The 72,089-nt window shown below is 33.4% G+C and overlaps 5 protein-coding genes and 1 long non-coding RNA gene across 8 annotated transcripts; 2 read left to right on the forward strand and 4 right to left on the reverse strand.

Moving 5' to 3' along the window:
• Positions 1–10,100: 10,100 nt before the first annotated feature.
• On the forward strand, positions 10,101–12,249 carry LOC115704089 (protein LIFEGUARD 2). The gene is made up of 4 exons (XM_030631311.2): positions 10,101–10,674; positions 10,761–10,874; positions 11,586–11,743; positions 11,834–12,249. The coding sequence occupies exons 1-4, from the start codon at positions 10,422–10,424 to the stop codon at positions 12,038–12,040; spliced, it is 732 nt and encodes a 243-aa protein (XP_030487171.1). The 5' UTR covers positions 10,101–10,421; the 3' UTR covers positions 12,041–12,249.
• LOC115704082 (VAN3-binding protein) lies at positions 11,831–16,017 on the reverse strand. The gene is made up of 7 exons (XM_030631305.2): positions 15,084–16,017; positions 14,790–14,912; positions 13,796–14,231; positions 13,278–13,508; positions 13,138–13,187; positions 12,995–13,052; positions 11,831–12,905 (listed from the first exon to the last, which is right to left on the reverse strand). Exons 1-7 carry the CDS (start codon positions 15,441–15,443, stop codon positions 12,697–12,699), a joined length of 1,467 nt encoding a protein of 488 aa, XP_030487165.2. The 5' UTR covers positions 15,444–16,017; the 3' UTR covers positions 11,831–12,696.
• A 1,963-nt stretch (positions 16,018–17,980) lies between these two features.
• Positions 17,981–19,671, reverse strand: LOC115704285 (uncharacterized). The gene is made up of 2 exons (XM_030631500.2): positions 19,314–19,671; positions 17,981–19,238 (listed from the first exon to the last, which is right to left on the reverse strand). Exons 1-2 carry the CDS (start codon positions 19,584–19,586, stop codon positions 18,231–18,233), a joined length of 1,281 nt encoding a protein of 426 aa, XP_030487360.2. The 5' UTR covers positions 19,587–19,671; the 3' UTR covers positions 17,981–18,230.
• Positions 19,672–19,765: 94 nt separating this feature from the next.
• LOC133032054 (uncharacterized) lies at positions 19,766–20,623 on the reverse strand. Its single transcript, XM_061105874.1, has one exon. The coding sequence runs from the start codon at positions 20,621–20,623 to the stop codon at positions 19,766–19,768; it is 858 nt and encodes a 285-aa protein (XP_060961857.1).
• Positions 20,624–24,905: 4,282 nt separating this feature from the next.
• Positions 24,906–30,515, reverse strand: LOC115704063 (serine/threonine-protein kinase Nek2). 3 transcript variants are annotated; one of them, XM_030631290.2, is made up of 15 exons: positions 30,130–30,515; positions 29,181–29,293; positions 29,014–29,080; positions 28,452–28,517; positions 28,164–28,210; positions 28,005–28,050; positions 27,821–27,901; positions 27,687–27,729; positions 27,492–27,541; positions 27,326–27,407; positions 27,148–27,197; positions 26,857–26,930; positions 26,597–26,648; positions 26,011–26,481; positions 24,906–25,788 (listed from the first exon to the last, which is right to left on the reverse strand). In XM_030631290.2, the coding sequence occupies exons 2-15, from the start codon at positions 29,264–29,266 to the stop codon at positions 25,150–25,152; spliced, it is 1,854 nt and encodes a 617-aa protein (XP_030487150.2). In that variant the 5' UTR covers positions 29,267–29,293; positions 30,130–30,515; the 3' UTR covers positions 24,906–25,149. The 3 variants fall into 3 exon arrangements, with proteins under 3 accessions (XP_030487150.2, XP_030487145.2, XP_030487154.2); XM_030631285.2 differs by having other exon boundaries at positions 29,181–29,298; positions 30,130–30,507; XM_030631294.2 differs by lacking the exon at positions 30,130–30,515 and adding an exon at positions 29,498–29,966 and having other exon boundaries at positions 29,181–29,298.
• A 35,933-nt stretch (positions 30,516–66,448) lies between these two features.
• On the forward strand, positions 66,449–69,980 carry LOC115702536 (uncharacterized). Its single transcript, XR_004008911.2, has 3 exons — positions 66,449–67,983; positions 68,070–68,661; positions 68,763–69,980. It is a non-coding gene; the product is annotated as an uncharacterized LOC115702536 (long non-coding RNA).
• The last annotated feature ends 2,109 nt before the right edge of the window (positions 69,981–72,089 follow it).

The raw sequence follows: 72,089 nt of genomic DNA on the forward strand, positions 1-72,089 counted from the left end.
TGGAAAGTTGAAGTCAAGGTGGTCATGACCATTCACGGTGGTCAAGGTGTTTCCTTATGGAGCGGTGGAGTTAAAAGGTGAAAGTCCAGCAACTTTCAAAGTTAATGGACAGCGTTTAAAGCTCTACTTGGGAGGTCAATTTGACCAAGCCAAGTCCGTCATGATCCTGGCGCCACTTTGAAGTACAAGGCTCAGCGTCCAGCTGTATGACGATAAAGACAGCGCTCTTGGGAGGCAACCCAAGTATTTTTCGTTAATTTTTTTTAGACTTTTGATTATGTTTTAGTATGCTTTAGTATTGTTAGTATTTTTAATTTTTAGATTAGTACCAGACATTATTTTTTTTTAATTGAATCGTGAAAAGCGTGAAAAAAAAATATAAAAATTTTTCGACCTGGAGCCCAGTGGTCGCGACTAGCCTTTGGCCAAGTTGCGACCTATTTTCCAAGTCGCGACTGGGGTCGCGACTTCCTGATTTTCCAGAGAGGCATAAAATTTGATCGTCAGCTAGTCGCGACTAGCCCTAGGCCAAGTCGCGACTTGCTCACGAAAATTTCTATAAATTCAAACTTTCCCCCTCATTCAACCCTACACCAAAAATTTCAAATTTCAAATCCTCTCAGCCGAACCCTACCCTTTTCCATCTCAAAAATTCAATTTTTCACCTCCAATCTTCAATCTTTTCATCTTTTCTCAAATTTCTTAAACCCAATCTATTCAAAAACCCAATTTCACTCAACAATCTACACATATCATCAAAACCCATACCAAAAATAACCCATAATAGCCCAAATCCGAAAATCACCATTGTCTTCAACTTCAACCTCAAGCTTTCAAGAACATTCAACAATGGAGGTGGAGTAAAGCTTTTTCGGGTTTGTAAGTATCACTTTCTTCAATCTTTAAAGAATTTGATTAACTTTTTCTAGATTTTGAGTGATATAAATGTGTGTTGTGCAAAAATATTGTTGATATTGGGTTTGTCATTATTGTATTGTGGTATTGAGTTTTTGGGAATATTGTTTGAGTGAATTTTTTATTTTTGGGATAGAGAAAAATTAAGGGAGAGTGCTGCCCAATTTTTTTTTTTTTAAAAAAAAGTTTCAGAATATATAAAAAAAAAGAAAAAAAAAATTCGAAAAAAAAGGGCAAAGAAAAAAAAATGGCACCAAAGAGGACTAGGAATGTAGAGGAGGGTTCGTCTTCAAACCCACCACCAACGGGTTTTGATAGGACCCGCTTTGGAAACATTGAGGCCCACAATCGCTTCGTGAGGTTAAAGAATAGGGCTTATATTGAAGATCGGGGTATTGAATTCCCGGAAAATCCCTTGAGGCGCCAACCTCGATTTGAAACAATCAGAGCTCAAATAGAAAGAATGAAGTGGGGGAGCTTTGTAGATACTCGGGGTCGGGCAAATGTTACTATGGCTTGTGAATTCCTTGCGAATTGGCCCGACCGCCGGAATGGGGAAGTTAAGGTGCGTGGAAAGAAAGTTCCCGCTACTGCTGATGCATTTAATGTGATGTTCTCTGTCCAAGATTACACTAGGGAAGAACAACGCCTCCGAATTATTGAGGAGGAAGAGCAGTTTGATATGGTGGATGTGGCGGAGACAGTGGGATTTCCTGGGTTGAGGTTCCATGACATTGATGGCACCGAGGGGTCGCCAAATATTCTATACCGGTGTGAGCTGAACCCGGTGGCAAAAACATGGCTGTACTTTGTGAGTGCTCGGTTAGTGCCCAACAAGCATTTTTCCGATGTCCAGATGGATCGCCTGAAATATGTGTACCCCATAATGAAGGGGTACAACATTAACATTGGACAAGTCATAAGGCAAAGCATTGAGCAGATCGTGCAAGGAGCCACGAGAGGTGGTTTTGGTTTGGCAGGAGTTATCACAGAACTCTGCGGGGCATATGAAGTTCCCCAGTTAGAGTATAACAACACGGTGTTGCCACTTCGCAAGATGGACATCGCCTTTGTCAACAGGCTGAAAGAGCCACATCCCTATGGCCAACCACCACCTGATGCACCGCAAGGGCATAGGCGGCAACACGAGCCTAGTGTTGAAGAAGAAGAGGAGCAACCACTACAATTGCCTGGGCCCATCGATCCTACAACACAATACACTCATGCACAACTGAGTTATATAATTCAGCAGAACAACCACATGCAACAATACATGGTGCAGAGGAGTATCTATGATGAGGGACAAGTTCAGCAACTCAACTCTCTTATCAACAGAATGAATATTGGGATTGATGACCCGAACTATTTAGCACAACCTCCTCGGTTCTATCCCTATGACCAGCCGCCACCACCCAACCCTTTCTGAAAGGGTCTCAGGTAAGTTTCTTCTCTCTGCATAGTACTGTATACATTGGGGACAATGTAATATTTAGTTTGGGGGGAGAGACTTAAAAATTTTAAATTCTGCACTTTAATTTCTGCATTTTAATTTTCTGTTTTAGTTTTAGTTAAGGAATTGCAATAAGCTTGATGATCGTTAATACTGCTGATAAGTGTGATGTGATCTGAAATTGCAAAATAACTGTGTGCTTGATTCTGTTAACTCTTTGGATTAGTTTGGATGCTTAGAAACCTGTGTTTAATTGTAAATACTCAATCTGTGAAAATTGTTATAACTGTTTTACTATGGTTTGTGGTAAGATTAACAGGATAGCTTAGAACTTGCATGTTTATTCTTTTGAGGCGAAATCCTTGATAGTGTTCAATTAGAACATGACTTAGGCATTTGTTGGATAGTTTAAGCCTTTCAAGCCTACCATAATAATGTGTATCCCTAGTTAACCTTTTGAGCCTAAACCTGTTATGTTTTTCACCCATTGATTTGAAAATTTTTGCAACCACACTATTAATTATTCTTCTTCACCATGTTATCCATGATATCATAAGCTACATGATTAGTTTGGGGGAGGAGAAACATTTAGTGCGAGGAAATAGTGAGAGGGAGAAAAACTTGTAAGATTGAGAAGAAAAAAAAATTTTGTAATTCAATGTCACTGAAAAAAAAAGAATATGAGAAAAAGAAAAAGAAACACAATGAAAAAGTAAAAATATGTGTTTAAAAAAAAAATATATGATTTCAGTGATGTTGGAAAATAGTAGAGATGTCTTCTATCAATCTTGGTAAATTTGGGAACAGTATGGGGTTTTATAAAAAGAGAAGTAAAAAGCTTGTGGGTTCTGTTTGTGTGCTTATGATATCTTGAGCCAAAATTGTCTTTTGCCTATCCCTGAATATCTGAGCCATACTACCTAAGCCTTGAAAAGACCTAATGATTCCGAAGAACACTGTCAACATTAGTGGAGAAAGGTAAGCATGCAAGCTTATGAGTTATCGGATTGTGGAATTAATGGAAAGAGTAAAACTTTTATAACAATGTTTCACATTTGAGTAAATTGTTGCAGTTGTACATAGTGTTATTTATGGAGCATCCGAGTTAATTGTTAGAGTTAGTAGGATCAAAATTCTAGTTTATGCAAGTAGAAAACAGAGCATGAGTCAACAGCATAGTAATTATCTGATAGCGTAGTTAGTTTTTTTTATCTTACTCGGGGGCGAGTAAGAATCTAGTTTGGGGAATTTTGTTAGGTTATAATTAGCCTATGTCTCGGGTCTTTAAAGTTAGCATTATCTCGTCTATTGGTGTCTTTTGGAGCAGTTTTACGCTTGATTTTCATTATTTCAGGTTCCCGGAGTGTTAAAGTTCAAATTCAGTCAAATGGCGAAAAACTGGGATAAACTGGAAAAAATTGGAAAAATTCGTCTCCAGAAGCTACAGTAGTCGCGACTTCCATTGAGCCAGGTCGCGACCCTTTTTCCTGGTCGCGACCCTGGTCGCGACTTTGAGGTTTGGCAGAACCTTCGATTTTCGAGGTTTGCCTGTAGTCGCGACCAGCTTAAATGCTAGTCGCGACTAGGTACGGAAATCGCAGATTTGACCTAATTTTGATTTTTCTCTCAATTGGAGGCACACCACTCATCCCTATATAAGGAATACGACATTGAAGGTCAGGAGCAAGCAAAAACAGACCTAATAGTGGAGGCAAGTGGAGAGGAAGCTATCTTGAAGACCCGGAGCGATACCACCTTCTAGTTTCTTTCTTTTACCCTTTTAATTCTTCTTTATGTTTGTTTTAATTTCTGAATTAATCATGGATGTTTTTAGAGTTATTATGAACTAAATTTCCCAATAAGGGAGGATGATGATTGTTGTTTAAGTTTATGCCTAGTTAATAAATAATTGTCATTCCTTCATCTTGTGTGTGAATACTATCTTTATTTGTGTTTAATTCCATGTGCAAGCTTGATCACCTTTTACATGTTTAATGATCTCAATTCGAAATCTGAAAAGTGAGAATTGAGAATGCTAAAATTTGGATAGTCTAGGTTTTGATGTAAAACGAAAGTATTTACATAGCCTCAGTGACTAATAGATTATTGCTTAATGCTGATTTTGTGTTGATTTAATTAAGAAGTTAATTAGAGAACATATTATTTAAAACCTAAAAGATCTGAAAAGAGTTAGGTTAATTTATAATCTGTCATTCACATTGAGATAAGGATAGCAATTAGGTATTAACATTGGTAGCTTATCAACAGGATTCACCTCCCTAATCTCTCATCTTGATTAATCTTCGTTTATTTTCTCTTTAATTTTTTGAGTTATTTACTTTCAAATTGCAAACTTATTATTTTACCAAATAGAATCATAAGTATAGTTCAGTAGTACTTAATCCAATTCCCTGTGGTTCGACCTCACTTGCGTGAGATACTACTTGATTGCGTACACTTGCGTAATAATCATAAAATTCGTAACACATCCCTCAATGTATTTTATCCTTAAAATACTTATCTTCCTATAAATGATATTTCAGTAAACTAATATCATTACTGAAATAAGAGCTCTTTTATTAAGCCAAGCTCGAAGGAAATTATCATTCCACTTCTATGTCCAAATAGAAGCTATAGATTTCATATCTATGATTAGCGCTATTAGTCAATTGTACTATCATGTTCCCAAGATGTATGTGTAACCTAAACCAATTGGTAGGCTTTGACGAACAACTTTAAGAACAAAAGTAACACTCTTGAGATCGAACCTAACCATATCAAGATTAAGATCTTTTGATTTAAGATCAACTAGTGATATTGACTTAGAAAGGTACAATGGTAAGATTACAATATCTTTACCAAGATTAATATCGGTCCCGATCCAATGTATACTCTATATATCCGATACTAGCATACTTTGCCAATGTCCTGGAAAGAACATAACACTTATCTAAGGTGTAAGTAAGCTTTATCGCTGAATATCACATTAGTGTAAATTCAGTGCACTGATGAATCATGGGACATTATCTTTTGAAGCATATAATCACAATTATGTTTCACTGTGTTGACATCACTGTAATTATGAATAACTATATGTTCCGAATTTAACAAAAATTGTATATAAAACCTTAAACATGAAAAGTACATGTAAACATAAATGATTTCTAATCTTCTATTGATAACAAATAAGATTATATTGAAATGGCTTTTATTTAGGGCATAAAATCCCAACAGTCTCTATCTTATTTGTAGTTTGGAATTTGGAGGTCTTTATCGTCTCTCCGGCTTTTGCAGGAGAGGCCTTACTTGTCCCCTAGTGCCATAGCAATAGAGGAGGTCATGTTCATCCCCTATGATGCCATAACAATAGAGGAGGTCTTCTTGGCAAGTGATAACGAAGCGTTATAACACTCTCGGGCACTTCCTTGATTTCTAAAGAGACAACCGATACCAGCCGTTGTATGGAATTTTATGGACAAATAATACACTAAAGAGATGGCTCGAAGTTCATATAGAGCAAGCCTTCCGAGCATCACATTGTATAGAGACTTCACATCCACCACTATGAACATGGCCATGATGGTGGTCTAAATTGGGGCAGTGCTGATGTTGAGTGGCAGTTTAATCTTGCCACATGGAGCGTTGTTCGCTCCACTGAAACCATACATAAGCTGCTCGCATGGTTGCAGATTTTTTAAGGTCAAACCCATTATGATTAGGGCTTACTTGAACAGGATGTTTGATGATGCACCATCATCGATCATCACCCTGGCCACCATCATATTATCTATTTGAACCTCAACAACTAAAAGATCGTTGTAAGGGTAGCTGACATGATATAAGTCCGATTCTTTGAGAGTGATAGGTTCACATCCGTAGCGTTGAGACTTTGGAGGGTGTTCTACCACCTCCAAGACTTCGGCTCTTGGTTCATGTTGGAGTGATCTTGAATACCTTTCTAAGGCCTTCCTTGAATTTATAGCTATGTGAGGGCCTCCAATCCCAATTTCTAGCCTACCTGCAATTAGCACAGGCTGAAGAGGTGCATCGCCCCCAACTGGAGCTTCAAGTCGTACATACCGCTGAAGAGCAACATGCTTTTGTCTGATGAGAAATTCTATCTTGTCTTGCAACTGATTACACTCATTAGCATCATGACCATAATTATTGTGGTAGCAACAAATTTTTTCATGTCCCTCTTCTCTGACTCATTGAAGGGAAGAGGTTTGCGATATGACACTGTTGATTGTGTAGTTGTATAGATCTCCTCTCTTGGAGCCTAGAGAATGGATTAGGTGGTGAAACAAGGCTCATATTCTCGAGTTACTTTGTTTGCCACCATTGTTGGCTCTTTTTCCTATGTTGAACCTCCTTTTTTCCCATTGCTCTAGGCCTCAGTAACAGGGGCTTCAGAGTCTGGTGACTTTTTCTTGCCACCCTTTGAGCTCTTGGCTCGGGTGACGGCTTCTTCAAGTTTGATAAAGTCATCTTCTCTATCTAAGAAGTCATTCATTTTGTATACCACCTTGAGACGAAAGTCAAACCATAGAGGACTCATCTCTTTGAGCCTAGCTACGAGTGTCATAACCTTTGCGTCCTTGCTAAGTCTTTTGGTCTCAACGACTTCCTCTAAGAACTGTTGGATGTAGTCCTTGAGGGGCTCGTCTTCTTGGTGCTTGACATCCACCAAATCATTAGGCTCAATCTGGCATTGTCGAAAAGGAGTGAACTGGTTGCCAAAAGCATCTACTAGATCTTCCCATGAGTCGATTGATCCAAGAGAGAGCTTAAGGTACCACCATTGGGCTAGACCTGTTAGTGTGGCAGGGAAAATTCTGCACCTAACATCGTCTCTCACACCTTACAGATTGGTCTGCACTTCAATGTAGTGGATGCGAGCCTAAGAGGCACAAGCACGACTAGACACGAAAAAAATATGGGCCTGGACACGACACGACATAAAAATATGGGCTTAAGCACGATATGGTACGAAAATATAGTCTTAAGCACGACATGTCATGACAAGTCTAAAAGGCATGACACGTAAGCAAGAATAATCTATTATGAAAGCACACCATGTTAAAAATCATATATTTAATAATAAAAATAATAATAATTTAAATATTTATTAGTAAATATTCAAATTTTAATACTTTTGATGATCTCCTTGTGTAATTTTATGTGAAAAATTATATAAAAATAATTGAAACTATAAAAAAATACATAAATTTAGTAATTATCTCATTGATTATGTATATAAAATGAGGAAAAATAGAATACTAATTTGAGCTCATATAAGAAAATAGGTCAGTCCGAGCACAACACAAGTCTAAGCACAACATGACACGATTTGTATTTTTTAATAATACGGCACGATACGATTTGTATTTTTTATAACACGGTACGATACGATTGTATATTTTTATGGCACGACACGGTACAATTCGACTCATATTTATGGCACGACATATATTTACATCACTAATTGAGATTTTTGATATAATTTTAACAAAATAAATAAGTAAGATATGCACTAAAGATATATAATGATGTTTCTTAGTTAGAAAAAATTTGTTCTTATATAATATTAATGTATTGTTTAACTCTCAATAATAAAATTAAGGGAAGTTCTATTTGCTTGCACCCCATAAAATGATAAATACACCTTATTATTAAAAAAATATAAACTTAAAATAATTTTTAAAAATTACTCTTAATATATTTTTTAATTTTTTTCCTCACATTATTTTATGTTAATTTTAATACTTATTTTGATTTCATCTTCATAAATTTTTCTAACTCATGTATATATATTTTTTTATTTTTTTCTAAAAAAGTTTTAAATAATTTTTTATTTTAATTTTTTTGTCATATTATTGAAAATATAATTTGTTTTTGTTTAATAGGTTTATTTTTTAAGAATATAAATTAGGAAAAAAAAAAAAAGTTAAAAAAGCTTAGGGGAATTATCCCATATACTGTTTTTTTAACCTTTTTTTTTCAAATTTACGGTTTGTGTTTCTAAAGTGGTTGCAGCGCTAGTTGCAATAGGGGTTTCTATACGATTTTTTGTTGCGATTTAGGTTGCAGTGCTAGTTACAATAGGGGTTTCTATATAGAATTCCGTAAAAATGCAAAAAAAAAATGTTTAGAAGTGTAAAAATGAAATTAAGTTGTCTTTGAATAAGTCCGAGTCTGGGTCCGGGTCCGGGTCCGAGTCTGGGTCCGGGTCCGGGTCCGAGTCTAGTTCCCAAGAGATCCGAGTCTTGAATTAATTTTTTTTTTCAAAATAAATTGAAATCGAGTCGGATCAGATCCGATCTAGAAAAAAATTAGGCAGGGCGAAGCGGATCTGATCCGAGATCCGATAAGTATCCGAATGTTTCAGATTAGAGGTGATCCGTCGGGTCGGAGCTCCAATCCGCTCCAACTAAATGGATCTTTATATAAAATAAAAATTATTAAAATAAGGTGTGTTTAAAATTTTTTAAGTGTATATAAAATTTTCTTACAATTAATTATTATATATATGGGTATGCTTTTAATGGGTATTACCCATGTATGGGTATTTTATTCTTGACCATTAGATCAAATATCTAATGGTTGATATTTATAATCATTAATTAAATATTAAAAAATTAATATTTCCTATTTTGTTATTCTTTATATTCCTAAAATAGATAAAACTATTAATAGAAATAAAAAATTTATAAATGGAATTGTTATTTAAAAAATAAAACACACTAAAAAAATTAACAAACTATTTTTTTTAATAAAAATCATTTTAAAGATTAAAAAGAAAAAAAGTGTATATTTATCTTTTTATAAATTTTTTTCATACTAGAATTCTAATTTGTATTACTGAAAATAAAAAAAAAATAATAATTTTAAGCTTTAAACTGTAATATACATAAAATGTATAAGATTTTTTGTTTTAAACCTAAAATCTTTAATTTTATAATAATTAAGAATTATTTATATGTTTTTATTTTTTTAAAAAAATACTTGAGCTTACCAAATCTATAAGAACAAAACCAATGAAGAAAATTTAAAAAAAATGAAGGAAGAAAAAAGTGTCATAAACATTATTGAATAATGGCAATTGCCAACACAAGAATTTCAGCACAAAAAATTATATTTGACCGTTAGACAAGATTATCATCTTCCAATCCTAAAAATATAAATAATGAACAACACCTCATTAGTTATTCTAGGAGAATGATTCATGGTAATATCAAAAAAATTATTGGATAATAATAATATTTTTCTAACAAAGATAGCCTAAGTAAGAACTAAGAAGTATTGTAGCGTTTTATTTTTAAGAATATGAATAATATTAAGACAATTGGATTCCACAATCAATCTCCTATTCTTCTAATAAAAAAAAACACATTAATATACATGTAAATGATTTTTAGTTTTACAATAATAAATTATTAATAAACTCATAATTTCATAAAATAATAAAGTAGTAATTTTAATTAATTTTTAAAAATAATTTATAATTTTTTTAAAATTATTAGTTGTAATTATTATTTTCAATTTTATAAAAAATAAATATAATTTTTTTAAAGAAAATAATTATTAGTTATTAGATTATTAACTTATTAATATTTTTTTAGTACCCAATGGCTATTAGTGTTATATATATATATATATATATATATATATATATTAAAAATAAAAAAGCAAATGTCGTTAAAATATTTGAAGGAGACTAAAATAAAAATAACGTAAGACACGTCTAGAAGTTTGTCGAGTTGTGCTGTGGTGTGGTGAGCGTCCAACTCAGACTCAACCGCCTCAATTGGCTCACGTGCGGGGATCCATCCCGAAGTCTCTCATTTCATCCAAAAACAGAAACTCAAACTCCTCTTCATATTAATCCCCCTTTCGACTCCTCTTCGACACGTAACTAACTCCTTAAAAAAGACTCTTTAATTCTCCTCTTTTTCCCTTACTTTCCCGCAAAGAATCCCGACAGCCAAACGCATTCTCTCGTTCATTGTGGTTTTCTCATTCTTTCTTGTTTTCTCTAACAACAACAACAACAACGATGTGGGCTCAACCGTACCGGAAGACTGATGTCGAGGCCGGCGGGAGTAGGCCTCTTTACCCGATGATGTTGGAGAGCCCTGAACTCCGCTGGTCTTTTATTCGCAAGATTTATTCCATCATTACCATCCAATTGCTTGCTACCATCGCCGTTGCCGCCACCGTTGTCTCCGTTCATCCGATTTCCCATTTCTTTGTCAGCACTGGGGCTGGCTTAGCTCTTTACATCGTCCTAATAATCACTCCCTTCATCGGTATGTAATTAATTAAAGCAAAGAACATAATTCTTTTTTGGTTATGTGTTGATTGAATTTTAATTTGGGTGTTTCTGTTGTTTCAGTTTTGTGCCCTTTGTATTATTACTACCAGAAGCATCCGGTGAATTATCTTCTACTTGGGGTTTTCACTATTTCTCTTGCATTTTCGGTTGGTCTGACCTGCGCTTTTACCAGCGGTAAGATTTTTCTTTTTTTTTTTCTTGATTAAAAATTGAGTCTTTGTTTTTTTAAAAGATTGCTACTTTCTTCTTCTAAAAGATAGCCTTGTTGAAAGGATCAGATAAAATATAGGAGATATGGGTTGATGCTTACATTATATTTAAGGGGCCCTACATTTAAAGTCACTTAATTTGTTTTCTTTGAATCGGCACTTTTGTTAATCATTAGGTTGTTTTGATAGTGCCTTGGTTCTTGAATAAGATCCCCCTTTGATGTTAAACGTGACTAGGTTGGCTATGGCTGATAACATTACTCAAATGGAATATCTTACGGCTTGTTCAAATAACCAAAATTTGATTACTCGCCTTCTTATGGATCATGCATTATTGTCTTTCTTTTTTAATGAGATATTACGGGGAAAGGAAATGTGTAAAGGATATAATTTAATTTGGAGAAATATTAAAGGGCAGTGTGCCTAGCACCCTCTAAATATTGGGTCTCATGTAATATAATTTAACAACTATTATAGAGTATCAGCTAAGAGTTGTCTATGCAAGTCCCTTATATCAATGCACATTATTTTGCGTTTAATAAGTATGAGAAATAAGATTTAAAACACAAACAATGGAAGGAATCCTTTGAAAAAAATTTAATTTGTCTTTTCACAATTATTTTTCTAGTTTTAATCATCTGACACAATGAATTATGGTATTTTCAATTTGAGACAGGCAAGGTAATTTTGGAGTCTGTAATTCTAACCACTGTTGTAGTAGTTAGTCTCACACTCTACACATTTTGGGCTGCAAGGAGAGGTCATGACTTCAACTTCCTTGGACCCTTTTTGTTTGGAGCCATGATGGTTCTTATGGTGTTTGCTTTTATTCAGGTATGTTAAGCCTCCAAACTCATTTTCTTGTTTAGGCTCAAATTTATGGCATATGGGTTTCTAAATACAGGATTTTTTTGCTAATAACAGATTCTCTTTCCGCTGGGCAAGATCTCAGTTATGATATATGGGTGCCTGGCTTCAATCATATTCTGTGGATACATTATATACGACACAGACAACTTGATTAAACGCTATACTTATGATGAATACATTTGGGCTGCGGTTTCCTTGTACTTGGATATTATTAACCTCTTCCTCTCACTGCTGACTATTTTCAGAGCAGCTGATAGCTGAGCAGACAAATCCTTTTGCTCCTTTTTTTCCTTGTAACCCCTTCTTTGGTATAAACCAATTCTTCACGACATTGTTTCTTTTTTCCATGTAGACTATTATATTGAAGCAAATATACTTGTATCTTAATGGTATGTACATAGAAACAAGATCTAATTGTGTTGAAACTATTGTCGGATTATCTACTATAGATCACTGTCACTTGATGAAAATGTCTTTATTTTTGGGTTTCTTTGGATCAATACTTGCCTAGGGTTTAGACCATAGTTCTGCAAACTAAGAAAATGTAACCACTTTGAGATCAGTCTGAGCAAAGGTTCATAGTAAAATGAATATGACATTCCTTATATTTAAATTGAGAAATTCTGGTGAAATGATCAGTCGAACAATACAATTTATACTTGGCTAAACTCTAGGCTTAATCTTCAATTTAAATCTGACTCGTTTTTCAACTAATTTCGATAATGTATATAGCTCTGGCAGGCCCTGCAATATCTCCATCATTGACCATTTGATGTCTTAATATCCTATTTACACAGAGGCAGTAATGGAATTGATCGAAGTCAACAATTAGAACATGAAACTAGTCTAACTCTTAGTCTTAAAAGCTATCTAGAAGATCAAATATTTGTTGTTTTAACGCAAATAGGACATTTTGTTCAACGATTACTCTTTCCCTCGGCAACAATGGAAAGCAGCTTGGAGACCCCTTGAGTCCAGAGTTCATAGTCACTCTGAGTCTTGCACTCGAACTCCACAAGCCCACGTGCCTCTGTTTTCAATCCAAAGTAACGACGCTGATCCGCACCATCGAACAAATGTCGTCCTGGCCAAGCCGGCATGTCCTTACAAACTTCCAGCACAACATCTACAAAGATTTACAAGGCAATAAGGTGTCATGACAAAATGTTTCAACCTTAGATGCTTCAAAAAATAACAGCCAAGCCAACTACTTACTCTTTTTCTTCTTGGTGAATGTCCCACCTACGTGCTTGCTTTTCATTTTCAGCATCACCTACAAAAAGGGGTTTAATCAAACAGAACAATGTGTTTTATGAACTATTAGATAAGCCAAAATGGATGATGAATGTCTCACTTACTTGCCCAGATCGATGAATGTAAACAGAGACTATTTTCCAGTGAAGATCACCTGTGATAAAGACCAGTTTGCATTAGAGATATCATTCCTGTGTGGTTTTGAAGGGTTACAAGAGGTTACAAACACAAATCATTATGTTACCTTTTCTTGTTCGTTTGAGTAGCTCAGTCCCCCTAGCTAGAAGATCTTGGTTCCAAACAAGTGGCAAATTTTCTGGAGGGCATATCTCTCCACTGATGTTGGCATTAAGTTGATCCGTACTGGCTTTGCCACAAACACCGAGTGCCATTCCCTTCTCAACTGGTATCACTGCCGCAATGTTCCACACTTCCTTCATGGCCCTCGCCTTCAGTGTCGCCGCACCACGTAAAGCTACCACATTAGATAAAGAAAAAAAACCAACAATTTATGGCTTGAATCTTAAAAAAAAACTCTAACAATTGATGTAAAATGCCGAAACCATATGGAATCTTTGTGATTTTTTTTTTATTTTGTACCTCTTTGTATGCAATACAAAATTATTTTACAAATTAGTTAGTTCTTATGTTAATATTTAGTGTCATTGGTGAAGTTGTAACACCAAAATTTTCATAGATTCTACACTAAATTAGTGAAAACAATTATATCAAAATGCTTGGAGAGGGAAAGAAATCAGGTACCAGTGGCTGCTGCAGCTGTGAGAGTTAGGATATCATCAAAAGAGCGGACATTAACAGCAGAGCTAACCACCGAAGCGAGGTGTTCATGGTCAGCTCCAAGAGACTCAGCAGCCTCAGCACATTGTGCGGCTACTAACGTGGCCGCAGACGCCATGGCTGTGTCTGTTTTGGCTGCTTGCTCATTCTTTCTCGTGGAAGATGAAGCTGCTGTGGCAGCGGCAATGGCAGCCACAGCAGCAGCCACACCGGCCACCGAGACTGCAGCGTGGATCTGAGCATTTTGGGCTCTGCTTTCCTCTTTCTTCTTTTCTTTCCTGTCCTTGAGCCACCTCCCTACAGTCTTGGCTCCGCCTGTGGTGGGGGCATTATTGACATTTCCTGCGCTTGTTCGTCCACCATTGAATAGGTGTTGTATGCTGTTGTTTGAACGGAAGAACTGCATAGTACATAAAATTAATGTAAACTAAGTAAGCTCAGTCTACAGAGTAATGAGTAAAGTAAAGTAGTGATGTTTTTAGTGGAGAAACTAGGCCTAGAAACTAGTTTATTTCACTCCATAATTTATGTTTCTTTTCTTTTAATGAATTAACGTTGTCAACATTATTGGAGGAAGGACATCTTTCTTAGGCAAGCATAGCATTCATTATTGTATCAAATGAAATGACAAGACAAGTCAAGCCTGACTAAGGGGATATAAAGTCAATATTAACTGGAATCCATGTTGGTTTTAATGTTGCAGCACTCCTACTGGGGGGTTTAGTATTTGAATGAAAGAAGAACGCTGTTTTGTTTTTTGTGTCAAGAATTTTTATAAAACGAGTAAAGAAAAATATGGGGAACAGAGAGAGACAAACTAGACCTGAGACACTGATTCACTTTGTTTACTTTTTGGATAATAAAGTGTGGTTGGTTGGTGCTTCTTATATTTTATTACTTTATATTTCTACTAGAATTTGAAAAACATAAATAAATAAATAAATAAATTAAACTAGACCTTGACGACGTCGTCATATTCTTCTGAAGGAGATACTGGAGGGCTGTCTGTCTCTGTCAGAGAACCTCCATTCAAGGGTCCACTGCTGTGGGAGAGTCTACCCGATGTTAATGGTGATACTTCCTGTTTAAAAAAACACACACACACAATATGCATTTCAAGCCAAAAAAATAAAACAAGGAGTAAAAGAATTTTGATTCAAAGCTTTGAACTTTTCTTTCTCAGAGCATATACAAGGACTGAAATTTATCATAAATGTTATGAAAAAGGAAAAAGAGAAAGAAAGAAAGAAACCTCTCTCATAGACTGGGACATTATACGGTCGAGGACGAGTTGGGAAGTAACAGAGGAAGCAAAAGAAAACTGGTGTCCGGCCAATATGGGGAGCTCCTCGGATTCTTCTATGACATCTTCAGATATAGATGTATTAGTACAAGAAGAGGAGCTATTGGCAGACTTGGAGGTCATACAAGAAGGGTTACTATGATTGTTATTATTATTGTTGTTGTTTGGTGTCAGCAAGGCTTTCGAGACTTGGAGAGCTGAAGCACTCCATGACCTAGAAAGAAACTCCATTGGAGCTCTTGGACTCTCCGGTAGGTGGGTATTGTATTCCGGCCGGCGAAAGCATTTTAGAGATAAGTTCTCTTCCATGGAAGTAGAGTTGTAGTGAGAGTGAGACTGAGACTGAGAAGAAGCAGCAAAAAGGTGGTGGAATGAAATTGGTTTATTGATATTTATTTATACAGGGTAAGGGGTAAGGTGTAAAGGAGTAAGTAAGGACTGGTCAACTGTTGATAAAGGGGGTTTATCTCTGGCTGTCTGGCTTTGGAGTAATGGCATGTGGGGATGTGTACTACTTTTGCTGTGGCAATAAGAAAAGCTAATTGTGAGTTGTGAGGAGTGACCACAAAGGAAGAGCTTTTATATTAGCTTTCATTAAAAACTCTTAGTTATGACTAATTAGTTATCTTTTGGCTGTCTTATCACAGATTTTTGAGTATTAATGTTAGTGATTTGTACAAAAGAAGAGAATCAAAGATGCTTTTGTTATTTCCCCCGCTGAAGGTGGGGCTGCTGGCCTATATGTTTGGGGTTGTATGGCCTATGTGATCTTAGTATGCGTATCATGTGAATTTGTGATTAATCTCTTTGTTCAAAAAGCGCTTTAGCTAAGATTGTATGGTGTAATTAACTACTTTTTTTAAGAAAAAAAGAAGGGTTTTTTGATTAACACTCTTATCGATTTCTTCTCTTTTTCTGTCTTTTCTTTTTCACTTTTCAGCAAACTATTGTATCGGCTAAGGTCAACAAGGACTGCCTCAATTGCAACGCAACAATGTTGGTGTCACGTTTCAAATCAGCCTGAAATTATCTCAGGCAACTGGCAATGTGCTTTCACATTGTCAATCGTCACAAGCTATAGAGATCAGTTTCGTGTAAACTCTCAATTCAGATGGAAATCTTCTCAGAGGGGATATAAAGCTTAGAAAGGCTATTTATCCATATTACGTCTTCATAAGAGATTATGATTAGCCATATTAATAAAGCTACTCTAGTCTATAAGCTTTTGGATTCAAATTGTTAGATTTTGAAGTTTTCTTTACAATTCAACAAGAATTTCTGGCTCAGTTTTCAAAAGGGGTCCCCAAATACAGAGAAAGATACATAAGAAGTTTTTGGTGGTGGCCTAAGTGATTATGTTCCTAACGAGAAACGAGCCTGAGGTCTTGGCAAGGTCACAGCCGACAGGTTTAGAGGTCCAGACAAATTAAGCTGAGAGCATATTTTATTTTTCCATTACTGTTTTGGGACACAAATCTGCGCACCAGAGAGAGACTTGTGCTAAAATACGCGTGCCTGCACACGTCATCATCTAATCCCTCAGATCTTTCGTCCAATAAACAAATGCTTTTTTCAAAATTTCAGAGCAAAGGGATCAAAGCTGATACAATAAGAGCGACAGCTTTGTTCTTTTTGGATTTTAAGGCATTTGTTTTCTAGCTCATGATTATGGACCATAGAGACAACCTTTATTCCTTTTGCCACATTTTCCCAATGATCATTACCACCTTTCATTTTCTATATCAGTTCAAATTATGTACTTTCTTACTTCCGAGTTATTCAAGCCCTTTGCCATTTACTTTTCTTTCTTTGTTTTTTTTTTTTTCTTTTTCCAAGTGTGAATATGTGATTTTAGGAAGCATGCATTAACAAGAAGGATATTCAGTTGTAATAGAACAACATAAGGTAAGTTTAATATCATCAATATATGGCAGTAAAGGCAAGTTGCACGCTTTGTATGAAGAATGCATAAATGTGATTTGCGAGCATAAAATAATAGTTTATGCATAATGGCATATAAAGTAAAATTCAGAACCATTCAACCATGCCCTCAACCTATAGTATGCCCATTTGCTTTCTTTTGCTCCCTCCATTAAGATAAGAAGGATTCTACCTGTTTTTCTCTTTCCAAAAATTCAAAACTAAAGGGAAAGTGTTAGCTCACATCAACATCAAATGATCCAAAGTAGGATTCTCCCACTTAATGATGATGATTACATCCACAATCCACTTACTTCATTAGATTATCTTTAAGGAAAAGGACTTTACTTACTAATCTTTTTGGGGTTTTCTAGTACCACATTAATTCACAACAGTATTGATCCTCGTTCCCACTGTATATTGTGAATTTTTGTGGAAATCTAAACCTGTAAGCTTAAGTTAAAAGTTAATGAAGGCCTCTAATTGTACTGATGCTTATATCACAGTTCTGAAAAGCATTAGATAAAGCTACAAAAAGAGATAAAAACATCTTCGATGCATTAGTAAAATATATCAGAACTCGGTAAACAGCTTTTGACTAGAACTAAACATTCTTTCCAGACATATTTTAAAATACAAACAGATGATTTCCAACACAAAATAAAGATCATATGAGATTTAGTACCTAATTTCGTGAATCCCATGAGGCAGGCAGAAATTGAATTATATCCTAGTTATATATATAGAGCATAATTAATATTCCAAGGACCTAGATGAATGACAAGATTAGCAATACAGCATCAGCACCAGACACTGAACCAGAGAGCACAGCTATTAAAGCTTTTACTTTATTTATTTACTAGACTAGGTTACTAAACCTTCCTAACCAATCAGCCAAAAGTGAATAAAGATTACTTACTCCACACTTGGAATCCAAGAAATTTATTTCAATAAAAAATAATATTTTCCAAAACTTTTGGTGGGTCATTTCCTGTTGTACAATAGTCGTTTCTTTTCTTCTATGTATGAAGAGACCTACACTAATGGGAAGCAAACAAACAGAGTAACAACAGAAAAATAATAATAAAAGATAATGCTAAATTGCTAATCAGCATGACGAAGAAATTTCCATTATTTCGCCTTGCAATAGCAATTGTTATAGCACAAAAGGCAGTTTTATCTATTAGATTGCAAACCACTGCCACCATAATACTGCCTGGTGGTTTCACGGGAAAATTCAGCAAAAGTCATACCGTCCTTTAACCGAGACGATAGAGGTGGTACAATCTTCTCGATTTCTTCAATTCTCTCACCGAAGCCTTCTTCTTCTTCCTCTTCGGAAGTCAACAGGTTCAGACATCGGTCCTCTAAACTTAAGCACTTCATAGGGTAACCCGAAATGCACAGAACTTTGTCCCATGCTGGCTGTAAGAACACCACAAAAGTTTCTCTGCTCAAATTTTCATACTTTCCAGGTCTTGAAACAGAGTGTAGAGTCGCCCGAAGCTTGCCTTTTGAAAGTACCTCAGCTGATTCCCCAACCTGAATGATAAAATTTTCAGGAGAGGAATTCGCCATGAAAATACCTTTCTTGTTGCGATCGTATATTTGCAAGCATGTGTGGCCATTGGGGTAGCCACATTCTTCATGACGAGACTCCATTAATTCATCTTCTTCTTCTTCTTCAATTTTTTGCAAGAGAAAAAGAGGTGCTGTCAGAATAGTAAAAATCCCATAATCATAGTGCCATTGCTGCCATAAATCTAAACCTGAGCATGCCTTTGAAGCTCCCGGCTCATCATGGGCTTGCTTTCTCTTCTGTTCATGTTTCGAATTCCCTCTTTTTTTCTTCGCACTATGTTTCAGAAGAAGCCGCGTATCCAGCTTCGAATGATAATGAATGAGACGCCCCTTGGACGCACGCGACTCTAACAAACTCTGCTCCAATTCTCGGCCTCCAATAGCGGAATCGCAGACTCGAGCGAGTCGGAGCCCGAGTTCCATCATGAAAAACCCTAGCTCCGTCAAATCACTTCCCAGGCTCTCAAACTCCTTCGCCCGATCATTAAACAATAAATCTCCTCCTGAATTCGAATTCTTCTCGAAGTACCTCAGTTGCATCGCAAAAGATGACACATTTCTACACGGATTCTTCAACGGGACGTCACTTCCCAATTTGTTATCCTAAACCCAATAAATAAATACGATCATAATCGAAAAATCGATTGTAGCTTCTAGAACCCAATTTCCATTACTCACCTTGAGGATGCGATTGCGTTGGTCGGAATCGAGAAGAGCGAGATTGCGAGCGAGTGGGAGGCAATGGCGGAGAACGGAGTAATTGGGGACGCCGGAAACTGATAATAGGCCTGGACCCATGGGCCCTAGGGTTTCCATTATGTGTCGTTTGACAATGTCTAGTCTCTGAAGCTCTGCCGGAGACGAAGAAGGCGATTGAACATAATCTGAGGATAGGATTAGGAGATCAGAGTAATGGAGTTCGAAAAGCTCAAAGCCTTCGGCTTTTTCCATTGTCGCTGAATGTTGTTAGTCTCGTCTAAGTATTGGAGATCAGTATAATATTTTTCAAAAGAAAAACAAAATCGCGCCATTTTTTATATTTAATCATTAATATATGGCTCATTTACAGTATTTTTCTTTTTTCTTTTTTTAAAAAAAAAAACTAACATCTTTATTCACAAAGCCAAAAATTACAAAGAATTAGAGAGGTCAGCTTTACAAATATCAGCCAACCACTCGGGTAAAAAATGAGAGAAGGCTTGAGTGATTTTGTTCTCAAGACTTTTCTTAACTAGCCTATGGGCTACTTCATTATTCTTTCTTTTAACAAAAATGAGCTTTGTACAAAGGGGAAAAATCTGGTGCCTCTTAATCTTGTTGATGACTATATTAACATCACTTAATGTATTTTCCTTAACCTTGAAACTTTCCACCAGCAATTTGCAATCAGTTCTTATTTCAAAGGCCTGATTTTCACCAATTGGGGACGCCTTCAAAGCAGCAGCAATGGCTTCTGCTTCAGCCATGATCGTCGGACAGATAGCAGGGAGAAAACTCATCCCAGCCGAGAGCGTGTTGCCCTTCCAATCTCTCCAAACGAACCCCAAACCAACGCCCACCTGACCTAGAATTACAGCAACATCACAGTGAACACAAACCATACCTTCAGGAGGAGATAACCAGGTGCCTTCTTTATTGATTTCTGGTGTGGGAGTCCCTTGCTTCGGATTAATGACTGGCGGGGAATAGCTATTGAAAACCCAATCTATGAGCCTTTCTCCATTCATGACTTGTTTATTATTCCTTTTCCGATTTCTGTTTTCCCAAATGGCCCAAAGGATCTTAATGACTTCCTCAAACTCGACTGTTGATAACTTGTTATTGAATTCTGTTAGAATATCGAACATGGACTGACCTTTGCTATCTTTGATGTGTTTGTATAAAGGCAGCAGCTTCCACACCTGTTTCGCCTTTTTGCAAGACCACAAAGCATGAGTTAAGGATTCAATATACCTACCACACATATCACACGTATTGTCAATCTTCATTCCCCTATGAGTCAAATTAAGTTTAGCTGGGAGCCAATTATGACATAACTTCCAACCAAATAATTTGATTCGAGGGGGAAGGTTAAGTTGCCACCATTTTTTTCACCAATCATGTGTTTGTTCCATGTTCGAACAACGGGTAGGACTAAGGTGTAATTCCCGAGCTACTCTATATCCACTTCTAACCACATACTCACCGTTTGATGTGAACGGCCATATGAGAGAATCCTCCATATATATGTTCACGGGGGTGCCCAAAATCCAAGGGACATCCTCGTGATGAAAGTATGTATGTATAGCCTCTTTTTCCCATTCACCATCTTCATTTAACAACTCATGGATAGTAGAGTTAGGAGCCAACCTCGGATGCCGATATAAAATTGTTCCATTTTGCCTAGGAATCCATTTATCTTCCCAAATGTGAGTGTGTCGACCATTTCCAATTCTCCAACGAGCCCCCTCTTGAATTATTTGTCTTCCCCAAATTATTCATTTCCATATGCTAGAAGCTCCTTGAGGGCATTTAGCCGTGAGGAAATTTGTCTCCGGGTAGTAGCAATTTTTTAACACCTTAGTTAAGAGAGTATTCGGTCTGTGAATTAGCCGCCACCCTTGTTTGGCTAGCAAGGCTTGGTTGAACTCCATTAGGCTTCGGAAGCCTAAACCCCCCCTCTTCTTTCGGTCTACAAAGTTTATCCCAAGTACTCCAATGTATCTTTTTATTTTCTTTTGTGTCACCCCACCAAAAATTGGCCGCCAAGGAGTGGAGATTCTTGACCAATTTTTTTGGGAGACGGAAGCAATCAAACTAAAAATATAATTTTTTTTTAGAAAAAAACCTTATTAAACATTAAAAAAATCTGAATTTAAAATTCATAAAAAATAAAAAATTTAATTAAATTACTATAAAAAATATTAAAATTCCTTTCATAATTATTTTTTTAAAAAAATAAAACAAATAAAATTATAGTGATCGCCGAAGTTGTCACTCGTGCCGGAAAAGTCACCGAAGTTTACTGTCGGCATCGGAAAATTTGTCAGAGTAGCCGCCGGTGCCGGAAAAGTCGCCGGAGTTGCTGCCGGCGCCGAAAAAGTCGTCAGAATTAGCATTGTCCCTGGAAAAATCACCAAGAAAACCGGTTTCTTAATGAAGAAGAAACCAGTTTCTTGGTGATTTTTCCAGTAATTTTACCAGTGACAATGCCAAGTCCGATGACTATTCTGGAGTTTGATGTCGGTGCCAGAAAAGTCGCCTAAGTAGTTGCCGGTGTCGCAAAAATTGCCGGAGTTATTGCCGGCGTCAAAAAAGTCGTCAGAATTGGTATTGTCGCGAGCAAAATCACTAGAAAAATCACCAAGAAAGTGGTTTTTTCATCAAGAAACCGGTTTCTTCACCAAAAAGTGGTTTCTTCATCAAGGAACTAATTTTGTTACACAACAATAATAAAGATTATGAAAACAAAATAAAAATGATATACACTGAAAATAATTGAAACTAGTTTCATCAATCAACCAAATAGAGAAAAAAAGTACATAAAAAATTACCAAGAAACTGGTTTCTTCATCAAGAAATTGGTTTCTTGATGAAGAAAAAAAACCAGTTTCTTAGTGATTTTTCCAGTAATTTTTCCGGCGACAATGCCAATTCCAACGAATTTTCCAAAGTTTACTGTCGGTACTGAAAAAGTCACCGGAGTAGTTGTCGGCGTATTACTCGTCAAAGTTGCTACCAACGCCAGAAAAGTCGTCAGAATTGTCATTGTCATCAAAGAAATCACTGGAAAAATACCAAAAAACTGGTTTCTTCATCAAGAAACCAGAAACCAGTTTCTTGGTAATTTTTCCGGCGACTATGCCAATTCTGATGACTTTTTTGAAGTTTGCTGTCGGTGCCGAAAAAGTCGACGGAGTAGCTGCTAGCGTCAGAAAAGTCATCAGAATTGGCATTGTCAACGGAAAAATCACCAAAGAAACCGGTTTCTTGAAGAAGAAACCGGTTTCTTGGTGATTTTTTCAGTGATTTTTCCGGGAACAATGCTAATTCCGACAAAATTTCCGGCGCCGACAGCAACTCTAGTGACTTTTCCGGCACCGACCGCTACCCGGCGACTTTTCCGGCACCGACAGCAAACTCCGGTGACTTTTCCGGCATCAATAACAAATAAAACTTCCTAAACAAATAAAAACATTAAATATGGGATTTAAAAACCTAATTACATATATATGGCATATCAAATACCATAAAAAAACCTAAAAACAAAAAATTACCATATAAATTGGTCAAATTTAATTTGCCATATTTATCATAAGAACTTTTAAAATCCCAGTGTAATTTTCTCTAATATAAATTGATATCTTATTAACAAAAATACATCCGTAAAATGTGTACAATATTTATACCTTTTATGTAATTTTAAATACCAAAATACCACATACATTATTACTTACACAATCAGACGATGGTTGCTGCGTGGTTGCGCGGTGGTTGCATCAGTCAATGGTTGTAGGGTGGTTGCTAGGTAATTGGCCGAAAGTTGCATCAGACGAAAGTTTCTGGGTAGTTGCTGGGTGGTTGGCCGAAGGTTGCATCAGACGAAAGTTTCAATCAGATAAAATAATTGTTAGTAAAATATTAATGCAACTATAATGCAACTGTTGTGAAACATTAAAACTCAAAACAGTGTTTCCACGTACGTATAATTCTATCTACATGTCTCTTTATGATTTAATATGAACAAATTCGCCATTAGAAATTTGGAAAACAACGAAAATACACCAGGATAAATATTTTACTACAGTATTGATGTAATTTTTTTGGATTATACTTGAGTTGGATTGCTCGGGAACTCCAGTTAACTTTTTAAGATCTGTCTTTTTCATGGATCTGAAAATTGAAGTTAGGACATTTGTTTTATGCAAATTAAACTGGATTTCCGGATGAATTTTAATTTCGTAGTAGTTTTTCTACACTTTTTTTCATGAATTCGAAACAGCCCCTGTTTTGATTAATTCTGGTTGTCTTTTCAGGTGAAGTCGCCAGAATTAATGGTAGTTCTTTTTGTGGTTGAATTTTTTTTTCGGTTGCGTGGTTGCGCGACGGTTGCCCCATAGTTACCCAAGAAGCATGGATCCTGGGTTGAATGTATGTAAGTGGTATTTGTGTAATTTTTTTTATTTGGGCTGTATATTTGTTCATTTGGCCAGCTGGAAGTATTTTTGTAATATTGTTACATTTTTTGGTTGAAATTGAAAAAAGCCCTAAATTTTTACTAAATTTGGCTAGAAAATATTATATTTGAGTATTGTTATTGGGCACTAACACTTTTTAGATGTGTGTCTTGTAATTGGCTAGCAATACTATCTAAAAATTATTACATTAAACTATATGGGATCCGGACAAAAGAATAGGAAAAATTCAACTTCTTTAAGGAGAGGTTTGATTGGTGTTTTGTGAACAATATGTGAGTGGATCATCTGTTGCCCACTGTCACACATCTTGAGTATTATGGTTCAGATCATAGAGCTCTTTTAGTCAATATTCTTGTTAATATTTAGTCAGGCGGTTGAAAAGAGAAGATCCTTGATTCCGTTTTGAAAGACTGGTTAAATGAGGTTGAATCCACTGATTATCATTTTTTCTAGTTGGCAGGTTGATAATGATGCTAATCCGTCATCCACCCTTGCAATGTGTTTAGATCGTTGTGCAAACAATTTACAACAATGGCACAAAAGGAAATTTGGGAATATAAAGCAAGACATCAAACAAGCTCAAAATAAAGTCACCTTGCTGCATAATTTAGATGCACCAGGTTATGAACATTCAAACACTGCAGAACTGATACTAGATGAACTGATAGCAAATGAAGAGCAATATTGGCAGCAGCGGTCAAGAGTGGAGTAGCTAAAATCTGGATTGACCAAGAAGGTTTGACTTGAACCCCACCGTCCAAATCTGAGCCTGTGAGTACAACTGCTAACCAAGGTTGTCGAAGAAGAAGGGAAGAGAGAAATTAGGTTTTTTGTTATTAGTCCTATTTAATAAATCAATTGTTTAATTTAAATTTTTAATTATTTTTTAAAATAATATAAATTAATTAGACCAACATAAATGTGTCACTTATGCACACATGTTCAGTTAATTGAGACAAACAAACGACACCTCACTCAAATGTGTGCCAAGAGAATCGAAGTGTAATGAAATGTAAAGAATAGAAAATTTTTCCACAAAAGTTGCATCCACCTTCTAATTTTTGAAGCATGAAATCATGTGAAAATTAAAAGGTTGCATCAAAAATTAAAACAAGTATTAATGCGGGAAAAAAAAAAGATTGTATCTGAAAATACAAACAAAACAAACACAATCACCCGTGAAGCCTAATCTATCAATCAAATTCTAACATTACTAGTTAAGGAGTGTCTTCTAAGTTTGAAGACAGCTCTCTGAACTTCATCGACATCTTTCATGTACAATTTACAAAGTGTAAACAACAGAATCAAATGAACCAACATTAGGATTTCCATCTATGTTATGTAGCAGTCTCCTTGAAGCTTTTAGCCAACCAAATGGCAGTCTCCCTCGGAGAAACCTTCTCTAGTCCAAATGGTTTTAACAGCACACCCAACTCTTCGAACCGTTCCTGCTGCAAGAGACGTGCACTAAACTCCAACAGTCCTTCCAAAGCCTCGGCACGTTGCTGGTAGGATGATGTGTCAAATCGATGCTGTTGTGACTCAGGAGATGACTTGTGGTATGCTCCTGTAGGGTTGTACTCAGATGGCTCACTTCCATTTTTTACATCTCCATGACTCCGGTCTGAGATGCTGCGCCTAGAAAACGCTTTTTCTACAACCTGTACTGTGCACTTGTCCTTCATGATTGAGCGGTCTGCTGCAATGTCTGCAGAAGAAGAACACTGGGCTGATGTTGATGTCGATGAGATTTTTCGGGTGGGAAAAATAGGGTCTTCTGAAGAGGCTAAGGGGAATTCAGCAATCCTGTCAATTCGTGGGGCATTGACAGAGACATCTGGAGAATCCACACTGTGAAGGAGACCAATATTATTTCTGTAAGGGGATTCCAAAGCTGTGCCTCTAGTTGCCAATGGAAGGGATGCTCTCCTTGTAACCTGGGATGCAGATTTTGCTGGAATGTGCGACATTGGAAGCTGTAAAGATAAGGTTATGGTCAGAAAAAAATACTATATACAGAGCTCTAAATTGAAGTGTGAAATCTAAATAGAAACCATAGGCAAAAGTTCTAGGGGATAAGGGATTACATATCTAAGCAACTGTTTTGAAGCAGATCTAATCCTACCAGTTACAATCCATAATTGGTTTTGTACGATAATAAGAATATTAGTAGTAAATGATTGTGTATAAAAACTTACCGAATCACGTTTTGAGGCAATATGAGGAATCTTGGTCGTTGTTATCTGTCTCCTTGGAGTAATAGAATGTTTTACTGGTGTCAATCGTGGAGTTTGAGTGACACTTGAGAATTTTTTCGTTACTGACTTTTCCATTTCATATTTTTCATGAGAACTGCAGCTGCCAATGGACAATTCAGTAAACTTATAATCCAAACAACTTGGGAATCTTTGCGTCATTTTGGAAGAACATAGTGAATCCTGTTCAGTTCCAGATATACTGGGATTTAGAGCCCTGTCATTGCTGAGTGACTGTCTTTTCTCCCTGATTATATGGACTGGAACAACTGAAGGCTCCATAAACCTTGTCTTCTTTATGTAGTTAGAATCAGACCATGTCATTGGAAAAGTATTCCGTCGAGGACTATTTAATTTCATGTGAACCTTTAGGATATGAGGTTGAAGATGAGGATGACCAAGCAACTCTGCAGCCTGGCGAAATAGAGATAAACTTCAACAATTATAAGATGAACTACCACGGTTAAATATAATGGGAAAAGGCAAATGCCATTTGACAATATTTTATTGAAAGAAAAAAGAGACTCACACTTGGTCTAAATTCTGGATTTTTTCGCAGCATGCTTTTAACAAGGCTTCTACTGCAAAAGGGGAAACCGAAAACATCTCAGTAATGATATGATTACACAGAAAATCCAAGTTATTTCACTGCTGAAACGATAAGAGATGGCGTTGACTACAATTTATGATTGAAAATATGTAAGGAACCAAATGATTACAAAATCTGAAACATATGAAATAGTAACATCTACAAGATTATGAAGCAAACATAGAGGAAAGCTGACTCACAATGCAACAGAGTACATAGTTGGAAGGGGAGCCACTATGGACTTATTTATTTTGTTTATCAGACCTTGCATATCCTGAGCAATCAAAACAACGGAAACATACTGATCACTAAAAAATAAAGGTAAGCTAGGTTGGAAAACAGTGAGACATTGAAGTCACTGAATAATACTTTTTAAGACTGGTAAGAAACAAATTTGCACCGAGGGATTCATCTTTTCTTAATAACATAGTCCAAAGAAAATAAATGAAGATAAAAATAATCAAGTTCCTAATTTATTAATAGCAACTTACAAATGCTTTGAAAGCAGATTTGTGAGCAGCCATTTCATATACACAGCATCCTGTGATGAAAAAGGAAAGAAAAAAAAAAGTTGCATTATGCATATAAGCTATAGGGACCGAAATTGGTATAGCGATAGCCTACACTCATGTTTCAGTTTCTGGAGATCAGAATAGGAAAACAGCTAACCTAAAGACCAAATATCAGACTTGGACCCATATGGTATATCAGCAAGAAGTTCAGGGCACATATAACTTGGAGTTCCCACAACCTGCACGCAGAAGAAGATCAACATTAAGAGTCATAGGGAGGTTGTATAGCAAGAAAGTAATGTTTGTTAATCTTGGCTACTCACAGAAGAAGCAAGATCATCGGAAGTCAACTTTTTCGCAAGACCAAAATCACCTGATTCCATCAATGATCTCAACACATTAGTCATTAGCACATACAATTTAGAATAGTGTAACGATGTGTGAAGGATAGGAAGGGGGTACTAGTAATGTCAAATTGTAAATTACCAATGATAGAGACAAGGTAAATGAAATTTTACCTAAGCGTATGTCTTGATCCCTAGTCAAAAATATATTTGAACACTGAAACAATTGGAAAACATTCAAAGTAAATTTTGGATCCCATACATGTACTCTAAAGTCTAAACAAATCCGCATATTTTTTTCCACTGACCTTTACATCACGATGAAGGATATGATTTGCATGCAAATAATCAAGTGCCATCAAGAGTTGAACAAGCCATTTACAAAGTTTCTGCAGAATTCAGTCATAAGTACAAAAAATAAATTATTTTTAAGTAATGCAATCACTGCAGTTAAAACATGATAGTGAAAAATTAAGGTTGCTAGACAACAACCTCTTCAGGAAACTGAACACCGTTAGCTCTTTTAATAGCTTCTGCCCTGTAAAAGAAAAATTACCCAGATACAGGGATCAAAATATAGTAGGTATCAAAATTTTCTCAATTAAAAAAAAATATACACACACCCTGACTAAATCTAAGAAAATAACTTACATGTCTCCGCCTTCACAATATCCTATAATAATGCATACAAAGCAACCCTGAAAGAAGTACCAAGAGTCAATTGCACAACAAACATAATTTCTAGCAAGTTTTCAACTCATTTTAACTTATCTAAAGGCTTACTAGGAAAGACATGAAAGAAAACACAACATATAAGTATATAAACATTTATCACAAACAGAGTAGGAAAAATGTGAAATGTACAAGCAAAATTGCACAGTAGAAATCTGTTACTTATTTATAATAAAGAATGAAAAATACTTCTAGTGAGACTATCACCTTTTCTACCCATGAATCTTTGTACTCCACAATAAATGGATTTCGTGCTTTAGAAATCAGCTCCATCTGCCAATATAATGAAGGAAAACAAGATAAATCTCACATAGTAAACATGCTATATCATATTCATCTACCATGGCAGAAAATTTTGCTAAAAATACCAGAAGCACAAACCATCAAAAATTATGACAGTATACAGATTTACAAGCTTCAAGTCAAACAAACTTGGAATACAAAAAAGAGACATCTCATGGCCTTCAGATGAAGATCAAGTAATCTGCGAGGATAACCAAGGATAATAGACTATACAGTATTCAACATGTGATGGAAACTGAGGAGCCAAAAGAGAAAGTAGCATAATTACTAATGCTTTACTCATATGCAATCATCACTAAAACAAAACCACATTGTTAATTCCCAAAATAACTTGACAAAAATAAGCATTGCCTTCAACAATAAGAACACCAGACTACAACGAAAAGAAACATTGTTATCTTTATTGATTTCTTAAGAAAGTATCATAAATTAAAACAACAAGGGATGGGCATATTATCATAATAACCTCTTGGTGCGCAGAACGGCGAGTCCTATCAGTTTGTCGGGCAAGACGAATCTTCTTCAGGACATACCTATGAAGAAAGATAAATACAAAAAAGAAAAACAATATATTTATAGTAACTCTTACAAAATCATATTAATCCATATACATAAGATGAGAGGGTTGCTCACTTCTTATTTTCATGCTTATGCCTCACGAGAAGAGCAGAACCAAAAGAACCTTTCCCAATCTGCTCTAGAACTTCATACTGCTCCATCTCTGGAACTTAGCCAACCTAGTGTACCTGCCCTGTCACCAATATTGGGTGATAAATTAGATTATATGGTTATATGAAGTTTCAACGAACCAAAACAGCAACGAGCTTTCTATCAAAGCAGTGAATGAATACAGAAAAGCCATCCTCAGGTTTTATTTTACTCTGAAACCTAAATCTGTTTGAAAATTTCAAAGTAAGTGCTCGTAGATTTACTAAGCAAAAGAACAGTACAAGAGGGCCCCAAAATCAGGGAAAGATTTTCCCACTCTGAACTTCTCAAGTGTACATGCTATATATAGCTATATACCACCATCTTGCTCCTCTCAGTACCAACCATGGATATAAATTGGTGACTCTTGAGTCTTGTCCACCAAATATCTACAGGGTTTATTCACACATGTACTAACACAATAAATGAAAAATCAACAAGGATCAATTTAGTTTGTACGAAACCAAACGTAAATGACCCACCTTGTTTAATGTAGGACCCAAAAAATGTAATTACATGTATATTCCACGCACAAGAATACTAAAAATAAATAACTTTGATGAAACTTATCTAAATCAGAAGGCTTGCTAAAACCCAAGGCGTACAAAAACCTCCAAGAACAATGTCAAAAAAGATAAATCATTCCACTCAAAATCTAAAATGAAATATAAAACTGGAAAATGCATACTATATATTATATGTTATATAAATCTATACGTGTGTATATGAATGTAGGTAGGAAATTAAACAAAAAGAAAAAGCTTTAAGACCTAACCATGAAACCCCAAAAATCCAGAAAGCTCATGAAGCAAATAAATGAAGGAAAAAAAACATTAAGCAAGTAACAACAATTAGATAAAAGAAAAAGAAGTACCGAAATGGAGAAATGGCGAAACTTCAATAAACTATGACGAGGGATGAATCTTCAGCTTCTTGGTGAGAAGAAAGTGAACAACACTTGACAACCATTCGCAATGAAACCAAAAAAATGAGAACCAAAAGACGAAGATTAAAGCCTCTTACCAATTTAGACAGAGAGAGAGAGAGAGAGAGAGAGAGAGAGAGAGAGCGGCAAAATAAGAAAACCCAAACCAAAGCAAGCAAAGAAGGAGAAGAGTTCAAGTTCAAGTTCAAAATTAGAGAGAGAGAGAGAGAGAGAGAGAGAGAGGCTGGTTCAAAAGGATTCCTGAAAGCGACTGAAAAAGAGTGCAGTACACGGTGAAGAGGAGAGGGCTATGTTCCTCTGCACCAAACTCTACGGTACATACCGTGCTCTCTTACTTTTCTTTTGTGTAACACGACGTCGTTTTAAGCTGCTTAAAACTCGGATGTGTTGCACTCATGTTTTGTTTTGTCGTTTGTCGTTTCGATTTTGCCTCTATTTTTCTTTTCCTTATCCTTTTGTTGTTTTTTTTGTCTTATTTTTCTTTTATTCGCAAAGTTGTCTTATTTTCTTTTAAATTCCTTTTTCAGTGAGAAGGAAAGTTCTAAGATGTGTCAGTCTGGGCGTTGAAGAGGCAACTTTTGTCCCCCAGATTTTAAATATAGAGTTATAGAGTTATCTTTATACTAAAATTCTAACCTTATGATTATATATTTTGCTTTTATTAATTATATTTAAATTTTAAAAAATTAAGTTTAAATAAAAATACAAGAATAAGTCTACAATGCATTTCTTTAAAGGAGATATACTGATGTACTCTCTACTTATTTCGACATTCAGAAGAATTTTTTAGTCTAATTTTTTCCATATTCATATACGTTATAGCTATTTAAGATATCGTATAAAATTTTGAGAAATTCGAAATAATTTACAATATAGAAAATAATATTCAAACAATCTATTTACACGCGTATAAAATAAAATAGTTACGCGTGCAACACACTGTTTAAATACAGAAAATGGTGAGATGGGCCTCTTCCACCAGATTACTTTACTTACTTTCATTCAGCGTGTTAAATTTTTCTAAATTTTTTAAAATTTTGCAGGATTTTTTAAATAACTATAATTTAATGACCATGAGAAAAAAATTTCGTATACTAAAATAGATAAAAATGTATCGTACATTTTTTTTAAGGAGTTGCATTATTGAATTTTTCAAAATATAGTACAGTATAAATTTATTTATTAACAATCATTCATAATAAAAAAAAAAGAACCAAAAAAAAATAAATTTTACATCAAAATTTATAATTATAAGTATAATGCTAAAAATTAATACAAATATATTATAAGTTATTCTTTTGCTAAATATAGTACATTTTTATGTATCCCATTAAAAATATTATTGCAAACTTATATATAATAATAACAAAAAAAAATTTATTGAAGTTAATAAAAAAAATGTACATTTTAATAACAAAAATATTAACGGACACATTAAGGTACAAAACACTACAAAAAATAACATAGTGTTATTAGTATATTTTAATATCAGTTCCCACAAATTTTAATTAAATTTTATTTAGAAAACTGTTAACTAATTATTGTATATGTGAATTAGTATGGTATTGAGCACCTTAAGGTATCACATAACAATAATAGTACAAAAAATCATTTATGAAAAAAATAGTATAAAGATCATTCATAAAAAAAAAACAAAGACAAAAAAAAAATTACTAACCATTTATTGGATGCCATATTGGTATGGCATTGAACACCTTAAGGTGACAATAGCAAGTACAAAAAGTTATTTACCAAAAAATAATATATATATATATATATAAACAAACGATAAAGACAAGTCGTTTTTATTTGTTTTATTATAACATCCATTTATATATAGATGTTATAGATTAAGTTTTATTGTAAATTCAGCAACAATAACAAGATTCCAACACTAATACATGCATTAAACTGTAACGCCCTAAAAAATTAGGCACGCTACCCAAAATACTTATAAAGTCCTAATCCCCTAACCGGGATTACTAATTAAAATAGCGCAGAATTTAAACTTTTATATTAAACAGACTGAAAATAAACTTGTAATATATTTAAAACTTTTCAAAATAGTTGGGATCCCAAAAATATTTACAAACTTATTACAAGTTCTTTCTTACTAGCCGACCTAAGCGGCAAAACAGAATACAAAAGTCAACACTGTTAGACCCATAACCCGCTTGGTCTGAAGTGGCATGAACATGTACATTCTTCGCCCTGCTCCTGAAACTCATGGCTGATCAGTTAATGCCTTACCCTTTCCTGCACAGTAGAGCACCCGTGAGCCAAGCCCAGCAAGACAGTATAAATCATAACAAATATATTATGCTCATTCACATATGTCTGTATAGCACAGACCTGATCATTATTTCATCATGCCCATTTATGTCTACATGGCGTAGACCTATGTGTTGCGCTCACACATCTAATTAAATCTACGTGACGTAGACCCACGTGTTACTCTCACACGTCTAAATACATTAAGGCCTTAGAAGCGGTTCATCTCGGTTATGAGTACCGAGTCCAACCTGATTATGCCTTGAGCACATAATCCTTAAATCTCATTTCAATTAACATGGCATGGCATTTATACACATATATCACTAGGGTAATAACCCTAGGCTATTAGACCGTTCCTATTAGGGTAATAACCCTAATCCCGGTTACTTAACATTCATGCATATCATTCTCAACATAAGCGCCACTGCGCATACTCTACGTGCTAATCACTGTCTTACCTGTTGTCCCGCAATAGTAGAGATTCCAAATCCCCGGGTGCTCCTGACCAGGTGCCGGTAATCCTAGTCACACACAATCCGGGATTTTCACAAATAGGGTTAACCCCTGATTTCACATTCATAAAATAAATTCATGGCATTTCAAATACAGATAATCATATAGAGCTTGAAAAGAGCTTTCCAACGGTATAAAGAACGTCCCAAACGGAGTCCCGAGTCAAAAGTTATGGCCAAAACAAATTTCAGCATTTCCCGATGAACTCCAACCGGAATTCCGGATGAACCAACCGGAATTCCGGTTGTACGGAAAACGAGAGAACACGAAATTTCTCAATCTTTAAACCCCCAAAACTCACTCAAATCATTCCCAAACATTCCCAAACTTTCCAGAGCATCAATATATGTCATAATAAACATATTCCACAACTTAAACCCAACAATCGCACTAAAAATCAAAAAGTGCCATTAAAGCACCAAGCTTGAGTTCCATGAACTCAAGCTTGCTTTTCACAACCAATTTCACAATTAACCCACTTACAGCAGCTAGCAAATATTATAGGGTCTAAAACACATAATTATGCATCAAAATCCAACAATAAACCCCATAATTTCAGATTGCACAATAATCACAAATCATGCTTCAACTAGCAAAACTCCAAGTTCAAGAACATGAACTTTAACCCAACACATACTTATTCAATTTCCAGCAGTAAAACAATAGATAAAAAAATTAGATTAAGCATGTAAAACATCCTTGAATTGTACTCTAAGCCCAATCAAACACAAATCAAGAGATTAACACACAAATTATCAAGATTAAACATCCATTTCCCTAAACATGCAAACCAAGATCAAACAACTTAAAGCATGCTTTTTCCACAATAATTTCAGCAAGAATTCAACCATAAATTTCACATAAACTTAGCAAGAATCTACCTCAACTCCAAGCTCAAGAATTCACAACTTCAAAGCTCCAAAACAAGCTAAGAACCAAGCTTTTCTTCAAATTCAACTTTGAAATAATAAGAGGGTTTGGGAGAGAGAGGGGGTCGGCCAAGAGTGAAAGTAAAACCAGAATTTTGCATTTCATTTCATTAAAAATCAATTTTAATCAAACATAGTAAATAGGGGTCAAATGACCAAAATGCCCTCATGGCTTATTATTCACATCTACACCCTCACAAGGGTAAATAAGTCATTTCATGCTCAATTAATTTCAAATAAATTTCAGATTATCATTCATCAAATAAAATGCCAAATTATCAATCCAATTTACATTTCGGGCCCGAACCCGGTTCGGCCCGAAATTCCCGGTTGTGACTATACCGCGCTAACCTGTCAGAACACACCTGAAAAGACAACACAGGTATACTATATAATAATATAGTTCCATTAAGCACGTAATCAAATGAATTTCATCATTTTACCCTTCTCGGGTCATAATTACCAAAATGCCCCTGGCTCACCAACGGGGTCTTTAATATATTAAAATTCATATAAATCACATATATTGAACTATATAATAATATAATTCCTCCATTATACATAATTATCTAGTTAGGGTTTTGCTAATCCATTTCTTAATTCCGGGTATTACAATTACCCCCTCCTTATAGAAATTTCGTCCCGAAATTTACCTGAACAACTCCGGATATTTCTGCTGCATATCCGTCTCGAGTTCCCAAGTTGCCTCTTCTACTTTACTGTTCCTCCACAGTACTTTCACCAGTGCCACTGTCTTGATTCTCAAGACTTTTTCTCTTCTATCAAGTATTTGCACTGGTTGTTCCTCGTATGACAAATCCGGCTGAAGTTCCAATGCTTCATAACTCAGAACATGGGACAAGTCTGAGACATATTTCCGAAGCATTGAAACATGAAACACATTATGTACAGCTGCCAGCGCTGGGGGCATAGCCAACCTGTACGCTACTTGCCCTATCCTCTCAAGGATTTCAAAAGGTCCAATGAACCTCGGGCTAAGCTTTCCTTTCTTCCCAAAGCGTTTTATGCCTTTCATCGGAGATATTCGGAGAAATACCATGTCCCCGACTGGAAAATCAATATCTCGACGCTTTGGATCGGCATAACTCTTTTGCCTACTCTGAGCCGCGAGCATTCGCGCTCTAATCTTATCAACTGCCTCACTTATTTTCTGAACAGCTTCGGGACCCAAGAACTTTCTTTCACCCACTTCATCCCAGTGAATGGGCGATCTACATTTTCTTCCATACAAAAGTTCATAAGGAGTCATCCCGATTGTTGCCTGATAGCTGTTATTATAAGAAAACTCGATCAGGGGAAGGTACTTTACCCATGATCCCTCAAAGTCAAGCACACATGCCCGTAGCATGTCCTCTAAAATCTGAATGGTCCTCTCGGATTGCCCATCCGTGTTAGGATGAAAAGCTGTGCTGAACTTTAACTGAGTTCCCATAGCTCGATGCAGACTCTCCCAGAATCTCGATGTAAACTTCGGATCTCTATCCGACACAATGGACTTTGGGACACCATGCAGACGCACAATTTCTCTAACATATAACTCAGCATACTGATCAATGGAGAAATTCGTCCGAACAGGTAAAAAGTGAGCAGACTTTGTAAACCTGTCCACTATGACCCACACAGAGTCAAATTGTCCCGTGGTTCTAGGCATACCTACCACGAAGTCCATAGCTATATCTTCCCATTTCCATTCTGGTATTTTCAGTGGTTGCAGCAACCCTGCAGGTCGCTGGTGTTCAGCTTTCACTTGCTGACATGTAAGGCACTTTGCAACATACTCAGCGATGTCATTCTTCATGCCTGGCCACCAAAACATCGCTTTCAGGTCTTGGTACATCTTTGTCGACCCTGGATGAACTGAATAAGGAGTCGTGTGAGACTCATCCATGATCTCTTTCTTGATGTTTTCATTCATAGGCACACAAACTCGACTTCCAAATCTCAACATTCCCGTTTCATCTACTGAGAAATCACTAGCCTTCCCAGCCAAAACCCTAGCTCGGGTTTTTATCAACTCTGAATCTTGCTTTTGTGCTTCTTTAATTCTCTCTAAAAGAGTGGATTGTAGGGTAATATTAGCCAATTGCCCCACAACCAACTCAATCTGAGCTCGAGTCATTTCATTTGCTAACTGTCGGGAGATTTGCTTCATAGTACTCAACTGACTCTGACCTTTTCTACTCAAAGCGTCAGCAACCACATTGGCTTTACCAGGATGATAAAGGATCTCACAATCATAATCCTTCACCAATTCTAGCCAACGTCTTTGTCTCATATTCAAGTCCTTCTGGGTGAAGAAGTATTTCAGACTTTTATGATCAGTGTATATCTCACATTTCTCGCCATAAAGGTAATGCCGCCAAATCTTTAGCGCAAATACCACTGCTGCGAGTTCTAAATCGTGAGTAGGGTACCTCTGCTCGTACTCCTTTAACTGCCGAGAAGCATAAGCTATTACCCTCCCAGCCTGCATAAGCACACAGCCGAGACCCTGTCTCGAGGCATCACAATATACCACAAACTTTTCCTTATCTGAAGGAAGAGTTAGTACAGGAGCGGTAATCAAGCGTTGCTTTAACTCTAGAAAACTTTTCTCACACCGATCAGTCCAAACAAACTTCTGGTTCTTTCGGGTCAGCTCCGTTAAGGGTACAACAATCTTTGAAAAACCCTCAACGAACCGACGATAATAACCAGCCAAACCCAGAAAACTTCTGACCTCTGTAGCTGACTTCGGTACTGGCCAATCCCGTACAGCTTCAATTTTAGCCGGATCCACCATGATCCCATCTTTATCCACTATGTGCCCCAAAAATGAGACACGAGATAACCAGAATTCACACTTTTTGAACTTAGCATAAAGCTTGTGATCCCGTAATCTTTGCAAAACCGCTCTGAGATGCAACTCATGCTCTTCTTCTGTCTCAGAGTACACCAAAATGTCATCGATAAACACAATCACAAACCTATCCAGGTAATCCTTAAACACCCGATTCATCAAATCCATGAATGCCGCCGGGGCATTAGTGAGTCCAAAAGACATCACAAGAAATTCATAGTGTCCATACCGAGTACGAAACGCAGTTTTCGGGATATCTTCCTCTCGAATTCTCAGCTGATGATAGCCTGAGCGAAGATCAATCTTGGAAAAGACTGTCTTCCCCTTCAGTTGATCAAACAGATCATCAATTCGAGGTAAAGGATACTTATTCTTAATGGTAAGCTTGTTCAACTCCCGGTAGTCAATACACATTCGCAGGGTTCCGTCTTTCTTCTTCACAAACAAAACCGGAGCACCCCAAGGTGAGTAGCTCGGTCTGATGAATCCCAGATTCAGTAACTCTTGCAATTGTATCTTCAATTCCTTCAACTCAGCTGGAGCCATTCGGTACGGTGCTTTAGACACTGGATCCACTCCCGGAGCCAATTCAATAACAAATTCAATTTCCCGAACAGGTGGCAATCCCGGCAAATCTTCTGGAAAGACATCAAGGAACTCACATACCAATCTCGTATTCTCAGGCCCTGATGTCACAGGTTGGCTAGTGTCCACTGTAGTAACTATGAACCCTAGACAACCTCTACCCATCAGGTCTTTAGCTTTCAACAGTGATATTCTCGGTATGCGTGCCCCTTGAACTTTACCCACGAACACCGCTGGGTTAGCACCGTCGGGCTCAAACACCACCATCTTCCGTTTGCAGTCAATCATCGCTCCATATTTAGACAGAAAATCCATTCCCAGGATTATGTCAAAATCAGATAATTGCAGCTCAATTAGATTGGCGGTCAACTCACAACCGTCAATCCAAAAAGACAAGGACCGAATCCACCTTGTGGATACTATCAGGTCTCCCGAGGGTAACAGGGTTCCAAACCCCGAAGCATAAATATCACATGGCTTATGTAAACTTTCTATCACTCTACTCGATACATATGAATGAGTAGCTCCCGAATCAAATAACACAGTATAAGCACAACCATTAATAGATAACTGACCTGTCACAACTGACGGACTAGCATCAGCGTCTGCCTGAGTTATAGTAAAAAGTCGCCCTGGGTTTTGAGCAACATTCTTCTTAGGCTCTTCTCTCTTGGCTTGGGGACAATCTCTGATAAAGTGGCCCACCATGCCACACTGGAAACATGCCTTGGCTCGGCACTCACCAGGATGATGCTTCTTGCATTTAGGACATTCTGGATATGATCGGAATGAGGACCCACGACCCTGACGGCCACCTCTGTTTCCCCGAAACTTTCTATTTCCCCCTGAAGCTCCGGAAGCCTCAGCCTTCCGTTTGTGCTCAGGGTTGCCACTGTCGGTCCCCTTACTGACATTACCACCAGCAGGAGGGTTTGATGCCATGGCGGCATCCTTTGCAGCCTGCTCCTTCATTACTTGCTGCTCGGCCTCCTCAGCAATTAAGGCCAAGTCTACCACTCTCTTATACAGAGTGTCATGTGATGTGGTAATCTTCAAGTCCCGACTAATTGTAGCATTTAGTCCTCGAACATATTTCTGCTTTCTGGTGAAATCTGTAGGCACCGCATCACCAAAGCAAATTTAGATAACCGATCGAATTCCAGAGTATATTCGGCCACAGACATTTTCCCCTGAGTCAACTTCACAAAATCTTCTTGGTGTGAAGTCCTCACTGCAACGTTATAAAACTTTTCTTCAAAAAGTTTCTTGAACTCTTCCCATGTCATGACACTGACATCTCGAGTCTGATTCACTATATCCCACCATACGCGGGCATGATCTTGAAACATAAAGGCCGCACAATTCACCCTCTCAGTTCCCGTCACCCCCATATTATCGAGGATACGGGTAACAGTGCTCATCCATTGATCGGCCTTAATAATATCAATGCCTCCCAGAAAAGTCGGAGGTTGCAGCTTCACAAACCGCTCGAACACAGAGTCCCGGTGCGGCATAATATACCCTTGGTTACCCACCACTGGCACAGGAGCTGGTGGTAACCCTTGATTCACTGGGGCAGCTTGTTGCCTTAAACGTTGCAACTCTTCCTCTTGACGAAGTATGACACTTCGCATTTCATGAAACATCCGCCGCGTCGGCGGGAGGATTAGCATTAACGGCCCCCGCATTATCCCCCGGATTTTGCGGAGGTGGAGGCGGTGCTGGTGGATCGGTTCGGGTAACCCCGGGCTCTACTTGCTCGCCCCGTGGTGCAGATGATTGCGGAGGGTCCATTACTAGTACCCCTGTAATCAACAACCCCAGCGAGTTAAGCACCAATACCACACTTACGCACTTATTGCCTTAAACCCTAACTCATCTATTTACCTCATACATATTTACATAAACAAATAGCATTTATAGCATGGCATCACATAACACATACATACTCTAGATGCTTGCATACTGCCTAAAATGGAAAGCGGTAAACAGATGATCACACATACAGTCAAGTATTTACTCTCAATACTTACTGCACCATGAGTCGAGCCTATCTCTGACGACGAATGTACATGTTCGGCCGGTCTACAGGAAGTTTAAAAACCTTGGGCTCTGATACCAAATTGTAACGCCCTAAAAAATTAGGCACGCTACCCAAAATACTTATAAAGTCCTAATCCCCTAACCGGGATTACTAATTAAAATAGCGCAGAATTTAAACTTTTATATTAAACGATCGAAAATAAACTTGTAATATATTTAAAACTTTTCAAAATAGTTGGGATCCCAAAAATATTTACAAACTTATTACAAGTTCTTTCTTACTAGCCGACCTAAGCCGCAAAACGAATACAAAAGTCAACACCGTTAGACCCATAACCCGCTTGGTCCGAAGTGGCATGAACATGTACATTCTTCGCCCCCGCTCCCGAAACTCATGGCCGATCGGTAATGCCTTACCCTTTCCCCGCACAAGAGAGCACCCGTGAGCCAAGCCCAGCAAGACAGTATAAATCATAACAAATATATTATGCTCATTCACATATGTCTGTATAGCACAGACCTGATCATTATTTCATCATGCCCATTTATGTCTACATGGCGTAGACCTATGTGTTGCGCTCACACATCTAATTAAATCTACGTGACGTAGACCCACGTGTTACTCTCACACGTCTAAATACATTAAGGCCTTAGAAGCGGTTCATCTCGGTTATGAGTACCGAGTCCAACCTGATTATGCCTTGAGCACATAATCCTTAAATCTCATTTCAATTAACATGGCATGGCATTTATACACATATATCACTAGGGTAATAACCCCAGGCTATTAGACTGTTCCTATTAGGGTAATAACCCTAATCCCTAAGCATTTAACATTCATGCATATCATTCTCAACATAAGCGCCACTGCGCATACTCTACGTGCTAATCACTGTCTTACCTGTTGTCCCGCAATAGTAGAGATTCCAAATCCCCGGGTGCTCCTGACCAGGTGCCGGTAATCCTAGTCACACACAATCCGGGATTTTCACAAATAGGGTTAACCCCTGATTTCACATTCATAAAATAAATTCATGGCATTTCAAATACAGATAATCATATAGAGCTTGAAAAGAGCTTTCCAACGGTATAAAGAACGTCCCAAACGGAGTCCCGAGTCAAAAGTTATGGCCAAAACAAATTTCAGCATTTCCCGATGAACTCCAACCGAATTAGGATGAACCAACCGGAATTCCGGTTGTCTGGGCAGAGAACACGAAATTTCTCAATCTTTAAACCCCCAAAACTCACTCAAATCATTCCCAAACATTCCCAAACTTTCCAGAGCATCAATATATGTCATAATAAACATATTCCACAACTTAAACCCAACAATTGCACTAAAAATCAAAAAGTGCCATTAAAGCACCAAGCTTGAGTTCCATGAACTCAAGCTTGCTTTTCACAACCAATTTCACAATTAACCCACTTACAGCAGCTAGCAAATATTATAGGGTCTAAAACACATAATTATGCATCAAAATCCAACAATAAACCCCATAATTTCAGATTGCACAATAATCACAAATCATGCTTCAACTAGCAAAACTCCAAGTTCAAGAACATGAACTTTAACCCAACACATACTTATTCAATTTCCAGCAGTAAAACAATAGATAAAAAAAATTAGATTAAGCATGTAAAACATCCTTGAATTGTACTCTAAGCCCAATCAAACACAAATCAAGAGATTAACACACAAATTATCAAGATTAAACATCCATTTCCCTAAACATGCAAACCAAGATCAAACAACTTAAAGCATGCTTTTTCCACAATAATTTCAGCAAGAATTCAACCATAAATTTCACATAAACTTAGCAAGAATCTACCTCAACTCCAAGCTCAAGAATTCACAACTTCAAAGCTCCAAAACAAGCTAAGAACCAAGCTTTTCTTCAAATTCAACTTTGAAATAATAAGAGGGTTTGGGAGAGAGAGGGGGTCGGCCAAGAGTGAAAGTAAAACCAGAATTTTGCATTTCATTTCATTAAAAATCAATTTTAATCAAACATAGTAAATAGGGGTCAAATGACCAAAATGCCCTCATGGCTTATTATTCACATCTACACCCTCACAAGGGTAAATAAGTCATTTCATGCTCAATTAATTTCAAATAAATTTCAGATTATCATTCATCAAATAAAATGCCAAATTATCAATCCAATTTACATTTCGGGCCCGAACCCGGTTCGGCCCGAAATTCCCGGTTGTGACTATACCGCGCTAACCTGTCAGAACACACCTGAAAAGACAACACAGGTATACTATATAATAATATAGTTCCATTAAGCACGTAATCAAATGAATTTCATCATTTTACCCTTCTCGGGTCATAATTACCAAAATGCCCCTGGCTCACCAACGGGGTCTTTAATATATAAAAATTCATATAAATCACATATATTGAACTATATAATAATATAATTCCTCCATTATACATAATTATCTAGTTAGGGTTTTGCTAATCCATTTCTTAATTCCGGGTATTACATAAACAATTAACAAGAACAGAAATAACAAACAAACACAATACGAGAAAACATAATTGAATCAAGAGAGAAGGCAACAAGATTTATCCTGGTTCCAATCCTAGAGATCAAGTTGATCCCTGGCCATACTCCAGCTGAGAAACGTCATCTTTGCTTTCATTAAAATGGAGAATAAGAGAGTAAATACAATCACTAAGATCATAGCAACAATGATCTATCCGCACTTGATACACACGCCAGAGAAACAGTCACAGTTTCTCATTCACCACCCGAGTACACCCGATCATTTATTGACCCATTCGAGAACATGATCTCACAGCTTAGAAAACTAAGCACTTAACCTCCAAACTCTCTCTCAATTCTCTAACTCAGAAGTGAAAAGAATAGCCTATATATAGGTACAACTCACAATTAGAAATTAGGTGCAAAACCAGCACCAACTAACATAACTGAAACTTAGTTAAGTTAGTAAAGGGTAGGTGAGTTAGAATTAACTTGGTTTAGAGGATCAAATACCACAAGTTTTTTTACCAATACGAATCTACCATCTTTTAATATTTTTATAGATTTTTAGGGTGAAATTAATATTTTTATAAATTTTTAAGATATATTTAGTTGGAATAAATGAAAACAAAGGAATAAAAATAAAAATGTAAATATGAATATGAATGAAAATAGGAATGAAATAAAATTATTTTTGTTTTGGTAAATTAGATATGTATATTACCATTTGAACATAATTTACATCAAAACAATCATTTTAATCATGGACTCTAGGTATTACGATTTTCCAAACCAATTAATATCTACTTTAGAAACTTCCACACTTCTAAGTCTATTCTTTACATCATATTGTATTATTTTTACAAATGTCTCTACTTAGGGATGTAAACGGGGCGAGGTGGGTGCGGAGATTGCTCCCCCACCCCCATACGCGCTTCCTAAATTCACCTCATACCCGCCCCAATATCCATTTAAATTAAAGCGGGGCAGGGCGGGGATTACCCAACGGAGGAAAGATTCCCATTGGGTACCCATTACATATATATATATATTTAAAAAAAAAATAATGTTTCAAAGAGAATTAAGAAATAATAATCATAAAAACTCAGAAAAATAATAATTTTAAGTGGAATAGTGTGTATAGTAAGAAAATAGAGTATAATCAATAAAAAGATTAAAGCATGAAGTTATTTTAATTGTAGTAGTTATGATTTTAAAACTTAAATATATACATATACCATATTGGGGCGGGTAAACCGTACTTAGTAGTTCTATATTAAAGATTTCTTTTACTTTAATATACTACCAACTAGTTTTATTCATATTGTATAATCTTAATCCTCTTGTACATCCTTATAAGATCATACATTCTCCATATAATTAAGGAATTTTTAGATATTTATTAATTACACTTCTATAATTAATATATTCATTTATCTTAGGCTAATTAAGATTTTTTTTCCCCCTAAACTTTGACATATACAAAATCATGCCCCTTAAACTTTTCTGGCCGTTAAAATTCCTCCTGAACTATTGAAATTATTAGATTTAAGGACTTTTGTCCAATTTCATTCAATTTTACCAATTCGATGATTGTTTATGTACTAAATCATGCTCCCCAAAATTTGATATCTACTAAATCATGCTCCTCAAACTTTTACATGTACCAAATCATACCCCCTAAACTTTCATCCATGTTAGACTTTCCTTACTAAAATTGAACAAAAGTTCTTAAATCCAACAATCTCAATAGTTCAGGAGAGATTTTTAACGACCTTAAAAGTTTAGGAGGTATGATTTGGTACATGTTAATGTTCAGGAGAAAAAAAAATCCTAATTAGCCTTTATCTTATAATTGTATTTCATATATTCTGTAATATATTATCTATTAATTACTTGCTTTTAGGGCATTTATTCTTTGGGGTTCAACCATTTTGGCTTTCCCCTTGTTGTTTGCTGGCTTTGAGGGTCCAACCTCAAGATGGTTAAACTCTCCCACTAGTGAGTTTTCGGCATTGAGATTCCCCTTTGCTACCATGTTTTACAGTTAAAGATGGGTTTCTCGTATCTGGCTTGTGACTTCTTGTTGCTTTGCCATTTGCCTTTGTTGATAAAGAACTACTTGCCTTAGTCTCACCATCTTTGGGTCCTCCTCATAGTCTTTTTCATGGTTTTTATTGTAGTCATCCTTTGGGTTCTTGCTTTGGCCTTTTTGGTTATCCTTGTCGAAGGAAGTCTCATAAACATAATTTTCTTGGTGTTTGATTTTCCATGGTGGATGATTAGCTACCTCTGATGTTTCACCGTCTTTCGTGATGTTTGCCTAAGTGTCCACCAGAGGAGGGCAATTTAGATCGTCTTTTCGCTGTCTTTGCAAGCGTTTAGCTTGACCACCATGTATCTAGTTGCAACTATTATTGTAGATGACGACAATGGAGAATACTTTTCTCAACTCTCAATGAAAGTGCCAAAATGTTTACCGAAATTTTCTAAAATTGAATAAGTAATAAATTAAGCTAAGAAAAAATGTTTAAGAAATAAAGAAGAAGATAATTTCTACGTGGTTGGGGTATTGATAAGCCTTAGTCCACGATAGCTCTTTGGATATGGAGTATTTTACACAAGATTATTCTTGCCATATTTCTACAGAGTGTCTAGCTAAAATTTGTAACCCTTTGCATGAAGGGATAAATCCATATTTATAGGCTGAAACTGGATTCTCGAGTAAACCTAGACCTGCTAGGGTTTTGTACATGAAATAGCCCACTAATGGGGTGAAATACATTATAATATTGCCTTTGGGTCGGGTAGGTGAGACCTAAATTGGAGGAATTCCCTTTGTTTGTACGTGATTGTTCAACTTGACGGTGATAAATGTCCATGCATCGCCGATTGTGTACAGTAAATGTAAGAGGAGTGGACGTTGGACAAAAAGTATGTTGATTTTTGGTGTTGTACTCCTTTCCTAGGTCCGACACAGGGGAAAAACTCTGTGGGATCTGATGTCAGAAGGGTGCCACGTAGGATTGCACCCCGACACCTCCTCGACTACTTTCCATTATTAACCCCGAAGGTATCCGACTGTGTCTCTCCGAGTCTTTCTCTCTATACGAGAATCATCCTTCCCAAACCAAGGAGGTTCGACTTTGTTGAGACAGGATCATAGTTGAATCTAGGGCCACGACCCGGCTCCGCTTATGGGCTAACCCATTGCTCTATCTAGCCTGACGAATGGGCTCGTGCATTAATTTTGGCCCTTGAAGTACACGTGTGATGCATCCAGAAGTGTGGATAACATAGATCATTAAATAATTAACTTTTTTATTATACTTTCTTTAATTACAGATTATTAATTAATTAATTTTATTTAATTAGAGATTATTAATTAATTAAAATTAAAAAGAACTATATAATTACATACGATAACTAATGATTCACTTAATTAATTTATAATAGAATGATTCACTTATGTATAAAAGTTAGTACTTACCGATTATTGTTTGATTTATTTTATGCATGGAGTAAATTTATTGAGAAAGATATTAATAATGATTACAAATTAAATAAGGTGATGACAATTATTTTACAGATAATTCTATACTTTTTTTTTTTCGTTGCATGTTTTATATATATATATATATATGAAACACTTCTTAATGGGTATTACCCATGAATTATTACTAAACAATTTTAACTATAAATATTAATTTTAAAAATATCAAACCATCGAATTTTGATCTAATAACGAATAATGAAATCACAAATTTGAATTTTTATGCTTAATTTAACTACTTAATTAAAAAAATATCAAAAAATATCTCTTTTTACACTATATCAAAAATATGCTTATACAAAAATATTTAACTCAAACTCAACTTTTTCTTTTCTTATTTTTCTTGCTAAAAAACATTTTTTAATTTTTTTTTTATCGATGGAACAATCTCAGCCCATATGATCATATGATATAAAAATGAGAGATTTTTTTAATTAGATAGAAAAATTAAGCATAAAAACTTAAAATTTTCTAATTTTAACCATTCATGAGTAATACCCATTAAAAGTGCACCCACATATATATATACATTAGAGTTATTTATATAGACATAATTTAAAAAATTTATAAACACCTCCAAGAGTGAAACTAGTATATATAGGGAAATTTGAATATTTATGCATTTATTGAACTAAAATTGGTCCATTAAATCAAAACTATTCAACGTTTGTAGAATAGGTTAATTTTTACTAAAACCCATTTTTACCCCTCTCATTCCAAAAAGTGGCTCTCTCTCTCTTCTTTCCCTCTCTCTTCTTTCCCTCTCTCTTTCTTTCTCTCGAAGTCTCTCGAACCCACTGAACCCACCACCACGACAAAAATCTCCACCGAACCAACCATTTGAGCATCACTCGACCCATTCCATCCACCACCCAGTCGACCCACCACGAAGACGAACAACCACCAAGGTAAGATTTCCCCCTGTGGTATTTTTGAATATTTTTCTTATTGATTTAGGGTTAAAATATTATTTATTGAAAGATTTAGGGTCTGATATGTGCATTTTGGATTAGATTTAGGGTTAGATTTGAATATGTGATTTCTGGGTTAGAAAATGCATTTTTCTAGGCAGGCTCGATGCCTCGTGATAAAAAAAATTAGATCTGGGTTGAAGACAAAGGCCCGATATAGGACCCGATGGCCAGTCCGATGGTCAGTCAATTTTTTGGGCCCCATCGGACTCGCCATCGGGCCTTTGTCTTCAACCCAAATCTAATTTTTTTTATCATGATTCAGTGGGCCTGCATCGGACCTGCATTAGACCTGCATCGGACGTGCCTTGAAAATGTATTTTTTAACCCAGAAATCACATATTTAAAAACACTAACTTTTGACATTGGATCTGTGGGTCGCGGTGGTCGTGGAGAAAGAGATCTTTAGTCCGTCAAACACGGTGGTCGTCAGTCACAATCGTCGTGGATGGTGAAAAAGGGTGTTGTTTGGGTCGTGGGTCGTGGTGATGGTTGGGTCGCGTAAATCCTCAGATGGAAAATTGGTGGTGGTTGGTGATAGAGAGATAGTGGCTGTTTGAAAATGAGGAGGATATTTTGGGAAAAAAATAAATGTTGACTTATTTAGCAAATATTAATACATATAGGGAATTAATTTTAAGGTATTGTAATATACATAAAGAATTAAATTTTCCAATATATATTCATATGATCATTCACATACCATTTCCAGAATTAACTAAAATAAAATATTAAGTTGTGTGTGCAAAAGTCCATCGTCACTAATTAGTGAGAAATAACCCATCACCTAATAAATATTTATTTAAAGAGAAAACTAAATCACACCTAAATGGCTATTCATGTAATATAATTACATCATCAACGATCCAAACAATATGGATTCGATGGTCAATACAGATCCAATATCTGCTGGATGATTATGACATCTTATCATTATTAACATTAAACATAATTACGCAATTCTTTCACATGTTTTTCTTTTTCTTTTTCTTTTTCTTTTTTCGAGTTACTACTTACACTATAAAACTAATTAAATGTCATAAAGCTAATTAAATGTCATTTCTCATAAAGCTATTTTGTTGTTTCTTTCTTGGGATGGACGCAAATTATTATTAGAATAATTAATAATTTTGCCTTTTGAATTTTAAATAATACTACTAATTATGTTTTTTAAAATATACAGTTTGTTAAAATTTTTTCTAAATTTTAATATTTACAGAAATTTAGTCATTCTGTAAAGTAAGTCCTATTATTCTGTTTAAATGCTCATATATTTTCGTTAATTAGTAATTTTGCTCTTAAACTTTGACAACTATCAAATCGTACTCATTCAAAATAAATCTTAGAAAATTAATTTAGATCTTAAAAAAATTATGTTGAATGATTAAAAAAAATTAAAATTTTAAAACTAATTAAGCGATTTAAAAAATTATTTATTTTTTATGAAAAAATTCATTTAGATATAAAAAAAAATATATATATTAAAATTTTAATTTTTGTAAATACTAAATTTACAGGAACAAGCTTGAGTCTGTTTTTTTTTTCTTTCTGAAAATCTAGTTTAATTTCTAATTTTTTTACACAATAATTTTATATTTTTATTGAATTTTTTATTATTTTTCTTTATTTTTAAGATATGAGTTTATAAATATAAATAAGTTTGATTTTATCTTCAAAAAAAATCTTTGTTTATTTAAATTATTTATTGTATTTTTAATAGTTTTAGTTTGATTATTTAAAATACGTGTTTATAAATAAAATAAAGTTTAAAATACTTTTTTTTTTGGAATAATTTAAGTTTCTTCAGTAAACTTAATATTTTTTTTAATTAATTAATATTTTTATTAATTTTTTAAAATAATTTTTATTAATTTTTTTTAGAATTAATAGAATATTATAATTTTTAAAATTAATTTTTTTTAATAAAAGGGAGCAAAATTTTGTATTAGTCAAAATTTAGGGGGTAAAAATATTAACTTTTAACGGTAAAAGAAATAGAACCTAATTGAAGGAGCATAATTATATAATTATTATATTTTAGAGAGCTGTCGAAAGTTCAAAAGATAAAAATATTAATTATTATTATTATTATTATTATTTCGAAATAGATGATAGACATAAATTATTTAGGGATATTTACATCTATACTTTGAGTGAATTTTTATATTTTTTTTTAACTCTTTTTATTTGTTACAATTTTTATATAGTTATTTTTTTTGTATATCTCTTTCTATTTTTTTTATTGACTCTTCTTTTTCATAGCTCTTTCTTTGTTTTTTTTTTAAGCTTGGTTTACATTTTTTCTCTTTCTCTTTTCTCTCTGTTTATCTTTTTTTTTTTTTTCTAATTTTCTTTTCCTCTCGACACAATTTTTTTTTGTCTTTATATATAAAAATATATATAATAAGTCTATATTTTTATATTTCTTTTAAAACTTTTTTGTTCTCGTTCAAAGTTTTATTTAAAAAAAAAAATACAAACACTTATCATATTTCTATTACATTTTCTTACTATTCACACTCAAATTCATACTATTTTTTTTCAATTAATCACATTTCATAAATTTTTTTTAATTAATTTCTTTAACCTTTACTAAAATATGATTCTTTCACTTTCATACTTTTTCTCATATTTTTTTCAACACCCTTTCTCTATCTTTGAATTTTTTTTTTTTTTACATGATTAATGAAAATAGTGTTTTTTAGATATTTTGTAGTCTATTCACATTCAATTTATGAATGATTTGGATAATATAACAAAATTGATGTCATGTTTCAAGAAAAAAAAAATAAACAAAGTTGTTGTCTTGTTATTTTTTTATTGATTAATTTATAATTATTTTTTTTATTATTATTTTACAGTTATTTTATAATTATTCTTATGTTGTTATTTAAGTGTTTTATAATTATTATACTATTATTTTTATGTGTTTATTTGTACAGTTGTTGTTTAGTTTATGTAAAAAATTTATGGTGTATATTTTAGTTTGTTCCACACAATTTCTTTGTTGTATATATGTGTATTTGTTTTATTATTTTTATGTTACTTTTCAATTATTTTTAAGTGGGTTTCAAAATATATTTTTGTTCAATAGTTATTTTTTAGTTATTTTTTATTTATGTTTATTTGTTTTTGGTATATATTTTTATTTTCTTCCTGAATTTTTTTTGTTTGTATGTGTGTTGCATTGTAGTTTAGATACATATATTTAGTTTTTTTTTGACACATTTTATTAAAATATAATGATAAGATTTTTTATTTTTGTAATTAATAATGTGCAGTAGTAGATATTGACATGTTAATTATATATTATCTATTATATTATATACCCTATTTTAAAATTATAAAATTTTATTATTTTTATTATTAATGTAATTATTTATTTAACTTTTAAAAAATAAATTATCATTTTAACTGCTACCACTACCTTAAAAAGGAAAAGAAAAATTGAAAGTATGAAGTTGGAACAAAAAATTATATAGAAATAATGTAATAGTATAAAAAAATAAATCAAATTGTCAAAATTAAGTTAAAAGAAAATCCGTAATACAAAAATATATTGAGGAGTTAATATTGTTTTGTATATTGCAATTATGTCATTGTTTTGTTATTTTTCGTTGTTTTGTGATTATCATTTTGTTGTTTTCATATTGTTTGTTAAGTTGTTTTTTTATTTTACCGAAACATAGTATTTTTGTAATTTGAAAAATTTAATACAATACTTTTAAAAACTTGGTAATAGTAGAAATATATAAAAAAATGTGTGACACTAAAAATATAAAAATGACAATAATAATAGGTATTTTTGTAAGATTCTCAATTATTTATTTATTTATTTATTAAAAATTCCTTTTGACATTGTGGGTCCAAAACTTGTATTCTTTTGATACCGGGCTTTGGGCCTTGGTCAATTAAGTATTGAATCACGATGAAGTGAACCCAATCCACACACACTTTAAAAATGGAAACCTAATCGAATATATTATAAATTCTTACTTTTTTCATCTATAAAGCTATACTCAACCTTCAAAAGAGACTACTTGGACAAAATGAAACATTTATATAAATTCATTTAAAGTTGCTTTAAAATTTAAACAACACACATATAAAGAGATAAAGCAACAACATTTTGTACACAACCTTTATATTAAATTTTAGATACCACGGATATTTTGGTGGTGTTATATATAAATACAATTCTTAAAAATATTGGACATGATTGGTTATATTATAAGTTTATAAACTAAAGTAACCTTATTTTATTAGTATATATGTATGAACGATGCACGCACTACTATCCAAGCTTTTGATAGTGGTCGCCATTGTTGAAACTATGAACAATTGACCAGCATTTATATGTTTTCCTTTATATAGCTTTTTTCTTAGCTTACTTGGTCCACACGGTTTGAAGACCCAAGGCCCAAGGGCCATACTAGCTAGCCTAGAATGGAGTTTATATATATGTATCGATACAAATTAATGATTAGAGAATAATTGAGTGATATACTGTATACAATTAAGAGAAAAAAATGTTATAATTATAGTAACTTTGATTATGATCACTCTTCATCAATATAGTTTTATAAGATCGAAACATAAGCACTTGCTCAAGAAAAGAAGTTACATAACAAATATACCCATGAATTATTAAAGAATTATGCTGAATAATCAGTTAATTATCACAAAAATCATGAATTATTAGTAAATATACAGAAAGAGATTAAAAATAGAGTATTATGGTTAGGTGTAAATGTTTTTTTTTATTATATATGTGAGGGTTATACGATTAGTGTAGAATATTTTGGTTTATTTTTTTATTTAAAAGAAAAAAATTAGTTAGAATTATTATGTTTTTGGGTTGATATTATTATTATTTTATATTAAATTGATAGTTGACGATATTTTTATTGATTAATTATATATTTTTTTTATTGTATCTTTATATATTAAAAGTGCCTATCTAACGGTATTTCTTGGTTTAACAGAATATACTTAAAAATAAAAGAATATTCTGTTAAATTTAACGATTAGGTTTGATCTTCGTTAAAAAATAAACCCAATAATTAAACCAAAAAAATTAAACAATCTTTTAAATAAACAATCTTTTAAATATTAATAATCTCTTTTTAAATTAAAAAAATCATCTTAGCCACATATCTCTCTAACAAACCTATCTTGGGAGAATATTAATAATTTTTTTATTTATTTTTTTTTTAAAAAAATATAGATAAAATATCTAGAAAAGATAATATAAAAGAAGATTGATTGTGTTGGCTTAGAGATTTTTGGGCTTGGGCTTAAAAAAATAATTAAAAAAAAAAGATGAAATGGGCTGTAATTAGTATTTACCTTATATGTTTGTGCTTATTTTTAGTTTTATTTTTAATTTTACCACCAAGAGGAGAAGGTTGAAAAATATTAGAATATGAAAATATTATTGGTGCTTATTAGTAATTTGCAAAGAATGTGAAAGTTTATAAATATATAGTTGTGTAGCTATTATTAGATATGAAATGAGATAATATAACTTTTTTCAATTAGAAGATTAATGTACATTTTACTATTAATAACATATATTATTATAACACAACTATGTTTTACTTACTAAATATACTGACACATATTTTATTTTTATAAAACAAATCGTTCAAATAATTATACTATTTTAATTATTAATTAAAATAAAAAACTAAAATATTAAATAAAACTAACACTACGTGCCTTGGTACGTAACAATCACCTAGTATATGTAAATATTTGTTGACATAGTTTTTCGTTAATGGATCTAAGAAGATCGTAAACGAGCAAGATAAACCCAAGCAATAGTTAATCAAAGTAACCGGTTGTAAAAGTAAATTTAACAAACACGAACACGAGAATTTTATAGTGGTTCATCCTTTTCAGCGGTAATAGGCTAGTCCACTTAGAGTGTTATTGATCTCAATGCTTGAGGAGAGTTCTCCAGAGTTATATTTTTCAAGAATTCAATCCTTAAGTAAGTTTTTAGAATTTAAGAGTGGGAGCTCGAGAGTATAATTTCGGGAGTATCAAGTTCAGAGTCTCTTTACAAGTAATTTCACTCCCCTTATATAGATTTTCATCTAGGATTTAAAATTTCTTAATCATAGGTGCACCTTCCCGTAACAATATTCGGGTTAGGTTTAAGATACAAAATAATAATAATATAATAATAACCATTTTAAAAAATAAATATCTCTTCACTTATCATTTTTTGACTATATTTTTAGAATAGCTTTAAAAGCACGTGTCTTTTGCATTTAGCGGACCCAAATCATCCTTGAGGTTCGTGCCAATTAGGTTCTTAATGGTTCCTTAATGTTTTGTGCCTATCAGGTCCTTGAGGTAATTTGGTAGTTGAGGAGCTCTTTGTGCCTTAGCAACTGACGGAGCAGGAAGCTTAGTACGCCCAATGTGCTCCACTAGTAGGAGGTGCAATGTGCCAATGTGCCCTTCGGTTGGTGGTGCAATGTGCCAATGTACTCCACTGGTAGGAGGTGCAATGTGACAAAGTGCTCCATTGATAGGACTTACATATCTAGAACAAAAATTCATGCACAATTCTCTTGGATTTTTTGAGGGATAATATTTGTCCCCCAAGTTTATCATAATTTAATAATATTATGGTGAACTTGTAGAAAAAATAATTCCCACATTTTTGGACTCCATACCTGTAAATATTGGTACTATCGAGAATAAATATGTAGAAAATCACTAATATTTCTAAGCATCTTGGAAAATGTTTATAGCTATTTAGGCTGTGGGCAAAATGAAAATAAAAATAAAAGTTGAAATAAATAAATAAGGCTTTTTATATATATATATAAAACTAGGTGATTGTTACGTGCCAAGCCACGTAGTGTTAGTTTTATTTAATATTTTAGTTTTTTATTTTAATTAATAATTAAAAAAAGTTCTATTATCTCATTTCATATTTAATAATAGCTACACAACTATATATTTATAGACTTTCACATTCTTTGCAAATTACTAATAAGCACCAATAATATTTTCATATTCTAATATTTTTCAACATTCTCCTCTTGGTGGTAAAATTAAAAATAAAACTAAAAATAAGCCCAAACATATAAGGTAAATACTAATTACAGCCCATTTCATCTTTTTTTATTATTATTTTTTTAAGCCCAAGCCCAAAAATCTCTAAGCCAACACAATCAATCTTCTTTTATATTATCTTTTCTAGATATTTTATCTATATTATTAATATTTAAAAGATTGTTTAATTTTTTGGGTTTAATTATTGGGCTTATTTTTTAACGGGAGATCAAACCTAATCGTTAAATTTAACAGAATATTCTTTTATTTTTAAGTATATTCTGTTAAACCAAGAATGTTAAACCAAGAAATGCCGTTTAGATAGGCACTTTTAATATATAAAGATATATTTGGATTGAATTAGATTAGTTACTTTTACATATCAATTAAGTGAGATTCATACAAGTACATATTTTAAATTTCTCAATCTATTCCAATATGCACAAATTGGGATATTCCTACTTTACCTCTTACCAAACAATAAATTTAATCTCTCCTTCCATCACTCTCCCTCTACCCTCTCCATCCCTCTATCTCTTACTCTTACCAAACATTAAGGATCACATTAACAATTATTCTAACAATAAAATATTACATTTTTAATGAGTGTTAACTATTTTAGGAATAGTGTTATTAATAAATTTAGGATGTCAATTATCTTGCTTGAATATAAACTTGCTATATTTAATAATATTATGATTTAGGTATATTATTTTTTACATGTAAAATTTGTAGTTATTTTATATGATTGTATAATCTTTCTAAATGATGTATAGTTACGAAGATTTCCTTAGTAATTTACAGGCTTATCATTAACTTCAGCATGAGCCATTCTCCTAGTCCATTGATAGCACGTGAAGTTACAACATGGGCCGCCCTTGTAAAGTCCAATATTTCTCTAATCCTTGTAAAGAAGAGGCTTAATTTTAGAGATTTTTATAAAAATACTGAATTTTGGGTCAAAGTTTATAATTTTACTGCCACACGATTTTTTTATAAAAATACTGTCTTTTTATAAAACAACCTAAAACAACAGTAAAACAACAAAATAGAACAATTAAAAATAACAGTAGAACAACTAAAAAACAACCATAAAACTTAACACAGTACACAATATAAAACTTATACAATATTTTTGAAAAAAATTCTACCCCACAGTATAAAAGTAAAAAAAGTTAAAAATTTCAGTATGTGGTATAATTATCCCTTAATTTTACTTAAAAAAAAAAGAAGCTTAATTCCACTATGGTCCGGAGTAGAGTCTAATGGCTGAAACCCAAAACTTTTTGCTGGAGTTCAGACTAAACAACTACCAAACTAGTGTTGTTTAAGGAAATTACACATATACATTTTTTAATTTGATGTCTTTAATTTATATTCTTTATTTCAAAATTTATTATGTTTATTTTTTTTTTCAATTATTCTACTAATTTTATCCGTATCATTTCACGATAGTTTTCATTCTTCTCTAATTAAAATTTTGCCTCAATTTTTCTACAAACCTACACATCCATCTACAAAGAACACAAATCTATTATGTTTGAAATTATGTCTTAATTATGTGAGTGTGTGAGGATAATTTGGGTACAATACTCATAAAAAAAAATATATTTGAACTAAATTTTATTTAAGAGAAAATTTGATTAATGTATATAAAAAAAGTATTCTTTAACTTCTCCCTTCTATGTTAGCTAAGAAAAAGGATTTTCACACTACATACTAAATTTTTACAATTTTTTTTCTTTTTTAATGTAGAGCGGAATTTTTTGTAAAAAATATCATGTATTTTTTATATTGTGTTAAGTGTTAAGCTTTTACTATTATTCCACAGTTATTTTTTAGTTGTTCCACTTTGTTGTTTTACGGTTATTTTTAAAAAGACAATATTTTTTAAAAAATTTCCATGTGACAGTAAAATTGTAAATTTTTATTCAAAATCCAATATTTTTGTAAATATTCAAAAAAAAAAAAAAAAACCTTCACAAATTCCACTTATTTGTCCTTTCTTGAATGCTGACTATCTGAATTTATAATTAAAAATTGTATCGTTTTTCATCTTCATTTTAACTTTTTTTAATGAAAAAAAAAAGATAGAGTAGCCGTACAAACAACCAACTACAAAATACTATATCTTTTTTGTTAGACTAAGTGTGACTTTGTAATATGCCACATAAGCAACTATTTTAACTAACTCTTTCAGTTAGTTAAAACTGTTACTCTAATGTCGGTTTCTCTTGTACCTAATGTTAGCTATAAATACCATGTAATTGCAATGTAGAAACTAATCCTTTACTTGTAATTCAGATACATAATCAATAAAGATAGAGAGACTATTATTCAATCCTAAGTTCTAATTTCTGGTTTAAATTTTGGCTTTACCTACTGGTTTCTCGATTTAGTGTTTTGTGGGATGTTCTTAGTTGTGTATTGAACTCTCTTGGTGTGAGAGATTGAACTCGAATTCTCCAACAAGTGGTATCAGAGCTGGGGTTGATCGAAGATGGATCTTGAAGCTGTTTGAAGTCAATTCTTGATTGATCAAGAAAGGTGATTTGCTCTGTCGGTTCAAGCTTCAGAACCAGGTGATCAATCGAGCAAGAAGATGGGGAATGTCAAATTCGATCTTGAAAAGTTTACAGGGAAGAATGACTTTGGGTTGTGGCGTGTCAAGATGAGAGCACTTCTGGTTCAACACGGTCTGCAGGATGCTCTATTGGGGGAGAAGAACTTACCTGGTGATCTAACAGAAAAGGAGAAAACAGAGCTTCTCGATAAGGCACACAGTGCCATTATTTTAAGTATAGGTGACAAGGTTCTCAGGGAAATCTCAAAAGAAGAATCAACAGCTGGTGTTTGGAAGAAATTGGAGAGCTTGTATATGACAAAATCGTTGGCAAACAGGTTATTTCTTAAACAGAAGCTGTATTCTTTTAAGATGACACTAGGAAAAGAAATTGAAGATCATTTGGATGATTTCAATAAAGTTATCCTTGATTTAGAGAATATTGGAATCAAGGTGGAGGATGAAGACCAGGCCATCATTGTTTTAAATTCTCTTCCAACAGAAAGCTATGAGCATTTTGTTGATACCATGATGTATGGTAGAGAGTCTTTGACACTAGAGGAGGTTCAGAGTGCTCTAATGTCAAAAGAAATGAAGAGAAAGGCAGATAAACAAGAAGACAATAATGGTGAAGGGCTCTTTGTTAAAGGAAAAGGTTCAAAGAAGGAGAACAGGGATCAAAGCAGTGGAAATAAAGGCAAGGCTAATGCCAAGTTCAAGAGAAGATGCTTTCTGTGTAACAAGACAAGTCCAATTTTGAAAGATTACAACTCCAAGAAGAATGGTAGTGCAGATGTAGTTTCTGATGGAGATGACAGTGATGGTTATGACAGTGCAAGTGTGTTGGTAATCTCTAAAGACAAGTCAGATACTAGTTGGATAATAGACTCTGGGTGTTCTTTCCATATCTGCCCTGACAAGAAGCAATTCATAAATTACAAGACTATCAACAGTGGATCTGTGAAGTTAGGTGATAACCATTCATGTCCAATTGTTGGAATTGGATCAGTGAAGCTTCAAATGACTGGTGGTGGAGTTACAGTTCTTGAACATGTGAGACATGTTCCTGAAATTAAAAGAAATCTGATCTCAATGGCAATGCTTGATCATGATGGTTACTCAGTAAAGGTTGAGAATGGCTCACTGAAGGTGACAAAGGGATCTATGGTAGTCATGAGGGCTACTGTGATGAATGGCATCTATGTATTACAGGGAAATACATTCAAAAATCAAGTAAATCAGTGGCTCAAAGGAGTGAAGAACCAACTCTAATTTGGCACAGAAGACTGGGTCATATAAGCTATGGTGGCTTGAAAATTCTGAGTAAACTTGGAGTATTTGGCAAGGACCAGATACAACCTATGGAGTTGTGTGAACAATGCATTCTTGGAAAAGCTACAAAGGTCAAGTTTGGCACTGGGAGACACACAACAAAAGGAATTGTTGACTATCTACACTCAGATTTGTGGGGGCCATCAAGAACAAAATCCAGAGGAGGGGCCAGGTATTTCTTGATTTTCATTGATGATTTTTCAAGGTTTGTTTGGATTTTCATATTGAAAAATAAAAATGAGTCATTAAGTAAGTTTAAAGAGCTGAGAACCATGTTGGAAACACAAACTGGAAAGAAGGTAAAGAAGTTGAGAACAGATAATGGGCTTGAGTTTTGTGCAGATGAGTTTAAAGAATATTGCAAGCAAGTTGGAATTGGCAAGCATCTAACAGTACCTAGAAACCCTCAGCAAAATGGACTTGCTGAGAGAATGAACAGAACTATACTTGAAAGAGTTAGATGCATGCTTATTCATGCTGGTTTGCCAAAGTCATTCTGGGCAGAAGCAGCTGTTACAGCCTGCTATTTGATTAACAGATGTCCTTCATCTGCAATCGAATTCAAAACACCTATTGAGGTGTGGAAAGGCAAGCCTGCAAGGTATGATCACCTAAGGATATTTGGTTGTCTTGTGTATGCCCATGTCAAGGAAGGAAAGTTAGATCCAAGGGCAAGAAAATGCATTTTTCTGGGTTATCCAGAAGGTGTTAAGGGGTACAAAGTATGGAGCATTGAAGAAGGCAATCACCAAAAGAACTTTGTGAGTAGAGATGTGATCTTTGATGAGAAGACCATGTACAAAGATCTTACAAATATCCAAAGGAATGACATACCAGAGAAGAATTCTAATAGTCCTATACAGTTTGAGGTGGAGTCCAACAGAAGAGAGCATGTTGTGGACAGAACTACAGAACCGGAGAAAGAAGAAGGAGAAGAGGATGAAATAGTTGAGTCTGAGGGTGAACCAGATGCAGATGAAGACACTCAAGACTATCAAATGACAAGAGATAGAAAAAGAAGAGCTACTAGACCCCCTGACAGGTTTGGTTTTGCTGATGTGATTAATTATGCTCTTAGTATTGATGCAATGGGGAATGAAGAACCAGCTACCTATGAGGAAGCAATGCAATCTGATGATAAGATTGAGTGGAATAATGCTATGGATGGTGAAATGACTTCACTAACCAAGAACAAGACCTGGTATTTGATTAGAAGACCTAAAGGTCAAAGGGTTATAGGCTGCAAGTGGGTATATAGGCACAAGGATGAGATTCCTGGAGTAGAAAAGGCAAGATTCAAGGCTAGATTGGTTGCAAAGGGTTTCTCACAAAGAGAAGGGATAGACTACAATGAGATCTTCTCTCCTGTGGTGAAACATACATCAATAAGATTGTTGTTGAGTATTGTTGCAATCAATGATCTGGAATTGGAACAGCTAGATGTGAAGACAGCTTTTCTACATGGTGATTTGGAGGAGAATATACTAATGAAGCAGCCTAAGGGATATGAAGTAAAGGGAAAGGAAGATTATGTTTGTCAGCTGAAGAGATCCTTGTATGGATTGAAACAATCACCAAGGCAGTGGTACAAAAGGTTTGATGAGTTTGTACTCAGAAATGGTTTCAAAAGGAGCTCTTATGACAGCTGTGTTTATGTCAGAAGCAACAAAATTACTGCTTATCTCTTACTGTATGTGGATGACATGCTTATTGCATGTAAAGACATACAAGAGATAAACACAATTAAAGCTATGCTGAACAAGGAATTCGAAATGAAAGACCTTGGTTCAGCTAAGAGAATTTTAGGTATTGACATCATTAGAGACAGACCAAAGAGAATTCTTAAGTTGTCTCAACATGGTTACATATCTAAAATCCTCAACAGGTTTGGCTTTGATCAAGTCAAACCTGTCAAGACTCCCTACACACCACTGTTCAAAATGTCAAAATCACAGGCACCCAAGGATGATGAAGAAACTGAGTATATGAACAGGGTGCCTTACTCAAGTGTGGTGGGTAGTCTCATGTACCTCATGATCTGCACCAGACCAGATATCAGTTATGGTGTCAGCATGGTAAGCAGATTCATGGGACAACCTGGGAAGGAACATTGGATTGTGGTAAAATGGATTATGAGGTATTTACAAGGTACTAGACAACTGGGATTGGTCTATGGAGCAAATTCAGAATCTGTCAACATAGCAGGCTTTGTTGATTCTGATTATGCAGGTGATCTAGACACCAGAAGGTCACAATCTGGGTTCATTTTTCAGTCAAGTGGATGCTCTATTTGCTGGAAATCGAACCTACAATCCATTGTTGCTCTATCTACAACAGAAGCAGAGTACATTGCATGTACTGAAGCAGTGAAAGAAGCCCTGTGGCTCAAAGGAATCTCCATGGAATTTGGTCTGGATCAGAGGTGCATAACTGTACAATGTGACAGTCAAAGTGCTTTGCACTTGAGCAAGAACCAAGTCTTCCATGAGAGAACTAAACACATAGATGTAAGGTTGCATTTTATCAGAGATGTACTAATTGGAGGAAAAGTCAAATTGGAGAAGGTATCTACTGAGAACAATGGAGCTGATGTTCTAACTATGGGACTTCCTACATCTAAATTCTCTCATTGCTTGAAGCTGCTGAATGTGTTGGATGTCCAACAAGATTGATTTACAACATTGTTTGGATGTTATTTTGTGGATATTACTTGTCAAGGTGGAGATTTGTTAGACTAAGTGTGACTTTGTAATATGCCACATAAGCAACTGTTTTAACTAACTCTTTCAGTTAGTTAAAACCGTTACTCTAATGTCGGTTTCTCTTGTACCTAATGTTAGCTATAAATACCATGTAATTGCAATGTAGAAACTAATCCTTTACTTGTAATTCAGATACATAATCAATAAAGATAGAGAGACTATTATTCAATCCTAAGTTCTAATTTCTGGTTTAAGTTTTGGCTTTACCTACTGGTTTCTCGATTTAGTGTTTTGTGGGATGTTCTTAGTTGTGTATTGAACTCTCTTGGTGTGAGAGATTGAACTCGAATTCTCCAACATTTTTTGAATAAATACTATACCTTCCTGTGAAATCTATGGAAGAAAATCAACATATGGAACAATGTATATTTTAATAAGATAGAACTAGCCATTTGTGAAACATCTCCATCCTAGATCCACATGTTTTGCCAAGCAAACAATTCTTAGCTATCAAATGTGTAACTCTTTTTTTTTTTTTTTTTTTTTTTTTTGCATATTTAGTCTTAAACTACACTTTCAGAGAACCAATGGTCCAATATCAATATCCCTCTACCAGCAATCGAAACCGAAACGTTGGTTATGCCAATGTTAATGATTTCATTGTTGTTGTTCGTGTTTGTCTATTTTGTAACCATTATGATCTCCTCTAAAATTTCAGAAATGTTATAAAATTGTTTCCCACAGATATCGCTAAATATTGTCAGAGAAATTTAGACAACACCAAAAGTACGAGTATTTGAGCAAAGCAAGAACTCTCCCTTACAGTTATGCAAACACACATAGAATAACGAGTAGTTAAAATTTAGGCTACAAAATAGACAAAAACAATAACAGTAAAATAAAGAAACAAAGAAGTATAATAGTTCAGTCATAACTTGGTCTGTTAAGTCTACTTTTGCAATAATTTCAGCGTTTATTTAATATGAATCACCCCTTTATATATAGAAAGCAAGTGTCCATTAATATTACATGACTAATTAAATTGGACTGTTATTACAATAACTGTACAAATTAATTAAGATAAGCGTTTAAAGAAATAAATACAAGTACAGTTTTATTTGTTTTTGTCTTAATTACAGCAACATCTGCGACTTGCAAAGTTGCATATTGTCTATCCATATTCCAAACACGCGAGCTTGAAGGCTTTGTGGTGTTGGATTCGAATAATGTGCCTCTGGGTCCATTCAGCTTAACGAATGTCTGCGATCAGCATTAATTGCATTGGACATCCTGTGTTGATAACTTAATTAGAACATGTGAGTTCATTACGAGTCATTGAACATATTTATCATTCAGACCAAATCTATATGTAAAGAAGCGATCTTTATTTGTCACAGGAAAGATATACTTGCTCATCACATATAATCAACATGCGCGGCCAATGTTAACTTCTCTTGATGACATTTCTTGTCAATTACAGTACAACTTTTGTATTAAGGCTAGAAGACTTTGCTACCAATTATGCGTTGATGGATATTAATTAATATTGAAAATCAGCCAAATATCTTGATATTCATTGACCTTAATAGAATTATATTAATTTAGCAATATTATTCAACATATATATATCAATGAAATTTAGATACAGATTCATACTTACCAAATGATAAACTGAATTTAGAGCAATTAACACACATACATAAATATCATTTACTTGATAAATTAAAACTTCACTTTTATATAAATAAATATATATATATATATACACACAAATTTATATAAAAAGTATAATGATGACAAAATTAACTTCTTTCTCTTCTAGTTGATCTGTCATGTAGTTGTCTGGACGAGACAGTTGAGAGCACTAGCAATACATTTATATAATTTTCAATAAAAAATCTACCACTTCTATAAAAATCAATATTAATTAATACCCAAATTGCATGATAATCATAGCTAGCTATAGCTGGTTTTGGATTTTGATTCGAAGACAAATTCAGGGCCATATATATTTTAATGGGTGATGATGCTTTGTTCCCCAGCAAAAGTTATAACATGATATGTTGTATTCATATATATATATATATATATATGTATATGGGTAGGACCAAATAATAATAGTTATAAGGATTTCTTCGAACACACTCTGATTAATGCAGGGCAATAGAGCCTCTCTCGGTGGTGATGAGAATCAATGCCCTCTTTATTTAGAAGGATCCATTTATATGGACCACTTTGTATATATCAAGGTATATTCAAATTATAATGGCTTTTCTATGGATGATATATAGTCACAAAGTAATGGTGGGTTAATAAAGCCAGAGAATATATATATATCTATTCTATATAAAGTGTGCCTATATAACTGAATTTCTTGGTTTATGAGAAATTTATGGGTGACTTTTTATTTATATTTAATAAAATAATAAAATATTATTTATATATAATAAAATAAAAATAAAACAAATCTCATTAATATTTGAACCGATATTTAATGCTAATTATTCGAGAGTCACAACCCTCTATCATAAATAGTTACGTTTTGCTAAACCTATCGTCTATGATTCGACGATCCAGACTTTGGTGAGACCACCTTTGCAGGAGCTTTCTCTGATTAATTGCGTTGATTTTAGTGGGTAATTGCTTTCTGAGATTGGAACTATGTGCAAGGACTTAAAGTTAGCTACTCCCTGCTACCAAATTCATGTGTCCGTGGAAGTTTTTCATTTTGACAACACATACTTCATTTACATTTAAATACCTTTTTTCTTTTTAGATTTTTCATAATTGGTATTTCTATATCATACACAATAAAATATAAATTTACAAGCCGTAAATTCCACTTGGAGGCGCAGGAACTGAAGACGCCGTGCTACCCGCACCCAAAATCAGTCGACAAGGCAATTCTCTTAAAGTCTCTCTGGTTCTTTTTCTGTGTAGATTTTATATGTTTGTTTGTTTGAATCTGATAAGTGTTTTTTTATCAAAATTATGATAAAAGTGATTGTTTATTATATCGTTAACATATGAATTAGTTTCTTTTGTTTTTTTTATTCTCAACTTATCAGTGACAATAAAAAAATCACCTTTTGTTAGCTAAAAGTTTGAATCCATCAAAAACAATCAATAAAGCAAATGTCAGAGGAGACGAAGGCGGTGGAGCATCAATTCCGAGGCCAATATGGTGGCACAATAAATTGAGATTTTTTTGGCATATATTTTGTAATTTTTTGTATCTATTAATTACAATTTTATTTTAATTTCCTTTATTTTAATTTATCATTTATAATAAAAGATTTATTACTTTAATTTCCTTAATTTAAGTATGTCATTTAATTTTTTAATGGTATTTATCTCTTTTTCGGCGTTTTATGTTTATTAATTTGACTTTTCAAAAGAATTTTAAATGGTAACTATATAACTATATATGTTAATTTTTAATTTTAATTATTTTTATAATAATAATTTTTATTATTTTATTTTCTTAATTATTTTAGATATTATTTGCCATCTTTATTATTGTTTATTTTTTAAATTATTTTTATACCAGGTTTCTCTCTATTATGTCAACTTTAAAATTTTTAGGTAATGATTGACTAAATCACCATTTTAAATTTTGTCTTAATTTCATGTCATTTAGTTATTATTACAAATTAAATTAAAGTTTTAAATGATAGTTATATTTAGAAATTTTTAGTATTGTTTTTACAATTCAATTTTTTCAGATTATTTATATTTACTTCAAATTTTTATTTTGTTTTTATACTTTTATTAGTACTTTATTAGTATTGTTTTTGCACTATTTTTATAATTTGGATGCCTTTTATGGCTTTTGTCCCATCTTTATGACTTGCCTCTAATTGTTTAGAGTAAATTTGTAGTTTGGTAGTCGTGGCTTCTGCAAACGACTTTTGAAATTTGACAGATAAGTATTTCAAGTCTTGATATTATTATATGAATTGTTTTACAATCTTTATTCACATTACATACAATCTTGATATTATTAGTATTTCAGTAAATTTATCTTTTTATTAAAATTTCTTTAAACTAGAATTCTAAATTGCATTACTGAGAACAAAAAAAAAATAATTTTAAGCTTTAAGCTGTAATACATATAAAATGTATAAGATTTTTTCTAAACCTAAAATTTTTAATTTCATAATAATTAACAATCATTTATCTGTTTTTATTTTAAAAAAATAATTGAGCTTACCAAAATCTATAAGAACAAAACCAATGAAGAAAATTTTAACAAAAAAAATGAACGAAGAAAAAAAGTGTCATAAACATTATTGAATAATGGCAATTGCCCATACAAGAATTTCAGTACAAAAAATTATACTTGACCCCTAGACAAGATTATCATGATCTTCCAATCCTAATAATATAAATAGTGAACAACACCTCATTCTAGGAGAATGATGCATGGTAATGTCAAAAAAATTATTAGATGATAATAATATTTCTCTAACAATGATACCCTGAGTAAGAACTAAGAAGTATTGTAGCGTTTTATTTTTAAGAGCATGAATAATATTAAGACAATTGGATTTCACAATCAAGCTCTTATTCTCCTATTAAAAAAAACACATTAATATACATGTAAATGATTCTTAGTTTTACAATAATAAATTATTAATAAACTCACAATTTCATAAAATTATAAAGTAGTAATTTCAATTAATTTTTAAAAATAATTTATAATTTTTTCAAAATATTGGTTATAATTATTATTTCCAATTTTATAAAAAATAAATATAATTTTTTTTTTAAAAAAATAATTATTAGAAACTTGCCATAAAAGGTTATTAGATTGTTACCTTATTAATTTTTTTTAGTGTCCATCTATGGGTATTACCCATTTAGAAGTGTTCCATATATATATATATATATAAAGTATTTTAACTAAAACATTTCACATTAAAATTTGTGAAAAAGAGATTTTTTATCTATAACTTTTAGATAGATGTTATCTTCAATTGTCAATAATTTGGAGATTGATTTTTAATTTTCTTTTTTATTTCACACACATTTAAGTTGTGTTTTCTTTAGTATTTGAACATGAATTTTTAGTTTATTTTTAGATTATCTTAAGAACATATTACCCTTAAATTATCAAGTTTTCTTAAACACTATAATATATTACATTTAGTATTTACTTTTAATTGTCAAAATTATAAATTACATTATTTAGATATACATAATAATAATCTCACCTAATAAGTAATAATATTTTTTCTTTAATTGTTAATAATATTTTTTAAATGAAATAAAAAATACCTAACATAAAATTAGTATACGTGCCTCGCACGTAAATTTTTACTAGTATTTATATATATATATATATATTTTACTTTATCTTTATATCAGAAAAACGACAAGAGATTTTGAATGAAAATGTTTAATAAAGTTTAGAGGAGAAGGACAAGAGATAGAGCATCTTCTTTGTATCTTTTATAATTATTATTTTTTGCATATATGTATGGATAATTGTAATAGTTTAAAACACTTTTGACGATGGGAAAGTTATCAGAAGAACATGTGAAGAATATGAAATACTATATACTCTCTGCTAGCTAATATAGCTATATATATAGAGAGAGAAGAGGTGGCAGTTCCTATCACCACATTTAGTCATATGTTGGTCATTTGTCTGTATGTTCTTATCTTTTGCCTCTCTTTTGTGTAATTTGGCATCGTTTTTTCTATCTCAGTTTAGGTATTTCTTATAATATTAAGCTTGATTAAGGCAATAAAAGCAAATAAATTATTTGAGTAACATTGTGGCGCTGTACCTTTTCTTTCTTCTTCTTCTCTTTCATAAAGCATTTCGAATGCTGTATATAGCAAAACATTGTGCTAATTATATATACTATATACTATATGATTAAGCAAGTATATATATATATTTTGCCATGCAATGAATATAGATTTATTATCATCTTTAAATATTTATTTTACAGTTTTAGTGTTCAAGTAGTTCCAAAATTATCTTACTAAGTAATAAAAATCGATTACTTTATCCAATTTGAGTACCTTTTCTAAAAAGTGTAATTTAAAATATCAACATGCATGCAAGATTAATTTTGGGATTTTTAATAATAAATTTAGCATTTTTTTTTAATATTTTTATTTATGTTTGGTTTTTAATTTTTTTTTCTTCATAAAATCTGTTTTTCAAAAAGTTCTTTAATTACAAAAATATTTTTATTGCTTATGTTATCTTTCCTTCTCATTTTTAGTCTCTTTTACATGTTAACTTCCTCTTTTTTTTTTTTCCTCTTTCTTCTTTTTATTTTTTTCTTTCTCTCTTTTATATTTTTTTTATGACTTATTATGATTTTTTTTTTATATTTTATTTCAAGATAATAATTCTTTCTTTTAATTAAATTATAATGACTATAATAATTTCATCCTCATTATCATGTACTTGCTTCACTTTAAGTCTCTTAATACAACAAATGAATATTTCACATTTTTTAAGATAATTAGTATACATTACAAATTAGATTAGGTTTGTGATATATGTTTGACTGGTTGGTGTGTGATATTGTTAATGTGGTAGTTTCTTAGTTATATTAACGCCTCTAACAATCCTACATTTAGATGCTGATGTGGTATTATTTTTTGTTGTACTTGTAATTTAGTTTTTGAATTTATATAGTGTAGGATTGATGATGTGTTAAATTTTTGTTGGTTTGTAATTTATTCTAGGTTGGCGCAAAATGAGATTGATACATGTCGTTTTTGAGTTGTTTGTTGGTTGTTTTATATTGGAATGACACAATGCCTAGGTTGATGTTGTGTTGTTTTTATATTATTTATATTGTATATATTTTAAATTTTAGTTTTGGAGTTATTAGTTTATTAGTTGTTTAATAAAAAAAAGAATGTATGTTTAGTTGTTTGTTAGTTATTTGCATGTAAAAATGTAAACATATTTGTATTGTTGTTACGTTCTTTAATTTATAATAATATATTTTTATATAATTTTAGATAAATATTTAGTTTTTAAATGTGTATTTTAGGTTAATTTCAAGTTTATTTATATATTTTAAATAAGTTTAGGTATATTTTGAACCGTGTGTCATTTTGAATTTAACTCATCATCATGATTTTTCTCAAACTATTTATTTTCCTTTTTAATTTAATGAGCTTTTTTTGCTAGGTAAAATATAATGAGTTTATATTAATGATTTGTAATTTTTTTTTGAAATGTATCATTGTGAATATATTTTTGTTGTTATTAAATTATTAGTTAGTTGATTTAAAATTGTCATCTAGTTGTTTAACAAATATTAAAATTATATATGTTTAGTTTTTATGGTGTATAAATAATATTTTATATGTGTTTTTATCTTATTAAATTATTTTTGTATTTATTAAGTTGTTGACTCAATTTATTATGTCTAATTTATTTGCATATTAACACTACTACAAAATAATGAATTCGCGATGGTCCCAAAAATAATTTTTTTCGGGGACCGTCGTTAAAAAAATTAAGCAATTATTTAAAACTGTTGAGAAAAATTAGTATTCTCGACGGTTTATAACTGTGCCTAAAAAATTAGGCGACATTTTTTAGGAAAAAAAATATATGGGCTTATACCCGACGGTTCAAAACCGTTAGGTATAGTATAGCCGACGGAAAGTTGCTTCGGGCCACATTGTCAAGGAAAAATATTTAAAATATGGAAAGTTTTCCATTAACATGGATGAATACCTATACAAAGATTATCGTCGGGTATTTATCGAAGAAGCCAATGTGGAGAATGCACTACTACTCCCATGTTCCATAGCCGACGATTCATTGACGACAATAGGTCAAGTTGTAAAATATTATATAGTATGACCGAAAGACTATCTTACACCTCTTGGAAAATGATTGGTATGTTTCAATTTATTTACTTAACTTATTGTGTTTATTCATTATTGAAATTGCTAACTTTATTGTTTTTTGATATATATATATAGACACAACCACCCATGAGAAATTTCAGAACCAACCCGTGAAGAGAAGCACAAAAGCCTTTAGATTTACTCGGTCCTCCAACACAGCCTCTAAAACACCTTGAGAGGCCGAGTAAGGCAAAAGTTCATGGTCGTTATGTCCAACCATTCCAAACTTCCTCCATCATTGCCTTTTGAAACTTCCTCAGAAGGTGGCCCAAGTCATCTATAATCCAATTTCAAGTTAATAATGAGCTATTTGGGGGTCACATATGACTCTATTTCGCTTGCTAAGAGTGACATTTAGGAATTGTGCACCATACAATACTTGGGAGCCCAACCAATAGGAGTTTGGTGAAATTATGATTTCTAACTCTTAATAATAAACTTGATAATGTTCTTTTGACAACAACGATTATTAATTATGATTTTTTATCAGATACATGAAAGAAAGATTGTTGGACATTGGTAGACTGAATCAAGTATATGAATTTCTGAATCCGGGTGCGATTGTCACTGATGCAAGGGCTGATAGTAATCGTTGTAAAGCACTAGTCACTCGAATGACTAGGATGACTATTTCAGACAAATAGCTTATTGCCCCATATAATAATTGGTATATGTAGATTTAAAATAAATAATTTCAGTATTTATAACTCTTCATAAAATTTATTATTTTGTATATGCTAACAATTTTACACATATTTGTCAATGCAGGGACATGTTTCACTGGATTCTTGTACTCATCCAACCAAGTACGCAGACGGTGGCATACTTGGATCCAGGCAACGACGACATAGCGGATGATCTGAACTTTATCATATACACGCAAGTTCTATATCAAACGTCCCAATATGTAAACTTATTCTTTATATATAAATATGTATATGCTAATTAAATTTACTTTTTGTGTAGATCGTTCACCATATATAACCAAATGATAGGACGGCCTGATCGACCTATCTAATGGATGACTCCTATCTGTCCTCAACAATCCGACGACAAACAATGTGGATACTACATCATGAAATTCATTAAAAGTTTCATGATCGTAGAACATCCAATGCAAGTACAGTTGATCCGACATGATAGGTTCTCCACTCCGTACACTAATGATGAGATAAATATTATGCGTGATCGGTGGATTTATTAAGTGAAAGTGGAAGCGGAGCGACAACAGTTTCCGTGTTAGTCAGTGTGTATATATCTCGATTTATCGTTACTATATAGATTTGTAAATATATTTAAATTATTATAATTAGCGTTAACTTAATTATATATTTTTGAATGATATGAGCGTTAGTTTAATTATTGTGACTATACAGAATTTTAAATATATTTAGATAATTATAGCGTTAGTTTAAATAATTGTGAAAACTATACAGATTTGTACAAAATTTAAAAATTAATGCAGAGAAAAAATTGCAGAAAATCTATTTTTCCCCTATTTTTTAAATGTAATGAATGAAAAAAACCGTCGCTAAAAAAATTAATAAAAAACGTAACCAGTCTATAAGGCACGGTTTAAAACCGTTGCCTATAACTGTTTATAGGCGACGGTTTATAACCGTGCCCTATTTAACCGTCGCCTATAGTATAGGACACGGTTATAAACTGTCGCCTATACCCATTTGTAGGCGACGATTTTAAACCGTCGGAAAACCCACATTAGCAACGGTTTTAAACTGTTGCCTATTCTGTCCGTTTTACGACGGTCGTATAGGCGACGGTTATAGAAACTGACGGGAATACTTTAAACGACTGTTAAAAAACGTCGAAAATGTCTATTTTTGTAGTAGTGTAAAGTTGAGTTGTTGTCCTTTTTTACTGTGATGATTTTGGATTTATATACAGTTGTTCTTGCGTATATTTTTAGTTTATTTTTGACACATTTTGTTGCTGTTTTATTTTTTATCGGTGTATTATGAGTTTGATGTAGGTTTTTTTTTTTTTTTTTTTTTTTTTTTTTTTTAAATACAATTAATTATTATAAAGGTGATCTTTAGTTGTTTTAAGTTCTTTTTTAGCATTGATGTGTAATTGATTTCCATATTTAAATTGGGTTGTTGTCTATTCGTTTATTTGTTGGTATTTATGTTCACAAACAATACAAAATAAAAAGGAATTATTACATAAAAAATATAAATTGACACTTTATTTACAAAAATACTTCCTTAAGGTAAAGACAAGTACATTTATACTTTTTATGTGATTTTAATTACCAAAATATCACTTACACTATAATCACTTACACAATCAGGCGATAGTTGCAGGGTGGTTGCTGCGTGGTTACGCAGTGGTTACATCAGACAAAAGTTTCAATCAGACGATGGTTGCAGGGTGGTTGCTGTGTGGTTGCGTAATGGTTGCATCAGACGAAGGTTTCAATCAAACGATGGTTGCAGAGTGGTTGCTAGGTGGTTGGCCGAAGGTTGCATCAGACGAAGGTTTCAATCAAAAGAAAGTTTCTGGGTGGTTGCTGTGTGGTTGGCCGAAGGTTGCATCAGATGAATGTTTCAATCAGACAAAATACCTGTTAGAAAATGTTTATGCAACTGTAATGCAACTATTGTGAAACATTAAAAATCAGAACAGTGTTTAACACGTATGTAACTCTTGTTGGGTTTTATGCCCTAAATAAAACTCATTACAATCTGATTAGTTATCAATTTAGAAGTGAAGCATGTTTACATGAATGTTACATGTTTATGGTTTAATACATATATTTGATATATGCACAAAATCAGTTAAATCCAGAACATATAGTTATTCACAATTACAGTATCGTCAATACAGTGGAATGTGATTGTGATTATATGATTCAAAAGATTTGGTCCCTGTTCGTCAGTGTTTTGGATTTACACTGATGTGATAATCAGCGATGAAGTATACTTACACTTGGAGTAAGTGTTATGTTCTTTCCAGAACATTGGTAAAGTATACTGGTTTCGAATGCATGGAGTATGCATTGGACTGGACCGATATTGAACTTGGTTAAAGATATTGTAAACTTACCGTTGTATCTTTCCGAGTCAATGTCAGAAGTTGATCTTAGATTAAGAAAATCTAAATCCTGATATGCTTAGGCTCAATCTCAGGAGTGCTATTCTTGTTCTTTGATTTATTAGTTAAAGCCTGTTTTGAGTCAGGATAATACATATATTTTGGGAACATGATAGCATAACTGAATAGGGAGTGCTAAACATAAATATGGAAATCTATAGCTTCTACTGGTGTATAGAAGTAAAGTGATGATTCCTTTTGAGCTTAGTTAAATAGAAGTAAATGGATGAGCTCTTGTTTCAGTGACTATATATTAGATCACTAAAACATCATTTACAGGTAACTAAGTGTTCAAATGGGCAAAATACATTGAGGGGTGTAAACGGTAAATTAGTCCCGTCTCGATGTAAATCATCTATATAGAGGATCTCTAAATCACATTAAGATTATAACAATGGTTAAATGAGATAGCATATTGATATCGTGAAACATATGATATGCTCTATATAAGTCTGAGAGTGCAATTCCAAGTTCTAAGAGTGGATTCAACGAGGAATTAATAAGTTAGGGATTTACTTGGTAAATCGGTTCAACTTATTGGAAGCTCAGAATATAGATCCATGGTCCCCATTCTAGTTGAGATTATACTGTTTGTAGGACTCTATAATTGACTTATGATTAATCAATTATAATTCTAAAAGTTAGACTATGTCTAATTTGTGAATTCTCACAGTTTAGGGATGAAATCGTAAATAAGAGGGTTTCTAGGTTTAATTATTAATTATGAGACTTTGCATGTCTGAATTAATAATTAATTTTAAATGGAAATATTATTTAATAATCTATTTTAGTTATTAAATAATTAGTTTTGGCATTTAAATGATTAGAATTGAAAAAAATGGCATTTTTGGAGAAATAGAAATAAAATTGAGGAAACTGCAAAATCAATGTGAGACCCATTCACACCATGGCCGGCCACATCAATGCCTTTTCCCAATTATTATTTTCAATTTTAATTTGTCATTTAATTGCTAATCAAAG

The sequence above is a fragment of the Cannabis sativa genome, chromosome X (genome assembly GCF_029168945.1).
Source record: "Cannabis sativa cultivar Pink pepper isolate KNU-18-1 chromosome X, ASM2916894v1, whole genome shotgun sequence".
Lineage (NCBI taxonomy): Eukaryota > Viridiplantae > Streptophyta > Magnoliopsida > Rosales > Cannabaceae > Cannabis > Cannabis sativa.

Excerpts from the sequence above, each read along its gene's own strand:
- LOC115704089 (XM_030631311.2), top strand. The coding sequence starts at position 10,422 with ATGTGGGCTCAACCGTACCGGAAGACTGATGTCGAGGCCGGCGGGAGT. Across the intron at positions 10,675-10,760 it reads AATAATCACTCCCTTCATCG|TTTTGTGCCCTTTGTATTAT; the intron begins GTATGTAATTAA and ends CTGTTGTTTCAG. Across the intron at positions 11,744-11,833 it reads TGGTGTTTGCTTTTATTCAG|ATTCTCTTTCCGCTGGGCAA; the intron begins GTATGTTAAGCC and ends TGCTAATAACAG.
- LOC115704082 (XM_030631305.2), bottom strand. The coding sequence starts at position 15,443 with ATGGAAGAGAACTTATCTCTAAAATGCTTTCGCCGGCCGGAATACAAT. Across the intron at positions 14,232-14,789 it reads AATATGACGACGTCGTCAAG|TTCTTCCGTTCAAACAACAG; the intron begins GTCTAGTTTAAT and ends TGTACTATGCAG. Across the intron at positions 13,053-13,137 it reads ACATTCATCGATCTGGGCAA|GTGATGCTGAAAATGAAAAG; the intron begins GTAAGTGAGACA and ends CCCTTTTTGTAG.
- LOC115704285 (XM_030631500.2), bottom strand. The coding sequence starts at position 19,586 with ATGGAAAAAGCCGAAGGCTTTGAGCTTTTCGAACTCCATTACTCTGAT. Across the intron at positions 19,239-19,313 it reads AACGCAATCGCATCCTCAAG|GATAACAAATTGGGAAGTGA; the intron begins GTGAGTAATGGA and ends TATTGGGTTTAG.
- LOC133032054 (XM_061105874.1), bottom strand. The coding sequence starts at position 20,623 with ATGAAGATTGACAATACGTGTGATATGTGTGGTAGGTATATTGAATCC.
- LOC115704063 (XM_030631290.2), bottom strand. The coding sequence starts at position 29,266 with ATGGAGCAGTATGAAGTTCTAGAGCAGATTGGGAAAGGTTCTTTTGGT. Across the intron at positions 28,211-28,451 it reads AAGATTCATGGGTAGAAAAG|GGTTGCTTTGTATGCATTAT; the intron begins GTGATAGTCTCA and ends TACTTCTTTCAG. Across the intron at positions 26,482-26,596 it reads ATCCAGAATTTAGACCAAGT|GCTGCAGAGTTGCTTGGTCA; the intron begins GTGAGTCTCTTT and ends CTATTTCGCCAG.